Genomic DNA, 71834 nt, shown 5'->3' with positions numbered 1-71834 from the left:
ATTCACATTTCAGTGGCAGATGTTCTAACAAACATCAACTCTAGTGGTTTCTGAATGTTAGTTTGCTTTAAACATATGCCAGAGATTTTATTTTTAATACTCTAGGTAGCATAAAGATCCTTCCTTTTTCTTCTTTTATTTTAGTAATATCAATTTGATTTTCTAATGGGAAATATAAAATTCTGCTTTGAAGCAGTCAAGAGGACCAAATTCTGCATGCAACTCACACTGAGATGATCCTTAACTCTGGTTTTGATAACGAAAACTTAAAGGACTGGGGCCATGAACATCCATGGCAATGTGGAGACATCCCTGGCGGACTGAAGCTGGGGCAGACCCACACCAGTACAGGACTCTGGCCATGGGAAAAACATAGCCATGCAGGGACACCCTGAGGGACTGCAGACATAGGTGACCCTCACCATAGTGGAGACACTAAGAAACAACTCTAAGAAAACAAGCTAGAAGCAAAGAGCAGTAGAGAAAAACTAGAAAAGCAAATGGTGGCAGAGAAAATGAACAAGCAAAAAGCATCAGCAAGAAATGAATGGCCCCAAGCTCTTCTGCCACTACAGAAATCGGGCCAGGATAACTTCGACAGGGGGTGAAAGTCAGGGAAGTTGAGGTTGGGAAGGGGGGAGGTGATAAGTGTTTGATTCAATGAAAGGAGGACAAAAGGTGTTTGTGTCCTTTTTGTTTGGCGAATACTAATCAGTCATCAGGAATTTGTGCTGTTTGGAAATAAGTAAAAATTCCCAGAGTTGAGTCTGTTTTACCTGTAACTTCCCTCTCTGTAAGAATTAGTCTGTTTGAGGCTTTAATCAAGGAACTTCCCTGGCAAATCAGCTGTTTCTCCTCAAAGAAGCAGGCACAGAGTGCTGCCATGGATGCCTGATGCCAGAGACCACACACAGGCACTGTTTATTCCGGCAGATTTGTTTGAGAGGCTAAGGGGAGCAGTGTGTTGGCTGAAGTTTGTTCAGAGGCGTACAGGTCTTAGTGCTATTTACTTTCTCTTTACGCAGGTGCTTGTGCCACGTGTGCTAGAAGGAGACCAGGCACTGAAATAGAATCACCCAGTTTTCAGCACTTCCTCTGTAAGGTGGATGTGTTTGCTGTGCATTCATCCCTTAAACCACCCCAGGCCAGACTTGAACCAGCAATGCTGCTGAGTGAGGAGAAAATTCCCTGTGCCCAGAGTGGGAAGATCTGAGTGACAGGCTTCTCAGCTACAGCTCTTCCTTAGTGAAGCCTGCCTGATGGATGCTTGATTTCCGGGCTTTTTAAAGATACACAGACTTTCATTTACATCCATAAACACATGGAAATCGCTCAGCAAAGTGGGATGTGTGCCCACCCATCAGCATTCCCATTTGGATGAGAATAATTAGCAGCTCTTTACACTTTTTTTCTGTTTAGAATGATCAGGTTATAGTCTCCATGAATTCATTTCTTATTTGAGTTGTTTCTTATGACAGACCACACACACTCTCTACTTGTGGCCCACCACCTTGCTCACTTCCCAAGAACGCTACACAATGTGTCTCACTTTATGGAATCATGGAATCATTACAGCTGGAAAAGATCTCTAAGGTCATTGAGTCCAACCATTAGCCCAGCACTGCCAAGCCCTAAACCATGTCAAGTGCCACATCTGCATGGGTTTTAAATACCGGGGTGGTGACTTGGCCACTTCCCTGGGCAGCCTGCTGCAATGCCTGATCACCTTTTCAGTGAAGAAATTTTTCCTTATATCCAATCTAAACTTTATCTGGTGCAACTCGAGGCCATGTCCTCTTGTCCTATCCCCTATTACTTGAGAGAAGAGACCAACTCCTACCTGTTTACAAGTTCCTTTCAGGTAGAGAGTCAGAAGGTCTCCCCTCAGCCTCCTTTTCTCCAGGCCCCAGCTCCTTTCCTACTGATCTCATGTGCAGGATTGCCTATTTCCAACTTACTAGCTGCTATCGATGCCACTGACTTACTGAACAAAATCAAATTCTCTAACCTGCCTGACTGTAAATGCAGCTCCCCTGACTGTTCTGCAGCACAGAGCTAGAGATTGCTCTTCCAGGAAGCCCTCCTGCTAATAAATTGTTTGCTAAGGTGTTTGTGGGTGACAAGCACAAAGATAAGTGTAAGTCAGGGCAAATGTTTTTAAAATTTCACACGTTTATTTTTATCATTTCCCAATATTTGCCCAGCTGTCTAATCTTCCTAAAAACTACATAAATTAGGTTAACTTTTGCCCACTGAAAAAATCCATGCCAAATTCTCCCAAGCAGAGCTGGAGGTGGGTTTTTAAGTCATGCCCCCCATCCTTTCCACACACACCCTCCAGAAAAACAGTTCGGCAAAATAATGCCTCTAATTTTCACCTTGAACAGTATGTTGTGGTAAAAGAAATAAATTTCTTCAAAAATCTAAAAATTACTTTCATCAAAGAAAATGTTCTTACTTCAAGTCTAACCCTGCATCATGGTGTCACTCAGACAATGAGATTTATCCTTGGTTTCAGTTATTACAGTCTTCAGCACAAGTAATTTTACCTTAGGTGTGCTGCTCTCATCTCTGCCTTTTCAAAACCAACATTTTCACTCTGTGTCAGTGTAGAAGCTCTGGACAAAAACCCCCTCAATTTCCCTGCATGCAAAACTCAAATGAAGCTAACCACCTACCACTGATATCTCAGAAATACACCCCCACGTTTTCCCTTGCTCTTCTCCCACACTGTGCTGCCTTACCAGACTCAGTAACTTGGCTTCCAGCCTCAAATTATGCAGAAATATAAATGGCAATAGAACTGTGAAGAATCTGCTCTCCAACCTCACACTTTACCAATACACACTGGTTGGCCAAAGACAAGCTGTGTCATCCTGGTAAGGTGTTAAGGGGACCATGTCCTAGGCCAGTATGACGTTGTCATAGAGCCAAGAATATGCCATGAGGGTCTTTAAGGGTCTCAGCCAATGCAGCAAAATCATAGAATCATAGAATATCCTGAGTTGGAAGGGACCCACAAGGACATTGAGTCCAACTCCTGGCCCTGCACAGGACAGCCTCAAGAATCACACCATGTGCCTGAGAGTGTTCTACAAATGCTTCTTGATCTCTTGCAGGCTTGGTGCCATGACCATTTCCCTGGGAAGCCTGTTCCAGTGTCCAGCCACTCTCTGGGTGAAGAACCTTTTCCTAATATCCAGCCTAAACCTCCACTGAGACAACTTCAGGCCATTTCCTCATGTCCTGACACTGGTCACCACAGATAGATCTCTCTGCCTGCCCTTCTGCCTCCCCTCATGAGGAAGCTGTAGACTACAGTGAGGTCTCCCCTCAGTCTCTTCTTCAGGCTGAACAAGCCAAGTGGCCTCAAATGCCTCTCATAAGACTTCACCTCTAGAGCCTTCACCATGTTTATAGTCCTACTTTGGATGCTTTCTAATAGCTGTATATCTTTTCTTTCATGACAATTTCGGCAAAGGGAAAGCTGGAGATCTTTGTTGTCACCTACTGCCTCTCTTCCTTCTCAACATCTGCGCAACACATCAACTCTCACTGGCCCAGAGGATCCAATACTCCAAGGCAGGACTCCCAAACCCTCTATGGGAAGAACTGCAGAGAGAAGGAGACCTGAGTATATGCACAGAGAAGTCCCCTCTGCCTCCAGGACTGCATTTGCTCCATGAACTATGGCTTGCACATCCACCAGTGGTGTGTGTCACATTCAACAAGATCATCTCACCCAATGGCTTAGTGGACGCTCCCAACCACAAGTCTAGTTATGTTTTCTCTCCCTGTTGTGTCTGTGGGTCCTCCCAATGTGCTGGGATGCTGAGGGGGACTCAACATTATCAAATGGAATTTTGTCTCTTGGCAAGGGCAGAACAAGTTAATTTAAATTAAGTTAAATTTAAAGTCTAGCATCATTTAATGTTGGAAGGTTGTAACATCTCCAGTACCACTGCAAAACAAAGTGCATTCTGATCTCTGCTGCTGAAGAAAGCAAGAATAAGTCAATTCAACCCCCCCCCATGACTAAGTCAGAAAAAGAATCTGGATTATCTGAGGTTCAAGATGGCAATGACCACAAGTTCTGCCTTGATGGAATCATATTGGGCCCTAGAAAACTTCCTAAGCAGGACAAGAATTCAGTCCTGGAAGAATATATCTCTGCCATACAGAGGGATAGTAGAATCTGCATCCCTAGAGATGAAGTGTAAATCAGGCTAGCAGCAGCTTTGTCTGATGCTGGCAATAGTCCTGCCTTCAGCTTGAGGGTGGACTGGAGGCCTTCAGAGGTCCCTTACAACCAGCATTTCAATGATTCTGTAAAAATGTAACCAGAACTGGGATCTGTATACAGCTGCTTTATTATTTGCATAATATCATTCAGTCTTATCTGCCTGGAAGTTTATCCCTTGCCTACATGTTGCAACACCATGTCTAAATATTTCTCAGCTTTTCTGCCTTAAAATACTGACTATGATACCCACAAGCAGTCTGTTCTTTGAAGGCTCCTTTCTGTTAGGCTGAAGCATCCTCTTCCTGTGTAGGAATAAGTACAACAGAGAAGAAGGAAAAGGGGACAAGCCCTCAGATAAGGTAAAAACTTAAAGCTGACCCACTTAAAGAATTTGTCATCAGATGCTGCAAATGGATCTGACTTTTTCAAGTATAAGACCTGCGTTACAACACACTGTTGCACATCTACGTCAGTAACTCAGAGCTCATAAATAATGTTAGATAGACTAATTTCTGATTATACACTAAATGCTTTGTGCCAGTCATTAGGGGGTGAATGGAACTGTCACTTTTGGTGGAAAACAGAGGAAGACAGACTTGTGTTGTACAAGTAACAGAAGGAGATGGGCTAATGCTGCACAAGTAAGCATGTTTCTGTACTACCCTGACCCTGCTGAATCTTCCCTGAAAAGGTCCATGAAATGTTGTTTCACAGCTCTGTTCCCCTTAGTCTGATTTGCCACCACCCAAATGCTGGTGGTGCTGAATTCACATCGGGAGACTGAAGTGTCATAAGAAGAGTGACTCCACCATGTCGGATTTGTTCCCCGTTACTCAGCAGTTTCCACCATGCCCCGTTATGATTTTTTACTCCTTATGCGCAGAGACTGAAAAGGTCAGTCATTTCTGAGCAGTGTTGACAGGACTGGATTGTAGCAAGGCACGTTCACTAGATTTGCACAGCTATTCTAAAGATTAAGTGTGGTTTAGACAGCTGGCAGGCCTTTCAAACTGGTGCTGTTTCAAGGGAACAACTAGCACAATCCAGGTACCTTCTTCATGATATGATAGGGAAGATATTCTTTCTACATCTGTAAGAATCATGACACATCTATCCTAGGCTAGTTTAAAGCCAGATCTTTACTTTCTCACAGTTCTGAAATTCATTTGTGAAGTTATTCTCTTTTTCTATACTACCAAGGCAAAGCAGAGCACATTTAGTCATTTGTCTGTTAGAAGAATTGATGCCTTTATGCACACTTGTTTATAGCTCCAACTTAATGGTTTTTTGCCAAGAAAGAAAAATTATGTAAACACAGAATGGCGTGGGTTGGAAGGATCCTTAAAGACCATCTAGTTCCAACCCCCGCTGCCATGAACAGGGAACCTTCCACTAGACCAGGTAGCTCAAAGCCCCATCCAGCCTGACCTTGAACACTTCCAGAAATGGGGTACCCACAACTTCTCCAGGCAACCTGTTCCAGTGTCTCACCACCCTCACGGTAAAGAATTGAATTAATTATTCCTAGATCTGCCAGAACAACTGAGCACACAGTGTCTTCCTCAGTTCTGTCGGAAGTATGCCGGTTTAAAAATTTACATATTGAGAACCTTTAGGATGACATGGATCATTTGGCAGGACCAGGCTAAGGACCATGTACACATGACATAATATCTGCAGATTTTAGGAGGTAGGAATCAAAAAGTTCTCATCCAAGCGGTCTCAATAGGAAGTAGAAATGGACTTGGGGCAGCAACCTTAAAACACACTTCAGCCACATCATTACAAGGCTTGGGCATGTCTGCCAGAGGCTGTGGTGTCACCTGAAAGGCACCACAAGCTGAGCACAGAAAAACTGTTATGCTGTATCAAGCAGCATGTAGGTTATAGTACCTGGGGGTGTACGTAAGAGTCCTCCCAGAAGCTAAGCTAGTTGTTTGATGTTTCAGCATGGTGAGGCAGCTAGTCTGCTCCTAGCTCTAGAAAGAGCTTGTGTGCTCTGCAGAAGGTTGTGTTGTGCAGGTACACTCCAAAATCAATATGGAAGTGAGCAGCTGAGACTGCACAAGAGCACACCCATCTCTGTCAGCATCATCCCTCCTTCACTAATGCAGATCACTGTCTCAGCTGGCCCTTCTGTGAGTTCCCAGTTCGTAACCTTTGTCGCAGGCATTCATTTCCCACACAAGCAACTAATCCCACTATCTGTAACACATGACATGGTTCCTGGCTTCCCTGTGCTGCTTAACAGCCCTACTGCTCCCTGGCAGGCTGGCAGAGCACAGTCAGTGCCAATAGCACGATGGGCCCTTTCCACAGGGAAAAGGTTATGGAGGCTGCTCATGCAGAATGATCCTGCTGTCCAGAAGCCATGGGTTAATTTCCCCTTTATCCTAGAAAATCCTTCTGGGACCCCATCAGAAGCCTTACAAAACAACCGCTTGCGGTCCTGCCCGGATAGCAGTTCTTGGAAGAGTGGAGTGAGGGTTGGCAAGGACAGCTTTTTTGCTTGAGAGTCACTTTCATTGCAGGGGAAGCATTCATTCCATCTGAGCCTGAAGGCAAGCCATGGGAGAAATACCCCATTTCAAGGGCTGGGTTGAGGGAACAGACAGCTGCACTGCTGGTGGGCAGAGCACTCGCACAGATAAGGATGATGTTACCAGCATTTAAGCTGCCAGCACCTCTTTGTCTCTGGCTTAGAACTGGCTCTAGAAAGGAGGGCAAACAAATTGTGTTGGTAACAAATACCTGTTTTTACATGTGCAGGAGAAGGATCTGTCACCACTTGAGGGAAAAGCATGACAAGTACATCTGAGGTTGCAGACAAGCAGATGATCTCAAGATCATCAGATCCTGGATTTCTTAAAGCCAGATCTCCCCACGTGCTTAGAAGTGGGTGGCATCCAGCATGTTGCACAAATTTGTTAAAATTCTTTTATGTGATTAAACAGCAGTGCCCCCTAAAATAGCCAGAGCACCTGGAATGGGACATAAAAGTACGATTAAAGATCTGACAGTCCTATAAGAGAGAACTAACTTGGTCTTCTGCTACAGGAACTGAACTGGAAACTGGAAAATGGAGCCAGGGTGTGAGTATTACACTTCCCTCCAGCTCATAGAACAAAGTCTGCTCTGCAGCTAAATCCCCCATCAAAAAATGAGAGAAGTTTACCATGTCCCTTTCCCTGCCCTCTCAGTGCCATTTTTTAGGCCCGTGAAAGCACTGTAGAGAAGCTCTCTTGTATTGCATTCACACATTACACTAGGAGCTGAGGTGGGCTTCAACTGATCAAACATATCCCCTTTAGACATCCAGGAATCCCCTCATGGTACTCAGGATTGTTCACCTAATCCTAAAGGAGACACCTAAACTGGGACATATGAATTGTTCCCTGAAACACCTGTTTCTCTCCATCAGCAAAGAAGAAAACAAAGGGTGGTATCTCAAATCAAGGGAAAGGAATCACATTAATTTTCTAGCTTTTCTAGTTCTCAGAGTGTAAAAGTAGCAGAGGTTCTCCCATGTCACAGATACCTGAATGATTACGAAGAGTAAATTGCAACTCAAAGATAAATGACTCATGAGACAAAGAAAATTTTGCCACCAATTGCCGTTTAGTGAAACAATCCACCCAAAGAGACACAAATACTGCAGGAAGGACATCAACCTGTTGGACCGAATCCAGAGGAGAGCCGCCAAGATGATTAAAAGAATGGAGTTATCCTACAAGGAAAGACTAATAGGGTTTGTTCAGCCTGGAAAAAAGACAGCTTAGGGGTGACCTAATTACAGCCTTCCAGTACCAGAAGAAAGCCTACAAGAAAGATGGAGAGGGGCTTCTTACAAGAGCATGTAGTGGCAGGACAAAGGGGGAATAGACTCAAACTAAAAGAGAATAGGTTTAGATTAGATATTAGAAGGAAGTTCTTTGCTGTGAGGATGGTGAGGCACTGAAACAACTTGCCCAGAGAAGCTGAGGATGCCCCATCCCTGGAGGTGTTCAAGGCCAGGCTGGATGGGGCTCTGAGCAACCTGGTCCCGTGGAAGGTGCCCCTGCCTATGGCAGGTGGGTTGGAAGTGGATGATCTTTAAGGTCCCTTCCAACCCAAACCATTCTATGATTCTGTGATTTCCTCTCCAGATAAAGGAGAGAGAAAAAGCAAAGGAGGAATCTTCATCTGCTGCAAGACTCAAAGTCCATGAGTTGGATGTCCATGCCAAGCTGGATGGACAAGATGACTTTCAGTTTTCAACCACCCTGTGGATAAAAAAAAAGTCCTATTGAAGCTCTTTTGTGCTGATCTGAGAGATTTCATGTCATGGTGTGGTAAATACAAGAGTTTCTCCTATAGCTCTGAAAACTTGGCTGTGATTGCTTACAAAAGATGTGACTTATCTCACAAAATCCTCCCCTGCCCCCCAGAAATGTCACTGCATAAGAAAAACACAGCTTGCTTCTAGAAGAATGACATGACTCAAAAACTAAGACAAGCTAGAAATATCCTTGGGCTGGCATACAAGGAACGTGATGCCAAATGGGGACAGGATGATGATGGACAAGATGAATGGCATCACGGTGATCTGGCACCACTTTCATGCATGTTTGTGGTTCACTAAAAGGCACTACAGAGGGTGGAACAAAAGCATAACACTTTCCTGGTGGTTTAATCTCACTGTTGAATGAATAAGGCATCTTAGAGCAGCTTGACAATTGCGAGAAGAGGGCTGGCTTCAAAGGATATCAGGAACAAGCAGGGAGTCTCTCGGGAACGCAAAAATAGGAACCTCATAAAGGGACAAAAGTGAAAGAAAGAGTATGGAGTAACATCTAAGGATCATATGGGCAAAGCTTGAAAGTAAAAATGATACTTTATGATATTTTAACCAGGATACATGCCATGGTTTGTTGTGCGGATAAGGCGAGGTGGCTAAATGGGAATAAGCACACAGGACTGGAAAGGAAAGTGTCTGAAGGGAAAAAAGACATCAAGGAACCTTGAACCAGGTGCACTTGAATCAGGGACTAAATTATTTCTATCCCAAATGTTACAGATGTGCATATTGTGCAGGAAACTGGGTCTGGCAGCAAGTCTGTCTGAACAAATCTATCCAGGAAGGATGGCTTCCTGAGTGGCACCCAGAGCCTGGCTTTCTGAGCCTAGGAAACCAAAGGCTAAAAAGGTCTGTTCATTGCCTTCCACAAATATAGCAGGGAGGAAGGGGAAAGCAAATAGAGGAGAGGAAAGGTTCCATTTAACCTAAAGCACAGTCTTGGCAGGAGAACAAATAAGTACAGACTGTCCACAAATATACTTAGGCTGAAAATTAGAAGGTTTCTTGCCTCTACAGTGATCGTGACCTCTTCCAAAGGCAAAACATAACATTTCTTTGAAAACAGAGTTTCAGGCTGACTCCTTTCAAAAGCTCATAAAAGAGATTTCTGTGATAGCAGTACAGTTGGCTAATAAGCTGAAAGGTCTCCTGTTCCTAAAAACAGCTGTGTAGATCCAGAATAGTTATAAGAAGGTGGTTTAAAAATATTTATTTTGCATGCTGAACTAGAAATAATTCAGCAGCAATTATGCAAAACCCCACTAGTCCCTTCATTGACTTCAGTGAAGTCCTGTTTGTGAACCTTCAACTCATTTATTGCTACTTTAGCTCCCTGAGAGCAAAAGGAATGGGGAGAATAGCTCCACAGAGCTGGCACAAAAAATCGACAAATACATTTCTCCCCTCAAATCAAACGAAACTAAACAGAAAAAAAGATCTGGACTTCATAAGCTCTATCATGGAGCAGCAAAGCTGTTCTGAGAGTGCCACCAACACCACAGATGTGATATAAGAAAGAATTGTTTAGAATGAGGGTGGTAAAACACTGGCATAGGTTACCCAGAGAGGAGGTGGTCTCATCTCTGGGAACATTTAAGGTCAGGTTGGATGGGTATCTGAGCAACCTGACCTTTAAAGGTTCCTTTTGCCCACACCATTCTATTATTTTATGGTTCTACAACTCTATGACCTTGGTCCTTTCTAAACCAGTGCCTGTGCAGAGTTACTCCTGTGCAGCTGTGATGATTCAGGTTTACACTGCACCTTATTCTGCAGGAACCTCCCTCCATGAGGAATTTGACTGGCTTTGGCCAGTGCTACCTGCAGTCAGGTGCCCCTGACTGCTTTCTGAATACTGATGCTGCATCGAGGTTCACAGAACAAAAGCAGAGAGGGACACAGGACATATGCATATCTTTGAAGCTGCAAATGACTTTGAAACAAAACCACTAGTAGTTAATTTGCCAAGTGACAGAGAAGAAAAAGTGCCAGATTTTCCCTGTGTTTCCCATGGAGCCCAAACCCTTTGCCAGGGCAGCAGCTTTGGAGGGGGGTATAGCTGAGCATTTGACACATGCACTATTTTGGGCTGTTAAGAATTGTTAATAACTTTTTATGAAAACAATCCACTAAGTTTGCTCCCTGCTCCTTTCCAGCCATTTTCACTGCCTCATTTGCTGGGACTTTTTGTTACGATAGGTCATTTCATGTGGCTCATTGTGTTCAGATATTTTAGTACATTGTTCAAAACGCAACAGTTTGCATTTGAAATAAATGCTGTGGTCTACTTCTCTGGCTTTTTTTTTTTTCCCTTAAACTCTGGTAGGTGACTGACTAGGGACAAACTGATTTGCATTTTCTCAGAGAATTCACACTTCTTAGATCTGTGTAGGATGAGACTTGGTGGTGTGTGATTTGAACCTCCAGCCATGGACTGGTATCCCATTCTTTAGTAGAAATTCAAAAATACCTTTCCTTTACATGAGGTTTTCCCTTAATTTTAAACACCACTGAAGGAATGCCAGCATCAGGACCTACTGTGGAAAGGAGGTCCAAAGGAGGCCATGAAGACAATGAAGGGTCTAAAGGGGAAACCATACAAAGAGTGGCTGAGGTCACTTGGCTTGTTCAGCCTGGAGGAAAATGATGGGAGACCTCATTACAGTCTACAGCTTCCTCACGAGGGGAAGTGGAGGGGCAGACACTGATCTCTTTTTGGTGACCAGTGACAGGACCCAAGGAAACGGCATGAAGTCACGTCAGGAAAGGTTTAGGTTGGATATTAGGAAAAGGCTCTTCACCCAGAGGGTGGTTGGGCACTAGAACAGGCTCCCCAGAGAAGTGGTCATGGCATCAAGCCTGCAAGAGGTCAAGAAGCCTTTGTAGAACACTCTCAGGCACATGGTGTGATTCTTGAGGCTGTCCTGTGCAGGGCCAGGAGTTGGACTCTATGATCCTTGTGAGTCCCTTCCAACTCAGGATATTCTATGATCCTATGACCAGTTCCAATAGGAAAAAAAACATTCCAGAATGGAAGTTATTCCTAATCAGTTCAGGACATCCTGAGTGCAGCCCTCACCTGAATCCACGCTCATTTCCCTGTCTACACAAGCTGTACTGAGCTCTCTGAGTCTACCTGCTGCTGAAACCCCAGAAACAAAAGCCCTGGATTTCTGTGATTTCAGTCAATTCACCCACTGTCTGTCCCAGGCCAGAGTAGTTTTGCTGAAATAAATGGAGCAGCTAGAGCAGCTTGATCCTGCAGAGCTGTGAAGAAGCTGCCAAGGGAGGGTGAGGACCACTAACAGCTTCCAGTCCCAAACACTTCTCTATGGGGGTCCTTGGTGATGGGTGTCTTGTTTGGACCTATGGTTCTGGCTTGAGTGAGAGGTTAGGTGAGGGTGAGAGTTGGGGGTAGGGAAAGGGTAGATCCCCCTTGTTGGTGGGCTGTCAAGAGACCTGAAGTGGTCTCAAATTCATAGGGTCTCTTTTCTTCCTGCTTTCAAAGATGGATGCTACAGCTGTCCTTTCCCAAGCTGCAACAGTTGTGTATGTGCTTCAGGAGCTCTATAAAATAAAGCTTAATAGTTTAGAAATTCATCTTGCTGGCCCTTAGGTACCCCAAAGTGTATTTCATCAGGCTCTTCCTTATTTGAATCCATCTAACCTGACCAGATTTAAAGCCTTAGATATGATGTCTCAGTTCCCTTTCAAAAGCAGAAAGGTTTCAGTTCCTATACAGGGCACCACTGACTTCAGGCTAGTTACCCACAAATCTGTATTTCTTATTACCATCAAAGTGAGACAGAGAACTACTTCAGAGTTATATCAGCATTTGAAAGAACCTGAATATCCTGAGCAGAAAGGATGAATTATCACCCTGGGTGGAAATTTTCACTTCTGTAATTTTTAACAGACTCTACTGAATCAGATGCTCCAAATCTGTCCTATTCTTTGCTGGAAATTACTTTTTCTTTTCCTGCAATTTCCTGGTTTATTATTATTGTCTATTTGCCTTTAGCACCCCAGTCCAAATGCTATTTATTGTGGGAAGCATGCACAAGACTCTTCCCACTCAAACTGAGTACTTTGGGTTTCATTTAGAAATGCTGTGCTGGAGATTTTTGCCATTTCAGGTAGTATCATAAACATCTCTGTATTCACAGTCAGTGAGAATTTGTTGTAACACTTAATTCACTGCTAGAAGGTGCTTGAAACAGAGCAGATGAGCCTGGTTTAAAAGCCAGCCTACAGCAGAATCAGCAGCATAACTCTACCATAAGAAATTGCAACTTGTCTCTACCTGAGTAAAAATTCACAGAGAAGTTACTTGCTAATCTTTGAACTAACTTTTAAGTCAGTCTGCCTGATTTAGCATGATGGAAATGAATAAAAACAAGGGTAAACCCTTGATATTTTGCAATGCAAGATGTTTTCCATAAAGCCAGGACAAAATTAGAGCTTGTGTGCAATAATGCTGAAGACCCTTGGCTGTGGCGTAGCATCCCACCCTATTACACAAGGCAACAACAAAACAAATCCACTGTCCTTCTGCAGCTCACCATTCACTTTAGGATACCTGCTTACAACTCTCCTGTGTTCCTCTGCTTCCCCTCAGGAAATCTCACTGTGGCAATGTGCCAGGGAAGGAGCCACAGACCAGACTTGGCTTCAGTATGAGCTGAGCTACATGAGGGACTCGACTGAGGCACTGGCCAGAAAGATTCACATTTATGTCCTGTCCCTAAGGGTCTCCTTGCTCCAGGACCAGACCAGAACCCAGGTTTCACCTGGGCAGGGCTGCTAGATTTCATAGAAAAGGCATCACCTGACTATTATTTTTCTTTCAGAGTCCTTTTTAATACCCAATTCATTCAAGTAGGGGTGATGATTAAGGTTAACAACCTACTTAAAAATATAAAGTTACTACATTGAAGCAAGAGGATGAGCCACAAATATCTTTCCTGAGCTTTTGCAAGGTAACAGATTGGCTTGTGGGTTCATAGAACTGTTTGATTTGGATTGGAAGGCACCTAAGATCATCTAGTTCCAGCACCTCTGCCACGGTTCCACACCTTCCACTAGACCAGGTCACCCAAAGCCCTGTCCAACCCGGTCTTGAACACTTCCAGGGATATAGAAAGGACACTTCAAGTCATTTAAAACAAAAAAAAAATATCTCTTTTAGGGAGGAAATCTCATCCGTTTCCCTGGTCCTTCCATGCACCTGCTAAGTTTTGGCATTTGACAATTGGCTTTGGCTGAGGACAAAAAATGCCAGCCAGGCTTGTCTAGAGGGTGCCACAGACACTGTGAGAGGTATCTTAAACTCACAGGAAGAAACCTCTACATGACAAATTCTGTTCCATCAGCCAGTGCTATAATTTCTGTCAGTGCCACTAATGCTGACAGCTGAACAGAAAAACCTGGAAGCCCTCATCTGTACCACAGCCAAAGAATACTTCTACAAAAATGTTTGGGTTTCATTTATTGAACAGGGCATGTCATATAACTGTCCTCAAAAGGCTTTTATGATCACCTGCTATACCAAACTGAGAAGACATTTGAAATGTGTACTGTGGCATTCTACTTTAGATACAGTATTACTCCAGTGTTACTGTTAATTTCTATGAACAGTTTGGACAATGAACTAGATGTGATACTTCAAAAATTTGCTGGCAACAAGAACATCCCAGCAGATAAACTCAGAGGTTAAAAAGCTTGAAAGAAATTCATAAATGAATCAAACTCTGCATGATTTAATTCATTACATACACATGCAAAATATTAAACTTGAGAACCATAGGCACAGACACAAATGAGGAACATGCAGGTTGGCAGCAGTGCAGCAAAAAAGGGCCTGGAGTTATAATGGATCAAAAAATAAGGATGTGCCAACAATATGAGGCTCTCTGTGAGACAGGAGATAATTACTCTGTTCTGGCCCACTCTGGAAAAGCTTCAACTAGACCACTGTGGCTCAATTAGAATGAACAGAGACAAACTGGGGAGATTAAAGCACAGCAGCCAGAATGATGAAAGGACTCAAAACTGTGACCTACAGGCAAAGGCTGAAGAACAGGGGCTTATTTTCTCTAATAAAGAGGAAGCCTAAGGGGTTAAAACTTGCAGCTTTCTGCTATGTAAAAAGGTCAAAACTGAATTATTTCCCAGTAAAGTGGGAGAAAGATAAAAATCATCTTTGCAACAAGAGAAATGCAGGTAGTTTATTGCATACCTGTACAAGCACAGATCCCCTGACATAAATGGAAGATTTCAGACAGACTAGATATTCTTAATCCCATGTCACCATTAATTATGCTTAATGCCATTCCTAGGGAGTTGCCCTGCTGGGGCTATACCTGTCTAGATCCATATCTGAGCCCACACTGAGCACAGTATCCTGAGCAGATGGAGTTAGTGCCGGACAGTTGATAGGGGCCCAGAGTGAAAAGCTGCCACGACCTGCACTGGGTGAGAGTGTGATCCTCTGCTCTGCTAAAAGCAAAGCTCATGTGTGGCCTTACCTAAATCCTGTATCTGACAGCATGGGAAAGGGAGCACGTGCCATGTGGGAGCTGTCTTGGTGACTCACAGGAAGGTTTCTTGCCTGTGCTTCCAGAGAGGGAGAGTATTTTGTTGTGGTATAGGTGAGTTAAAAAAAGAAGGGGAGGTTCTTTAAACCAAGGAGATTGCTGCACCGTGTAGGCAAATCTTGGTTTTATAACACAACTGTCTGAAACAAGGTCATGACTGTTCTTAGCAACACTGGTATTTTTCTGCAGCAAAAAGCTACTTCCAAGAGTATCCTTCTGTCCAGTCATCGGCAAAGCATGACACAGAGCACTATTCTTTCCTCATAACCCCCCCGAGAGTTTGAAATCTGCCAGGGTAAGGGATTACTACACTCCTACTCTTGCTGAATGAAGTTAAAAGGCTTGCCTCAAATCCATCCTAAAAGGCAGCAGATATAACTTCTATCTCCTTGCTGGAGGTGCATCCAGCTGTGCTGCTCCTTTGTGTGCAGGCTGTCTTTGTCCTGCATGGCCTGGATGCAACAGCAAAAGACTCAGACCAAAATCTTTCAACCAAGTCAGTGATCAGCTTCTGCAGTGTAGCTGTTTCTGGTGGAGTAGCCTTGATCTCCATGAGCTGCTGGCATAAGAGAAGTTTGACTGTGTGAAAAGGGATAAAGAAGCAAGTCCTTAAACACTGAGTCTGAAACAACCTGGGAATGTTCCACCACGCTGTGAGCAACCCAGCACTCAGTCAACTGAAGTCCCCATAATTAGGTCTTTCACATAAAAAAATCCGAGGCACAGCCTTTCAGTTTTAAATAGTCCTTGCCTGTGTTCATCCTGCTGCCTGGGTTCTGTGCAGCTCTGTCTTGTGTGTGTGGAGGCTGTGTCATTATCCACCCGCAGCAGCAGCAGGAAATTTTCCTGGGCCCAAACCTAACTTTTGTTTTAGTTCAGTTTCTGACACCTCATTCCTACTCCTGTCCTCAGGATCAACTCCCAGAGTGGGTGAGTCACTTCACAGCATTGGGAACATGGAAAAGAGGAGCTTGTTCTGGCTCCAGTACCTTCCCAAAACAGTTTGTGCAGTCTTGGGGCATATGTTGGTGCAGCCCTTGAAGCACTGCAGCCAACACAAAGACCTTTCCCTGCCACTGACTGGGGATCTCAAAGGAAGCAGGCTTTATAGAAGGTCTTGAGAATTTTCCCCCATTCTCCCAGCACACAGACATAAACACAGGCCACATTTACTCTTCCCAGCTAAGGTGTGACTGCAAACCAGGAGGCGTGAGCCTGCAGGGATGGGCAGCAGGCAAAGTGGCAGCTGATGGCTGTGGGAGCTGCTGGTGCCTTCTGCTGTACCTTTCACAGATCTCCTTCTTTCTCTCTTCCCTGAGCTTGCTCAGTTGGTTTCATCCTCTGTCTCTGTCCTGGAACTCTCCTCACAACCATGCTCTGCATTGCTTTCCTGGCAGCATCTCAGTCACAGAGAAGCTCCAAGACACAAGTACCTGGGAAGGTGGCAATGGTGCTGTTGATCACCTTTAAGCCCCTGACAAGGTGAGAGAATAGTGAGAAGGTCTCTGGGTGGCAACTGCCAGCTGGAAAGTGCTCTGGACAGAGGAGGCAGAGAGCTGGCAGCTGATAGATAGCTCCACAAGGAGAAGTAAGTTGATATTAGAGACATTAGTTAGTGATAAGGCCTAAACACAATCTGTCATCAAAGGAGAGTTCATGTTCAAAGCAGGAAACTTTTGGACAACTTCAATGGCAGATAATCATGATACTCATCCTTGTCACAAAAGTTGTTGATGTGTCTGTATGAGCTTCAGGGTGCTTCAAAGAGAGGTGAGAACTTAGATGTGAGAACTTAGATGTCCTAAACACACATGAAATTGAGGATTAGTCACATAAGAAAAGCAACATAAAGTTCACCTTATTGCCTTACTGTGTCTGTAAGAGTATTTGTCTAGTCACGAATAATTGTCAGAATATTTAGATCTGAATCAGACATCCATCTGAACTCTCCAAACCCTCTCTTTGCAAATGCAGGCTGTGATCCTCACACAACTGGGCTTTCCTGTTGAGTCCCCTGGCACTGCTGTGTGTGTTCATGGCTAGACACACCACAAGTGAAACCTCTCCTGTGTGAAAAGGGTGGCTGTGCCTGCAGTCTTAGCCAGGAAAGTAAACAAAACTGAAATGTAAATGTTAACTGACCACTTCTAAACTTCAAACGCATTTAAGGTCAAGCTGTGATGTTGGTATATAGATATATATTAAAAAATAGCAGCAGTTGGAAGGGCAGAGCAAAGAAGCTTCCTGTGGTTGTTTTTTCTTTTCCCAGACTGGATTTCCTGTCCAAGTACACCCCGAGTCAGGAGAAAGGCACAATTCTGTGGATCAGGAGGAAGAAAGTAAAAGGTGATCCCTGATGAGGACTGAACAGGTAGGAGTTGTGGGTATGACTGAACTCCAGGGCTCCTTTCACAATCTCAGCCTGGCACTGCACATGCTCAAGGCAGTCCATGGCACATATGATGCCCATCATATAGCCCTCTGACACACAGCATTTCTTCACAGGCACTTTCCCAACATCTCCTGTGTAACGTGGACCTGCCCATGACTTAATGTTATACATAACTGAGCAGGAGAGACTGAAAAAATACAGTGCAGTTAGGCACGTGTTCAAATTGCCATGTCAAACTACAACCTGACATAGATATTGAAGTTAATTATAGAAGTTCCATTTTTTTAACCCACCTACTTGCTTTTTGTTCTGTGCAAACTCACAACTTAGATATTCTTTGCCCAATGAAGCACTATGCAACTTGTTAATTAAGGCAGCTAGACTTTGCAATCCTAAATTCTGCCTGAGAGGCTGTCCTATGGCACAGGGTTCCCCTGGGCTCCTAAGGGCAAGCAGCTGGTTTTGGCCATATTAGGAACAAACATTCCCATCTTCCATGGCAAAGCTCTTTTACAGCATTCCCATGGCAACAGGGGGACTAACCTGATAAACACACAGCCATCGGACCCACAGAAGCACGTAAATCAATTTTGTTTGAACTCAAACTTTTCCGTGTGAGCACGAAGTCACTAATGGGTGTGTTTTGCCAATGTTTGAGACTGGTCATTTCCATTTGCAGAAAGATTGTGAAGTTTTCTGAGCCTGTGATAAGTGAAAGGTAACTGATGTCAGGCATGAGAACACGTGTGACTCAATCATAGAATCATAGAATTACAGAATTACAGAATGCTTTGAGTTGGAAGGAACCTTAAAGATCATCTCATTCCAACCCCTCCACCCACTAGATCAGGTTGCCTAGGGCCTCATCCAACCTGGCCTTGAGCACTTCCAGGGATGAAGCATTCACAACCTCTCTGGGCAACTTGTTCCTTTAGACTGGTCCTTCCTTGTCACATCCACTCAGAGCCTCTGAGAGCTCAGCTGGTTTATTGTTGGCACTAATTCAGTGGCTACAGCCCAATCTCCAAACCAGGCAGCACACAGTGACCTGCAGGTGGCTGTAACCTGCATCGGGAAGGCAGGTGTCCTCCTTCATCACTGCACCAAGCAGTCTCAGTTCTCAGGACAAGCTCTTGGCAAATCCCTCCTTACGTATTACCTGTGCTTACAGACAGGGCTCACATAAGCACAAATAACAGCACAAACTGAGCAGCTCACAGGGCTCTGTGAGGTGTCTGCTGGTCCGCTCGAGTGGCACATTGGCTGCACATGGCAGCAGAGCAGTGCTCTGGCTGGGAGGAGGCTGCTTCAGCACATCCAGACAGCAGAGGGTCAGTGAGCTAGGACAGCCAGCACTCCTCCAGAGCCTGCAGGGAACCTAGAGACTGGGACAATCCCATGTAATTGTGACCATGCAACAATGCTGCCTTTTCCTGGAAAGACAGACCTATCCGCATGCCAAGCCCACCACAGTACCAGGTAAATTCATCCCTTACTGGTGTACAGACAGCTGGCATCAGACCCAGTGACTCTGTGGCCACCCAAAGATAGGGATTCAGCCCTGAATGCATAAACCTAGACATTGCCTTGAAGACGAAACAATAATTTCACCTCTTCTTAGGGAAGATGTGAGCTTTGCCACAGCACTGTCTGACAGCACTGTCTTGTCAGAGGGCACCTTCCTGTCATTTTTAGGGCTAAGAAACTCATCTCTGTCCCACTGACTCAAATGAGTGCTCCTCCTCTAAGGCTTATGGAGGATTGAGCTGGGAGACCTGGATGGTTTCACCTCCTGCCTAAAAATGCCAGGACTGAGAGTGCAGTGGGGTTCATCAGGCAGCAAGAGCACTGAAAATCAGCTCTGTGGCTTTTCAGAAGCAGACATGAAGGAAATGACATGTTTTAAGGTTGCAGAGGGGGGAAGGTGGCATTCATGTCACCTTAATGCTGGAGAAGCCTGACTGGGTTTCATTGTTGCTCTCGGCACAGCACAAATCTGCTGCCCTGCCCAGGTGAGAGGTGGTTATTCATTCACCAAACTTCAAATGCTGGAGGAAGGTCATTTAGCACCTGAGCACCTGCACGTAAATCATCAGCCATGTCAAAGAGTCTGAGGAGTTTTAAAAGGCACCTTGCCTCCTCACACAGCCTCCTTGGTGCACAGCAAAGGCACCACCAGCCTTTGATAAGAGAAGCAAAGAAAGCAATGACTGGTACAGGCAAAGAGCTAATTCTTGGCTACCAGCTTCAGCCCTGGGATACCACCTTACAACACAGCTTTCTCCTTCAGCCTGTGGAATTGGAGAGAAAAGAAAACCAAAGTGTTATCCCAGTTTTAATGATCTGTTGTTTCAAGTCATACTTGGGAAACTGAAGACTGCAGACTGAAGTTAAAGAGCATGGAAAATGCAAGGTGTACCTTCAGGACAAGGTCCCCAGGGCATATGTCTTTATGACAGCCTGCTCTTGGTTCATTTGGCATTTAATTGCTAAGGCTACTCCTTCTGTGCCTTCTGCATGGCACAAAATAAGGGTGGTCTGGAGAAGTGAAGGTCACAACTGGGTAGCACATATCTCTGACATTTAAAGCCTTGATAGATAATGAGTGGGGACAGAAGGGTTAGGGGGAGCTACAGCATTACAACACTTCCCTCATCAAGAGGGAAAACAAAGAGCAAAGCCAGAACCAAAAGAAAATTGTTCTGTCTCTGCATGTGATCCCAAAGGACCACACACATAAAAAGCCCTCTGTGGATTTGAAATAGGGTATTCAAGAGATGGAGGAAAGGTTCAAGGTGCATCAAGTTCTCTTTTTTTACATGAGCAAAAGGTGACAGATAAATCTCCATAATGGCACAACTGCCTCCAGGGCATGTCCCCTTTGACTAGAAAGTCAGCCCTGTGGGCTTTGTTTTGCCAGTGGTTGAGAAGAAAATAATACAGGAGCACAGTAGGTTGTCACTGCCTTCCAGCTAGCTTATGGAAGCCCAGGGCTATTGCAGGAGAGATGAGGGTTTTGTGGAAGAAATCCAGTTCTGCCTCTGCTTACTCAAGGTAACAAACCATCCCTATTCCAAGTGATGGAAAGCCCTCAGATGTCCAAGTCTTTGGCTTCTTAGGAAAATTTTGCCTGTAGGAGCTCATTTTCCCCCATAGTTAAACTTATCCCCTTTTTAGTTTAGATGTCATTCCATATACAAATTTCAGAGGGCTGAAAAGGAGGGGATATTAAAATAGAATGAGTCCCTCAGGCCAGGAAGGCAGCCATTAGTTCATTTTCAACCATGGTTGTGCGACAGCAACTTTCTTGGCGCATCCACTTGGATGTGAGGAAGGTCTTCTAGACAGAAGAGCAAGAAGTGCTCTAATATTCTTGGCAATGTTAGGTTAGTGGTTGTACTCAATGACCTTAAAGGTCTTTTCCAACCTCAATGATTCTATCCTGCTGCATCCCGGCAAAACCCATCTCTTCCAGCAGGGCACTTGTCCCCAGTAGGCAGAGAATATAAAACAGGGCAGCAAAGCACACCCTTTCTGAGGATAGATGACGCTTTCCATACTTTTCTTTTCCCCTCTGTTGTGATCAATTCAACCTAGCAGAGTATCTGTTCTTGCAATATATTGTTCTAGGATGACCACCAAGTAATGAGATGTTGGAGCAGCACTGCCCCATCACAGAGTATGTTTAACAAGAGCATGGCAACACATCAGAGGCATGGCAGAGCCTGTGAGCCCTCGCTGAGACTGCAGTAGGCAAAGGTGGCACAGTGTATATGGGAAACAGCCTGTGAGAATGGGGCTAATGGAGCATTAGGCAAGTGCTGCAGGGGCTGAGCTGTGTTGAACGGCCATGGAATAGCAATGTTGCTGTGGCACCAACCGCTGCACACCACAGACACCTGGTCAAGGGCACAAACAAACCCAGGGAACATCATCCTCTCCTGAGCTTGGGCTGCAGTTGTGGGTGGTCTGGGCTGGTCATCTGGCTCTGTGATCACACTCCTCGAGGCTCACCACAATATTCCCAGCGAGACACAACCATCAGGTTTCCATGGCTTTCATGTTTGACATTAAGCCTATATCTACATATCTCAGCTGAAGAGAGGTTTTTCTTCCTGTCTGTCTGTGTACACTAGCAAAGGAAAGCTTAACCAGGCCTTTACAGATCTTAATTTTTCTGTTACACTTGCCATATCACAAATTTCACCACTAAACTAAAAACCAAGGCATTTCTTGTGGCATCGAAGCTGCAAATTGGAATGTCAAGTAAATTGAAGACTTATAGGGTTGTAATTCCCCAGGACAAAAGAGGGGCTGCTTCTATAAAACATTTCTGTCAGCTCCATAGAAATCTTTCCAGCAGGCTTAGCCTCTGAAGGAGGAATTTACAAGCTGGAGATGATTAAAAGTCAGAATTGTGAAAATGGCTAGCAGCTCTTGCTTCAAGGGCTAATTTGATCCAAGTCAATAATAGCACAGCTAATGGAAAGGCAGTATGTATTCAATACAGAGTTTCACCCATTGTCCCAAATGCAGAGAGAAACTCCACCACAATCCTGGATATTCACTCCAATCACAAGCTGCAGATCTGCCACTTCACATCAGCACCCATAACCTCTCAGATTCCCTCCAAGGAACATTCAGGACCTAGCACGGACATAGTTAAATGCACGAAAATGGGGCAAAATCCAAAATGAATGGCCACACTCTGCCTTCTTGATATTCAGGTCCAGAGCAGAACCTGGCTTGGAGGTCTCTTGTGAGCCTGCACTGACTCTACCCTCTGTTAGGTTACTTCTCATGCGACTCTGGTCATGCAGTGTTCCCCAAATAGAAGTTCATACCTTTTCACCTTCAGAGCTGGCCTATTTCTGCTCTCTGGTATTCAAAAATAAGTTTCCCTCCCTCCCAGGAAGGAGCCAGGCTATAAATATCCATGTGCATTTTTCCTGCGTCCTAATGTTTCTTGCAGAAGCATGTGGCTCCTTGTCCAGCAGCAACAAGCCTGGCTGTTTCTGCAATGCCTTTACTAATGTCCTTGTGCTGCTGTGGCTGCAGAGAAGGAATGGAGACACAGGCAGAAGCAGTAGTGTTGCTGTAGCCACGGTGGTCTAGACACCAGTGAGACAAAGTTAGGATAATCTCTTCTAACTTAATGTAACTTAATACCCCTGTTCTCAGTATTGATGAGGCTGCACCTCAAATCCTAGGTTCAGTTCTGAGTCCCTCACTCCAAGAAGGACACTGAGGCGCCCAGAGCAGGGCAACAGAGCTAGTGAGGGGTTTGGAGCACAAGCCTGATGAGGAGAGGCTGAGGGATCTGGGGGTGTTTAGCTCCACAACTACCTGAAAGGAGGTTGTAGGTAGGTGGGAGTCAGTTTCTCCTCTCAAGGAACAAGTGACAAGACAAGAGAAAATGGCCTCGAGTTGCACCAGGGGGGGTATAAATTAGATATTAGGAAAATTTATTTCACTGAAAAGGTGATCGAGCATTGGAACAGGCTGCCCACGGAAGTGGTGGAGTCGCCATGCCTGGAATTGTTCAAAAAAAACACGTGAATGTGCTGCTTAAGGACATGGTTTAGTGGTGGACTTGGCAGTGTCAGGTTAATGGTTGGACTCAATGATCTTGAGAGTCTTTTCCAACCTTAATAATTCTATGAACTTTAATAAATCATCTCATTCACGAGGAGGTCTTGGTTTTGAAAAGCGTATTAATTTGTCAGTGTTTTCAACTGTGTTTTGCTCTGTGCCCTCAGAAAAATAAGACACCAGTTTTCTTAGGTACCAGTTGACCGGATGGAAACAGTAGGAATTGTGCAAGGGAAAAGCAGGTCTGAAGGGATGATGTGTCTTGCCCAGGGAACCAGCAGCAAGCCCAGAACTATAGCAGAGGGCTCCTGACACGATGCAGCAATGCACTAGTAGACCACACTTTTCCTGACTGATAAGAGCTTATTAAAGAAATTAAGCAATATAAACACTGTAGAAGCAGTGATGCAGCCATATATGTGATTGTAGCTACTCCCACTGGGGAGGAAGATGAGCTAACTTCTGTATGGCACCCCACATTCTGAGATGCACTGATAGTGCTATTTCAGGGGATTTCTAAATCACCTCCTTGTTTTGAACATTTTTCACATGAAACTAATCCCAGAAGTGTCCATGAGCCATTCATGCCAAGAAGGATGCAGAGCAGAGCAGATGTTCAGGGTGGCCAAGGGTAGGCACAACCAAGCCAGTAAGGAGAAACTTTTATAAAGACCATTAGCTCTCCATCCTCGAGGTGTGAAAAGATTGAGTGGGCATTTTATGCCCCACTTACTTCTCCTGAGAAAAAAAGTTTTCATCAGAAAACCCCTTTAGAAGCATCAAACCCTCCCACCACCATCTCATGAGCTGCAGTGGCAGAGCCTGCAACTCGGTGATGGCCCCAGAGACCCTGAAATCAGCTGCTGGATTAAATGGACTGTGTAAAAACACCAGGTTTGGGCAATCCCAAGAAATACAAGCTCTATGACTAAAAAAAGATGCTCTCAGACTGTTAAACATTTAGCTGCCAGCTGGGGTTACTATGGAGAGAGGTGACTCCGTATGTGTTCTGTGTGGTAAGGAACACTGAGGGCATGATTTAAAGAGCCTGTATGGAAGAATAGCAGTTAGGACAAAAAGCGTAAGAAAGATGGACAGTCACAAGTCCAACACCTTTCAGGATGTTCACTTGATGGACATGGTGGTATCTCCTTTGCCTCACATTTTCTGGGTCCTGTAAACAGCAGGCACTTGGCCATTAAAAAAGAGAAGAAGAAATACTGAGAGAGGAAAAAAACTCCTTTGTGAGTCAGCTATAAATGAACATGAGGAGAGGGAGTCAGGCGTCCCTGGGACCTCCTTGCTCTCATTTACTTATCTATAAGGGTAAAAATACAAGCAAGGAGAGCCGAGAATTTCCTCAGCTGTCCAGAAATGACTCGGGTGAAGGGCAAGCACGGTGCAGTGAATGTCTGTGGCCAGATAAGAGCTGTGTAGAGAGGTGACATTTCTTATCCAGTTATCAAGCAGTTTGGGAGTTTGACAGCCGTGCCACATGTTTGACATGAAAGGAGGGGACTCCCCACATCCTCTCTGCACTGGTCGCTCACTTCTTGCTGAAGTGCCTCATTGATAATCCTGTTCAGACTGGGAGAAATATTGCTGGCTTTGGAGGGGCAGAATATTTTCCTCTGCTAAAAAAAATACATATAATTAAAAATAAAAAATAGAAAACAAAAGCTCATACAAACTGCTTTCAGTGCTGATTAAACTTGTTGAGGAAGCTTGAAAAGCAAGTGGTGCCCTACACACATCTAATCCTTGAGCTCACCTAGGAAGCATCCCTTTGTTAGGCTAGTGACTACAGTCTGAGCAGGCAGAGGACACACACATCGGCTTTGAAGGCACAGTTTTGTAAGACTAATTTGTTGATCTCACAGCATGAAGCTGAGTTACTGAGGTGTAGGAGGAATAAATGTTCTGCAGGCACAGCCCAGCTCCATCAGCTTTAATCAGTAATAGGCAGTTCCAGGCTCTCACCACTGTTTTTCCTTTCTCATTTAAAACAGAAAAAAACAAAGCTGCTTTCCATGACTGACAGCTTTGGAAAATAAAAACAGTTGTTTTGGCCATGAAAACGGGCTGAGTGTGAGAATCATCAGTGACTCAGCTCCCTCTCACCTTCCCCACTGCTGGTTTGGTGTCAGCGCTGGTGAGAGGCATTCCTCCAGGGGCAGCAAAGGGGGCTCAGGAGCTTGGTACATCCTGAGATCACAGAATGATGCTCACAGGAGCCCTGGAGTTGTGATCACTGGTGCTGTGTCCTCACCTGCACAAGCTCCCTGTGCTGCAGCTTCCTCAGTTGTCCTGCAAAACCATGGCTGAGCCTGGTTGCCTTCCCCAGGAGTGGAGGAGTGTGCTATATTTGTATCTGTACTATTCCCCATGACAAAAGCTTCATCAAGCACAGGCAGGAGGGTTCCACGTGAAGCCAAAAGAAAGGCTGGAGGTAATACTGTAAATTAATAGTCCTTGCTCGTGCTTACACTGGGAAATGTTGCACATGTGCTGCTGCATCACAGGAACCATGAATCTCCCCTAGAGATGCTTAAGAGAAAAAACAGGGACTGAAACATCTCCACAGTAGAAGTCTGGATGAAAATTTTCCATCTGTAAATGTGGGAGCATCCATCAAGCTTTAGTTCTTCCAAGAACATTTAGGAAAGGGCCAAAACTCAGGTGCTTGACAGGATAAAGGACATTTGCCTTCTTTCTAAAAATGTCAGACTCATTTATGAAGAGTGGAATGAAGGAAAACAGTCATGGGTAGAGAGGAATGACTTGGAAGTGCACAAGCCAGATGTAAATTCCAGCAACAAACACAACCTTCTCAGCACAGAGAATTAAATGCTCCCTGTTTAGGAACTCATTTGATCCAACACTTCCTCTCATTTTGTAGATACAGGAAAGACCTGTATTCAGTAATGTAGCAATATGGTTTTCCTATACCAGGGAAAAGGTCCATTAATCTTGGCATATTAATAAATGGCCATCTATTAGCAACAAACAGGCTGGAGATCAGATTTCAAGTGCAAGGAGGTGATCCTCAGAGCAGCTTTCTGATGTGAGAAGTAGATGTCAGGAGAGGAAAAAAGTTAAAATCTGACTGACTTCCAGAGGGATTTTGATAATAAAGGAAAATCACAGGGAATTAGCATGTCCCTGGAAGAGAGACTACACAGGTACCCCAGTTGGGATCCAGATGGGGTCTGCAGCCAAGACCAGGGCTCTCAGTGCAGCTGCAAATGCCCATGCAAAGGGGGCAGCACCTGGGACACCAGGGTCAGCTGTGGCTGGATGGGAAGGAGGTACCAGGCTGGTGAGTGCCCACTGGTGGGTGGGTGGGCTGGGGGGAGTCCTGACCTCTGTGTCTGCTGCATGGCTGATATCACATCTGACCCTGTCCTGCCAAGGGGGCAGTACAAGAGCAGGAGCCACAGCTGGAGCACATGGATGGATCTCTCTCCAGACAGGTGACAGGTGGGGTGCTGCCAGCATTGCAAGTGGTGCAGGGGAAATGTGAGGAAAACAGAATTACGTGGCAAAGCAGCAAACAAGTGAGGTTTCACTGGGTGTTTGTCTGCCATTTGGGAGACAAAAGTACTGTGAGCACATCGTAGTTTGTCAGCTGCACAGAGCTGCATAGAAACAGGTGTAAGAACACATACCATGGAGCTTCAAACCCTAAGGGTCAGTAAGAAAACATCCTCCCAGTGCAGGGCGTGGCCACAGTGCTGGAGAAGCTCTGTCAGGGGACAGAGTAAGCTTGGAGAAGGTACTCTCCTCTGTGCTAGCACCTCGCTTTACTCATCTGGTGTTCCATGTGGACTGGATACTCTGGTCCTTGTTAGACCTGTGAAACTCACTCATCATCCCCCAATTTAAATAATGCCCTCAGAGTTTAGCAGGATGGAAAGAGGTCACTTTTGATCATGCAGACTTGGTGACTACCTGCATAAGCTCAGCGTGGTGGGTAGGACAGTCACTGTGACATTTAAGCTGTTCATCAAAGAAGAGACACCTAAACATAAGCCTACTCAGGAAATAATATGTGAATCATGAGTTTGACTCTCTCCCAACTTTGTGAGTGACAGCTAAGCTTCGATGTACAGAACTAGTGTAATTTAGGTTGGAAGGACCTCAGGAGATCCCCTGGTGAGTAGTGGGTTAACATTGACATTAGTTCAGGTGGATCACTGGCATTAATTTTTCCTGAATTCACAGACAGCTTCTGTTTGATCAAACCTCTGCTTGGCAGCAAATAACACATTCAGCAAAGAAAAAGACAAACAACAATCCTGGCTCTTACTGTGGGCTGGGCTTTGCTGTTCAGTGCTCTGCTCCCCATGGACACAGATCATCCATCTGGGTGAAAGAGCTTTGGCTCACAGGGAAAGGAAGGGGTTAACAAACCCCTCAGCAGATGAAGTACCATTAGAAAAAGCAGGATATATACTTTCTAGGATCTACAACCCTTAGCCAAGGGACTCAGCCTGCTGGGAATCGGTCTCAGAGCACCACGGGTAGCCCAGACAGTGTGACTAAGTGCTGGCATGATGCCTGTCACACTGGGAGAAAACTTCTAATGCTGTTTTTTGGGTTGGGTTTTTTTTTGGGTTTTGGTTTATTTTTGATTTTTGGGGTTTTTTTACTTGAGGGCTATTAATTATTTTTATGGAATTACTTTCTAGCACAACAGGAATTGTCTAATCAGAGTTGTTTATAAAAAAGGCTAAAGATCTTTATGAGAGACACCATGAAATTCTGCAGAACAGTTATGAAAGTCACAAATTCTGGAAAATATATGGATGAAATCCCATTAACACAGCTATATCCATACGATTTTGCAGATCTACCTTTTTTTTTCCAGAAAAATATCCCCCATCTCTGTTATCTGTAGTGTTTGTGAGACACCTGGATAAACTTATCTGCAACAGTTCCCTCACTCAGAAATGCACATTACAGTCTCAAACCCGCCAGGAATTAGGTTGTATCTGCCCAACAACAATAGCACACATTGGTTGTAAGGACAATATTTCAGAGAGACTCGAATATATTGTCCAACAAATGTTTCTGGAAAAGGAAGCGATCTTTGCACAACCTTTACTTGAATTTGCTTCAGTTTGATGGTTTTGTAGGTTTGAGAAGCTGGTGACAGAAGGCTGGATACGGCTCCCACTTCATTCAGAGAGCACACAGCGATGCTCAGTGCCACCCAGCACTGATGCCATGAGGTGAGTTGTAGTCAGCCTACCAACTGGGGATGGAAGACCCAGCCCCACCGCATCCTCTGTTTTTTTCATCCAACAATGCAGCAAATTTTGGCATGTGAGCACTTTATGGGCTGCTTTTTTTTGGTTGGTTGTTTTTTCTAACTTTCAAAGCACAGCCACTGGATTGCCTTGCAAAATTAACATGTAAGAATGTAAATTTTTCTTGGGTTTTTTAAAACCATTCATGTACAGACATAACAGGGCCTAACAGTGGAAGAGCTGCAAGTTCTGAGACCGGTGTGTGACTGCTTTATGAAATAGCCATCTGGGAATGCCTAATAAACAATTGCTTTTAATTTTAAACAGCTGTATCTATAACAATAAGCACAGACAATGTGGTCCTTCATCAGTCCCAGGCTCTGGCTTTAGTTGAGTAAGGACTGGCTGCAGCCTGAAACCGATCTTGTCTGGCCCTGCTGCTTCATATGCGGTAATTCTAGCCCTCTGCGGCTTGTCCTGGCTGATTTTCCCCTGAAACTTGATCCTTCTTCGACGGATCAAAGGAGCAAAATGAGAAACAAGAAACTTTTGCAGCGAAATTTCAGCCACGGCAGTTTGAGCTGCATCTCCAGTTTAATCCTTGTTCCTGGTCACTGGCTGCTGCCTGTGAAGGAGCGTGCTGGTGTTTCCACCTTTGTGTCCTCATCCTGCTGGCACAGTTTGCCACAGGTCACTCCTACTTGGAGGAGACTAGCCTGCAAAAGGGCAGCCTTGCTCCTAATCGCACAGGGAAGTTTTACCAGTGCAACAAAAGTGATTTTGCTATGGGATGATTCTGCTGATAAACCGACCTCCTGAGATAAACGAGTATAGCCCCAAAATTTAAAAGAGAGTTCATGAGGTTAACATCACCATAAGAGTGAATCATACATTATTAACAACTTGTCTGCTATGTGGAACAGGGGGACTCTGCCTCCCTGTGAAGTGACTGTGCACCAGGCCCCCATCTCTGCGTGACAGCATAACCCCAGGACAGGAGGGGGCTGGCACCAAATGCACCCACCTTCAGCTTCCCTGGCCTCCCATAGCACTTGCACAGCCTTCAGCAGCGTGTAGGTAGCAGTCAGTTAGGGAAGAAACCTTCCTTCCATGGGCATTTCTGCAGGGTTTGCAGAGGAGTGGGGGTCCCTAAACCTGCCAGGCTTGGGATCCTCTAAGTGACTGTGGACTCTACTTTCTCATGATCACATGGAAGAAATATATGTGGCTTATTCTTTGGCTAGTGAAGTGTAAAATTTCAGAAGTTTATGTTTCAAATACATGCTCAGGCTAAGGAGTGTAAAAAGTGGCTGAAAGCAATGTCTCAGGATACACATTATCACTGTTACAGCCATGTCAGTCTAAGCATGCAAGTGAAGCATCCTGCAATCCTTAGCTGCCTCCCTGGCACGATGAAGAATTAAGAGCATTCTTAGATGAAAAATGTGCAGAGGAATGGCTTTCTATTAAATCCAGAGGTACTGCTGGAAAAGACAGAGAATCCCTCAGGCATCAAAACCCTTCTTTCCAGTTTGAAATCTTCCCAGCTGAACATAGGCTGAGAACAGTTGCTCTGAATTTCACAGGATGGTGTTAAATCTGAGCCCACCCAAGAGGAGAGGTCGCTGGTGTGTGGGAGCCAGGTAGGCTGTTAGCAAGTTGCTCAGGCATTAGGCACACCTTTGCTAAATTCCTGGCTGCAAGGTAATTACTACAATTTGCTTCCCTTGTCACCATTTTATGCGTGTCTTTATCATGCCAACCTCTCATTCCAGTTAAATCCTTGGGAGTGTTTTGAGTGAAATGCAGCAGTCACCATCAATGCAAAGTGTTCTGTTACCATCAAGAGGGAATGAGCTCATTACTGTCCCTAGCTGAAGGGCACCTTGTTTGGGAAAACTTCCATAAAGGGCAAGCATGGGAGCGACATACATCTTCCTGCCTGTCACCGTGGGGAAATGGGTTGGTTTGGAAGATGGGCTGTTTTGACATGAGCTCTCTCCCATCCAGTTTCCTTGGCCCTGTAGATGCTGACACTTTAGTGTCCCTCCAGGCTGAGTGTCAGAGAAACTGGAAATGAATTATGAGTACTTTTACAGTAGTCTGAAACTTGGAGTTTCTTTCAGACTCTCACAAGGGCATGGTTGGTTTAAACCCAAACTGTACAGATTATATTTTATCAGAATTAAATATACATCTTTATCTTTCTGTAACTGATGTTAGGTGACACTTGCACACCAAGGAGTGACGTTCTTCAAAATTTTCCAAGCTGAGGAGGTTGAAAATACAAAATGCCCAATTATTCCTACAAGAACCTTGAATGTAGAAGCCTGGATTTTCATCTGTTTCTACTTTTACACAGATAGCGTGACTACATCTAGCTATGCACACACATAATGAAAAGTCCTGGTCTAAAACTCACTCTGTTTTCACAGGGAGAGAAAGTTGTCTGTCACCAGGAAGGGTCAGGCTGCTACCATCAAACCCCAGCAACTCCAGCAAAGTGGGACCCGATTCTGCAGTCCTGGTTTGTGCTGCTGCACTCAGAGAGGAGTCCCATAGAGCAAGGGCTGTAGGGTCAAACCTCCTTGTATAAAAATCCCACTGCATAAAAGCTTAGGAACAGAGAAAAGGCTCTTCCAGGGCAGACCCCTACAGAGCCTCCCTCCCACCTCCCCAAACCCTGGGGGCTCCCCACTGCCACCACCCTCCTCTCCATGCAGGAAGAATGGGGACATTCTCATGCAAATGAGGATGATTTCCCACCAGGAAACCCACTTTGTCTCCAAATTCCTATCTCCAGCCCTGCCACATCAAAATTTCAATGCAGAAGAGGATGGATGACCTAAAAGAAACAAAATTAAGAGTTTAGCATAAAATCCCACCCTTTGGTCCCCTTTACTGGGAAGCAAGATTTAGCAACACAGACAAAACCCACACAGACTAGCAAGTGGAGAGGGAAATGTATACATATAGTTAGTGCGTGCTGTAGGCACAGATCTAATGCTCTTCTTACTCTCCAGCTACAGCTCAGTCTAGGTATCACATCAGTGCCTCCGGCTTTAACCCCACTCTTACACCCCACATTTTAGCATCAGTTTGATATTTCAATCATGTGAGAAAAGCAGATATTCCCATAGTTGTTATTAGACCAAATGGTATTAGCCACTGAGTTATGAGTGGATAATACATTGCTGACACATAGAGGCACCTCTGACCACAGAGCCTCTCACTTTATGGACCCTCTGAAAGAACTGGACAGAGGTTTGTCTGACACAGGGTGTGAGTGGCCACAAAACTGAATTTACCTGGGTGCTGCTTATCACAGACTGTGGCTTACTACTGTCACTGAGAGCAAATCTGAAGAAAACTCTTTGCTCCCAAACATAATTTTTCCATTACTTGAAAAAATTCAAGGGAACAGGGTGGGAGAGGCAAGTGCAACTCATCCATTTCCTCTAGTAGCATTGAAAGAAATGTCCATCCATTACATCAGGCTACTCGAATACAAGCACTTGAATACATAGAATCATGGACAAGTCAAAATGAGCATTTTTTTACTTTCCGCAGTTAAGGAATAAAATCTGTGAGTGAATTACAGTAAGTTACGCTGATTCTAGTAAAATGTGGACTCAGAGTTTCTCTTACTGTAAGGAATTTGTGTCAAAACTTTATTGAGTTGCTAAGTCTGTCCAACATAGTGTAAGGTAAATGAAGCTACATTAAGTTATTGTTGCAAAACCAGAAAACCATATAAGAGGACATTGCTTCAAAATCTGCACCCACTCGCACTTGTGCCACTCCACTGTAGTGTGTGGAGTTGCATGAGGGTTAAAAAAACTAGCAAAATTATGTAGCCTAATTACATTGCATAAAAGTGCTTTAACAAACGTTTTGCAAAAGTATCAAGGAGTTTTAATTTCTTCTTTCTCCTATGTCATAAAGATCACTTATCCTGTGTTTGGCACACCCTACAGAATGTGTTTTCTACACAGAGAGTCTCTATTCAATCTACTCACAGCTGCTGTGGCTGGATCTCCGGAAGCGCAGAAGGTGGTTCTGACCTTCCCAGGATGGTTTCATTTTCAAGCTGCCCAGACAGGACAACCTCACACTGCCAGAGGATTCAACCTGGTCTTGAGGTGGGAGTGCACAAGCAGTCTCCTCACCTGAATGCAGAATGAGGGAGATGAGTGTGCCTCTCAGTAAGGCTTTTCTACATTTCCAGAATTTGCTGCTAAGGATGCCCTGGTACCATTACAGAGCTCTGGCTCTCACCAGAAGAAAGACCTTTAGCAGAAGCTAAACTCGGCCTGTGTAGAGTAAGGGAAAGATGCGACCTTTCCTCAGCTGAGGACATCTGTGCAGGCACATGGACACATCAGGGAACGTCTTTGTGTGCCCAGCAGTGTGCACAGGGACTGTGAGATGAGTTGGTGGTTGACCTTCCTTTGATGCTCTGACTTGCTCAGTGTCACCGCTTCTCCTGCCAAAAGGTTACAGCAGACAGACTGGGATCAGATGAACAGGAGTCAGGGGGCCAGATGAAGATAAGCAAGGGGAGGTCCACATGAAACCAATCCTCTGTCTGAATACACCACGTGTGTCCTTGGGCACCCGTCCTGACCTCGGGCACCTGGCTGGCCCTGGCACTGGGCAGACCCTCTGGAGACACTCAGGAAGATGCAGCTGTGAGGTGGAGTTGGTCAGTGTAACATCCTCACACCCTGGGGCGTCACCCTGGCCCTGTCAGGGTGTCTGAGTCACAAAGGGTGGGATGTGCCTTATGTCCCCCCTCCACCAAAGCAAGCCCAACAATGTGACACAAAGCTCTGATTCCACCATCTGACCCTGATGGGTGGACTCCCACAGTGATCTCACTCTGTGGGTTTGCTCACAGCTTCACAAGTAGCAGAGAAAGGTCACGCTCAGTTAAAACCGAAATGTGCTTTCTTGCAGCTTTTCCCCCTTGGGCCAGAGGCTGTAGCCCTGACTTGGGCAAAAGTCCAATTGGAAATAATGAATGTAATTACCTTGTAAGCACCTCAGTGGAAAATATTGGTACAGTTAATTATACAGGGATGCAATGCTAACTCATTTCCCAGTGTTTAAAATACAAATATTAATGCTTTCTCCTTTGGGGTTTTGAGAAGATTAGTTATTGCTGCAGTCTAATAGAACTGATAAGTTTTGCAGCTATTGCAATCATTTTAATGATAAGGTTTCCAATGCAGATTTTAATATCACTGGCTGGCATCATGCAGAAGAGTGCTATGCTGAGCAGAGCCTGGGGTTTGAGTGCCTCTGTAAGAAAGAGATCTTTGGTCATGATCTTTAAGCATCCACAACCAAGATCTTTTTCAAAGATATTCGATTTTAGTGTTCTCAAACTGAGGATAAGAAACTCACCCTTTGAATATCAGGGGAATTGAAATTTAAATTCAAATATCAGCAGAATTGAGAAGGATACCCAAAATCTGGGATTTAGGTACCTTTCAAGGTAAATTGCCTAACTGGTGAAACTGCCTGTGAAAATGTCTCCGTCTTTCATTAGGGATTATAGGAAGAAGAATAATAAACTCACAGCATGGACTAGGTGTGTATTCTAACATTTGAAATCTTCAAAATGCAAATACAGGTATTTTCACATTAACTCTGATTGACTTTCCAGGTGTTGGACAAGGAACCTGCTATTTCCATGTCAGCCTGTCTAAAAAACCCCATCATGTTCAGTCGGCAGCTGGCAGAACCCTCTGTAAGCATATAAGCAAAAGCCATTAAATGTGCCTTGCTTGCCTTGGCATTTGTTAACGTTAGTTAACATTTCTGAACCATCTGTACCCTAGCAGATATTCATAGGTCAGAAAAAGAAAAGGCTCGACTCCTTTCTCTCATCTCTGCAAAAGGAGTGAAGAGGATTTATGAAAATATAAAATTGTACTGAAATTTCCCTAGAAGGGGGGGGGGGGGGGAAGAGACATCAGCACTTTGGGCATAGGCCTTATTGTTCAGCAAAAATCATGTAACACATTTTGCCCTATGCCACCTCTCCTGCTAGGAGCCAATGCCTGTGGCAGCATCACAGGGCCTTGAGCACCTGCCCAGGCAGCTGATTCTTGGAGCAGGATAGGGAAGGGACAGGGATAATGCCCTGCTGGGGATCCCTGACATGGAATGGCCTTGACTTCTTACATTGTTATGGGAATTAATGAAGCCAGCAATTAGGAAAGCTGGCTTGGCAGCTTAGGAGACTCCTGTCCAACAGCAAGCCTGTGCCCATCCTCATGCCCTACTGCAGGCAAGCAGGGCCACACACTCCAAGCAAAGTGGGGGTCACTAATAAAAATTGCTTTTATGGTACTATTTTCTTGAACAATAAACCTTATTGCCTCTGCTACTTTTCAGTTTCCTGCCCCCTTTGCTGCTACACCAACCCACTGGAAACACAAGCTCACCATGCACAAGACACAGAGGCTTCTTGCACTCAACAAGCATGGATTAGTCACCACCTTGAATTTTGAGTACACTTCCACATGCCATGCACAGAAAAACTAAGGAAGCAGCTCCCCCGAAGGGAAATAAAGCCACCATCCTCTGAAAGCTGCCAGACAGGTATTTCAGCCAGTGGGAAAAAAAAAATCCAAATAAAAGCATGTGCAGGCAGGGGGCAAACTCTGGTCTAGTTCAATGCCACCCAGGTGTATTGCTGCAAACTGAGGACAGTCTCCATGAATCACAACACTGCTCTCACAAGTGTCAGCATAGTCTTTTAATACTTTACATAAAAAACTGCATACACTGTTCATAGTTTTATGTAAACATCAAATACATCTCAGTTTTTGCCATGTCAATTTATTAAAAACAAACAGTCTCAGTACCACTGTTGAGGGAAGAGGGAGAAAAGTAAACAAACAAATGGATACATTTGTTCTCTGAACCAGAGAAACACAAAATTATTTTCACCCAGGTTAGCCACCCTGTGAAAATAAGTTTTAAATAAACCTCAATTCTTTAAACTGCCCTTTAGTACTAAAGTCTGATGTACTTGCTGCATAAGGAACAGCGCTTTCACCCATTTTTTTTTCAAGGCAAAAAAATATACAGTGGTTTTATTTTGTCTTGTTTTAAATTGATTTCAACACAAGACCCAGATGAGGTTACTGAGTAAGAATGTTTCCAATGCTACAGTGTTGTATGCAGATGAGTGCATTGAGTGTTTAATTAAAAAATAAAAATCCACCAAGTTGTGCAAAGTAACTTCTTTTGAAAATAAACTTTTAAATAAACCCAAATCAACACACTTGCAGAAGACAACATTAAAGGAAGGAGCAGGCACCAAGATCATAATATGGCAATATCATCCCCTTGCTCATCCTGCCTCATCTCTCAGGAGGTGGATGTCCAGCAAGGAGGACAGTTCGGCTTTATTTTCCTGCCTGGTGGCTTCTGCAGCTGGAGTCAGTTCAAGGCTCGCATTATCAGCAGGCATCAGTCACTCAGAGCAAGTTCCTTTGCACAACACAAGTCCCAGCTGGGCACCCCCTCCCCACCTCACTTTATATAAGCACCCCCTGCACTACCCCAATTTGCACAAGACAGAAATGGTAAGATATATACAGGTTTCGCTTGGGATGACCCTCCCCTCCCAGCCTCGGTCTTCAGGGCACTAACTTCCACAGCAGGTCAGGCTCAGGCCGAAACATGTGCGGGAGAGGCGAGAATGCTGCGGGCAGTTTGGGACATGCAGCCCCTTTCCCCAGCCCGCCTGGGGGGAGGCACATGCAGGCAGGAGGCAGAAGTCCCTTCGAGCATCAGCTCCACCGCCCTCCTCTTGCAAAAGAGAGGAGGCTGTCTAGGAGCGGGGAGCAGCAGGTGGTGGCAAAAGGGAAGAGCCGGGGTGCAACGTTTGCTCAGTCCAGTCTCAGCAGCTTTTTGTTTTTGAGTCCGCGACCAACTCGCAGGGGCCAGTGGTAGGAGAAGGCTTCTCCCCACCTTATTCCCAAGACTCAGGGCATGCAATCCCCCCCTCCCTCTGTCCCCGCGGCTGAGCCAGCACAACCCTTTTCGGCCAAGGCTCAGGGAGCGCGGTGCTCCCTCCCTTAGCCCCCACCCCGATCCACCGCCAGCCCCCAGCGGAGGGGACCGGCAGATGCCGTGTGCGTGCATAACCCAGCTCCTCTCCGCCCGCCAACAGGTGACCCGGGCGCTGCGCCCAGCGCTCCAGACACGCCCTATAGCACTTTGCAGCAGTTGATGCAGCCGTTCTGGGTGCCGTAGCGCTTCTGCAGGGCCGCCCGGGTGGCCGTCTCGAAGACCTCCCGGACACCCTCCTTGGTCTTGGCCGAGCACTCCAGGTAGTCGTAGGCCTGGATGCGGATGGCCATGGCCCGGCCGTCCTCGGTGCGCACCGGCTCCTGCTTCATGCGGGCCAGCTCGTTCCGTACGTGCTCGTCGTTCCGCAGGTCCTTCTTGTTGGCCACCAGGATGATGGGCACGTTGGGGCAGAAGTGCTTGACCTCGGGCACCCACTTCTCCGGGATGTTCTCCAGCGAGTCCGGGCTGTCCACGGAGAAGCACATGAGGATCACGTCGGTGTCCGGGTAGGAGAGGGGGCGCAGGCGGTCATAGTCCTCCTGTCCGGCCGTGTCCCACAGGGCCAGCTCCACCTGCTTGCCATCCACCTCGATGTCCGCCACGTAGTTCTCGAAGACGGTGGGCACGTAGACCTCGGGGAACTCGTCCTTGCTGAAGACGATGAGGAGGCAAGTCTTGCCACAGGCACCGTCCCCCACCACCACCAGCTTCTTGCGGATGGCGGCCATAGCCAGGCTCGCCAAGCTGGCCTTGCCGTGCAGCAGGACGATGGCAGCGCCCTCCTCCCCGCGGCCGCCGCCTCCCGCTCCCTCTCGCTTCTCAAAAGGCACCGTGGCGAGCCGGCCCGCGCAGGCAGGCGGGCGCGTCCTCCTCTCTCCACAGACAGGCACCGCGCCTCGGGACGCTGCCTCGGGGGAGCGCTACGGCCGCAGGGCAGCGCTGTCGGTCCCGGAGCCTCGAGGGAAAAGCGCCGCCGCCGGTACTTGCCCTCACAGCCCCTCACACACCGGCTCCGCGCCGCCACTGCCGCAAACCGCGGCCCTGCGCCGCTATTTAAAGGCGCTCGCGACTTTCTTAATATAGCCGGCCAATGGGAAGGCAGAGGGTGAGGTCATCCCCGGCGGAGAGCGCCGCGATTGGCGGGCACCCGCGGGCGGGGGGCGGGGCCGAGAGAGGGCGGGGACACCGCCCCGGCCGGGCCGGGCCGGGCAGGGCCGTGAGGGGGCGGAGGGGCCGGGGGGCGTGGGCTCGGGCTCGGGCTCGGGCTCGGGCTCGGGCTCGGGCTCGGGCTCGGGTTCGGGCGGGGCGCGGGCAGGGCCGCATCCCCAACAATTTGCCCTCCCGGCGCCGGGGTACCCTGGCTGCGCCGCAGGGCAGGGCGGGCCTCCGCAGTAGTCCCACTGCTCGGGATGGCCGGTGTGAAGAGTCTGGGCGGGCAGCCGAGAGAAACACGTAGAGGGAACGCCGCTGGGTCCGCGGGGCTGCTTAAAAGCCCAGGCAAAGTGAGCTTAGAGGGTTGCAGGCAGCTAAATGAAACAAAAGCCTCCGCTGGGTGCTACTGGGAAAGCTCTGGAGTCGACTCCCTTCCTTAAAAAATTCATCATGTTCGAGTCTCTGTCTTGCCAGCTCTTGGCCAAAAGGGAGCGGAGGAATTGTGAGCCGGGAGAAGGAACAGGTTCGAGTTCAAGCTCGAACTGAAACGGCGTTTTGGTCTCAGTTTACAGAGATATCGGAAGTCACAGTGATGAAAAAAACAACGTGGAAAAACAAACGCAAAACGCCGGAATTTCGGAGGGCAGGGTGTGATCCCGCACACCAAGGGACGGCTCGGCCTGGGAGCGCTGGATGTCCAGCTGGACGTTCAGCGCTGCAGTCACTCCGAGATCACAGATCACAGCGATTCTCTGTGTCCCTGCTGCAGCTATCGCTGCTCAGCTGGGTGGCGTCCCAAGCTTTTTCCCTGCGACCATTCCCCCCCCCCCCCCGATGTCCTGTGGCTACTGCCTCTCAGCGTTGGATTCAAAGCGTCCCATTTTCCTAGCGAGCATTAGTGAAAAGAACAAAAATTAGCTGTTTGAACAATGCGGTTGTTATTAAAAATTGTGTTTAAAAATACACACTTGAAGAGCAAACGCATCACTGAGTACATCAAGTCGCCCGAGGAGTCGCAGCAGACTATTACAGGGGGTGTGTGTCAATAGGGCAAATGGTTCATTTAATCCTAGACATTGAAATAAAACGCATTTTCTGTGAGATTTTTGTAATTCCCATTTCTCCCTCTCAAAAGAGACGTCCCCGGATGGCCATGGATGGATTTGTACCTTGTTCTTAGAGGGTTTGCACAGCATATTTTAGATGAACGTAATAAATTCAAACTGAGGTTTGAAAGAACCTAGCAATAAAGTATAGTCACAGGCAGAGGTGCTCTACAGCACCCGTGGCCTTTTGAAGGACTAAATTTCTGTCTTACATCGTCCTTTTACATTTGTTATTACTGCAGGTTTAAATTCTTCACGAAACTGTGTGTAAGTTATTCGCCGTGCTCGTATGTCCTTCTGGCGACGGAGCACCGGCAACTTGTAGGTATTTTTTTAAAATCCCGAGCACGTAAGGCCGCTCAGACCGGCGGAGAGAGTTAATTCGCTGTGTATTTTTGCTGTATAATGTAAATCCAAACAAACTCGCCGTTCCCGCCCCCGCAGCGTTGGGCTCAAGGTGGTTTTTCGGTGCCCCCTCGCGGCGGCCCCACGCCTTGCACGTCCCTGTTCTTGGAAAAATCCACCTTTGGGGCGGCCGCAGGAGAAGCTGCAAGTGCTTCATGGATCCTGAGGGATGGTCCTTAAATAGGCTTCTGGTTCCGTTTGTATTTGGCTTTTGAATCATGCCTGGATGTTTGGGGTTTGTCTTCTCGTATAGCAAAACATTTTGTTAAATAGGAAAAAGAATCATCCGAATGAGCAATTAACGTCGATCGTCTCACCTGGAGAGATGAGATTTCCCAGTGCCGTGGAAGGCAGGAAATAAGCAGCTTACTCATTTCAAAACACACGGCTCTGTTGTTCACGCAGAGCGCTGCTGGCAATTACCTGTGTGCCTCGGTGCAGAGAAAGGAAAGTGAGTGTTCCACATACGTGCTCTTTAACTCTTGCACTTCAAAGCAGGGTGGCCTCATCCAAAACTGTCTGCTGGTCCCAGGAAAAGGATGCTAATACTGGTGTGAAAGAAATACTTCCCAAATGTCCAGCTAACCCAAGTCAAACCTATAGCAGGGACTCATCTTGCAGCTGAAGAATGCATATATATCTCCATCACCAAATTATGGTCTGAGCTGTAACTGCCTCATTTTCTAGTGAAGTCTCACATCTGTAGCCTTCCACACAGTTGCACTGAAGGCAAAGGGCCTGATGTTTCATTTCTCACCTTGCAAGAAACACTTCAGCAAAGTCTATGTTGTTCCTTGACCTAGGGTTTCAAATACTTTTTCCCCCCAGGAACTTTATATTGAAAGATTCAGCCCTGTGACTGACTCAGGCTGAGATCACACTCATTTCAGAGTCCTGGGGTACACTCCAGCAACAGCATCTACGGGGAACATCTAAGTCACTGTGGTTATCACACATATATGCTTAAATGTGTAATACCTGAGACTTGGTCATGATCTGGGTTTCATACTTCATGTAAATTTGCTATATGCCACCTTTCTCCTGCAGTGGGTTTAGCCCATAAATATCAGTGTGCTGTGTAGTAACTGCCTTGAACTGAGAGGAAGTGAGGAGGCCACTCCTCAATAATTTATATTATCTTTTCAGGTATATATATTTGCTTCTCTACACTGGAACATTCTTTCTTTAGCCCATACCTGAAAGCATGAAGTGAGTCAGTTTCAAGAACAATGGAAATCAGTACATGGGAATCCTTTTCTTTTTCTGCTTGGACTGATGCTTCAGGGAAGATGTGGGTCAGACCAGCATGGCTGTGCTGTGAGTTCCACAGAAAGAGGCACAGCAGCTGTACTGTAAATGAGCACTTTGAATAATAATCTGTGGAAGCACTTAGGCTTCCTTCTTGGGGTGGTACCTGAGAGCAGAAGCAGAAAACCTGGAAAGAGAAACAAGACTTTGGGATGAGGTGGTTTTTTCCTCTCCTCAGGGAATTTTGTACAGGGTCTGTTCTATGTGATCTTATAGCGCATGGTCATGGTCTGGAAAGCACCAGTGAGTGTAGCCAGCTCACATATTTTAGGGCTGAATTTGAACTTTATGTTGTAACTTTTATATTTTCTCATCAAATTTGCATGATATGCTGAACTATAGTTCCATGAGCAAGCTGAATCTTCCCTTCCAGTTGTCCCTAAGTGTGCACTAGGTGGACTGTTAGTTCTGTAGCACCATGATTGATTGATGAAGAAAGTAGAAGAAGGAAGACATCACTTGTTTGCTTTCATTGCCTGTACCAATGGTTTTGAGATTAAAACTCAGCTTTTGGGTTTTTTTTTTCTTGATTTAATCCAATTGGCATTTTTTATTGCAGAGAAGACAATTCTAGTCAATTACAGGAGATTGTTTCCAGATTATATCCCCCCCTCGCTCTTTCTGCTAAACAGATTTTCTAAAGGGCATGTCTGTAACTCAGATAATTTGTGTTCAAGCATAAATCTGTACCAAAAGCATGAAAGCTCAGTGGGGAAGGTAATCTTTCTCCTTTTTGTCAATAAGTAGGCAAGTAAGTATGTTGCCTGCTGTGGCATAACATGCTGAGGGAGCCATATGTGCCATAATGGCATATTGAGTCCTACACGCTGACTTGTAGCACAAGCATCAAGCATCCTGCAGTCCTGATGCAGTCAACGCTTCTCAGCAAAGTCAGGAAAGCAAGAGGTAGCTAAATATGAGCAGTTCAGGGGCTAGTGTGAAAAAGCTCTGAGTGAATGTGGGAGGACAGGCAGAAATGGTATCTGTCTCTCTAAGCTGCTAAGAGTTTCTGGCACTAGATCACTTGTTGTGTGTCACAGCAGGTCCGTTGCCTTCCAGCATCCCTGAAGAAAACCAGAGCTTTACTCCCAGACCCCCTTGTGATCAGTGCTCTCAGCAGAGAAACCAGACTGGTCTGCTTAGAAACTGGAATGCCAAGGCACAACAAGAGAAATTTAAAAGAGCTATGTATTTTCATACAGAGGTTTAGGCTAAGTACAGTGCACATGAAAGCACATCATCCCGAAAAGGAAATGCCTTCATGACCCAAAAGAGCTCTCTGGGACCCACTGACATTGCTCTTCCAGGGAATAAGAGAGGCAAGGCAGAAGCTGATGACTTTAATTTTGTCAGGTTCCTATGGCGAGACTATCAGATTTATATGTGAATAAGACTCAGGAAATATGGTCTGGTAGAGTAAATTAGACCACCACAATAAATATAAGTGGCCTCATGTCTCCAGCTGACTTCAAATTAAACAAAAACAAGTTCCTCATCCTTAGGCTAAAATTTTTAGACCTACAACCCCTCATCTCTGTTGAAGAATCCTTGTGTAGCTGTACAAAATAAATGGGCTGACTACACAACTATACTAATCATGTTACATATCTACGTCACCAAAAATGCCTTTGGAAACAGTTCTCTCTGCAGAGACACCAAATTAATTCAACTCCAGTTGCCTTTGTTCTCAGTTTATAGTGGTTCAGACACCTTGCAGTTTTTTTCTACCAGGAAAACTGAGACAGAGTAAAAATTGCTTGTCCAGTGCCAACAGGATAGCAGGAATTCAGTCTCCATCTCTGGATGCTCAAGACAGCATCCCTAACATGGGGATGTTCTTTCTCTTTAGACTCTGAAGTGGATAGAATTCATTTCACTGCTCTGAGGATGGTCAGACACTGGAAAAGGCTGCCCAGAGAGTCTGTGGATTCTTCATCCTTGGACATATTCAAAACTCAACCGGACATAGTCCTGAGCAGGACACAGTGGAGTGGATAATCCCTTCTCATCCCATCAACTCTCTGATTCTGCAATTCATTCATTTATGATGCTTCAGCAGATCTGGAAAGTGATGTCTTTGAGGGTCTGTCTGGTAGGTCTGCTACTGTTTCATGCTTGCACTGTCAGTCCTCTGCTCCACCAAGTAGTTTTGCACACTCAGTACTGAAATGTCTTTCACAATAGGAACGAGGAAATTTCTGAAGTAAACATGTTGTGATTTGTTAATGATTTGTGTAACTTCCACTTAACTGCCAGTAAAGTAGGTTTCTTTAAAAAACAATTACGTCATATGGTTGGCTATATTAAGATACATTAACCTACTCCTTGAATTATTGTGGTCTTTGTGGTGGTCTTTGAAGTGTGGTGGTCAGCTCTCTCTGCAAGGGAACCAGTGACCTGAGGAAACTGAGGCAGAAACAATCTTAGAAGAAACAAATCTAATACCGAACATTGAGAAAGAGAAGGTGGTTGATGCTGGAAATTACTATACTGTAAGGGATAGTAACAAATCTCATATAAATTAACTGTGACTATATGAAGACTGAGAACACTTCTTAACTCCGACATGACAATAGACCATGACCAAAAGCAGCATGGATCTACACAGGATAGCTATTGCCATTGGCAGAGTTCCACTAGGAGACCATCACAGGAAAAATGTCAATAAAACTGATTTAGAAAGTTGTTCACTACAGTGTTTTATATTCCATCTCATCACAAAATTAAGTCATTCAGTCTAGAAAATGAAATCTGCTATGGACTGAACACTGACCATAAACAATGTCTGAGATGATAAAACAGAAATATAGGGCACTGACAGAGTCTTGGTTACATCCAGACTTGGCTTATACCTTCATTTTTTGATCTATAATAACAGGCAAGAGCAAGGTACTCACAGTTTCAGAAGATTCTGCTACCAGAGAAATTAAAAGGGAAAAAAATAGAGAACAAAGGTAAGAAAGGAATATGGAGGCAAGAAAAAGGGGATAAGGGAAAGAATTCCAAACTAATGGGATTTCTCTCCTCAAGCTTAAAAAAAAAAAAAAAAGCTCTTTATGAGAATAAGCCATTTTGTACTTCATCTTGATTTTCAAGGAATGGGTGCTCTTAGGAGAAAGATAACTGTACTTGCATACCACCCCTGGTAAGATATGCCTCCTTTTTCTTTGCTCTTTGTGATGAACAGCTTCCCAAGTCCTACGAGCCAACTCTGATGCCTACAATACTGACACAGAGGTAAACGGGAAAGAGATGAAACTAATTTTCTTGAATGAAACTAATTCTCTTGGACATGGCAGGGAGCAATGAATTCAGTCCCCAAAATGTCCGCTCAGTGTTCTACACGGACACTGATGTTATTTTAATGGGCTTCTTCACATACAGGCCTGACTCACAGCAAAACATCCTCACTTTTTGGGTTCCAGAAATCAAAGTATTCTGCCTCAGTACCTATTACTCCTGTGGCTGCCAGATAGAACTAAGGGGAGATGAAGGTATTAAGAAGAAACTAAGAAGAAACTAACTACACCAGGCAAGGAGCCAATTAACACTACAGAAGGAAAAGCTTTAGCTGCCAGCATTGGGGCATATGCTTACCTGGGGTGTTCTGCCAAGACAAAAGAAGGTGGTGTTAGAGGCTTGGAGATCATTAACTAGTGTGCATTAAATGAGGAAAGGAGGAGAAAGAGACACTACAGACACTGCCAAATTTTGTGAGAAGTTAATATTATTTTGTTGTTGGATTTCATCATGTGGAAAGGTAAGCAGATGTTTTGTTGCTGTAGTGTTTGTGCTATAAAGGCTGCTTTTATGTTATGGAACGAAAACATCCCTTATATCTGCAAAGCATCACACTTGAAAGGTTGGATTTATTTCCTTCTCCACCTGTGATACAGGCTGAAGAGCATAATTCTAGATTTGAGACGAGTACCAGTCTTGAGAAATGGAAATGACCAAGATACCATTCTCCACAAAGGTGTTTTGATCAAGGGGGGTACACGCAGACTGGAACAGGAACATAAACCAGCACTACTGGGACAAGCACAAGAACACGTGTTTTAGTGAATCTAATCCCAGGTTCCTGGTAGCAAGACTTAGTGGCAAGCAGCTATTCTGGCAAGGTTTCCTAGTATGCACTCCCTTCCATACACTTCCTTGAAGGATGTCCTTAGGGACAGGTGTCACCACACACGTATCCAATAGTCTTGCTGTGCTAATAGCAGTGGATTTCTGACTGGCAGAACAGGTCTGACTTTCTCTGGGATTCATTTGTGGAGCTGGCCTGGGCTTGGTTCCATAAATGAATCAGGACTGCAATGTATAACACAGGGTACAAAGGAGGCAGTGCTATCTCCACCTCTTCTTCAGGCACAGCTGAATAAACTGGGGTAAACCAGCCTGGATCTGGGGTAGGACAATCCAGTTCTTGATAGAATTTCTATCTTAAAAGTAGAGAAAAATACTAGACTTCAGTTTCTAAGCCTCTTTGTCCTTATGGTCTGAATGTATCTTAAATTTTTCTGTCGTTCCTTAGCACTTGCAGGCAGGAGACATGAAGAAAAGGGAATGCCAACAACCACGCTCTCAACTTTGCAAGTCATTAACAATCTGGAAAGAGACTGAGACATGCTGTCAACCTAAGCAGAACATCTCAGAGAGGCACAGAGATGGACCAAAATGGAAAGACTTTGGGTGCAACTCCACACTCTCCCCTTCTGTGAAGCACTGAGTGTTGGCAGCCCAAGGAACTGAGTTACAGATTGATATTGAAGGCACAAGCCTAGAAGCAGGCAAACAATGTGACTGCAGGGTTTGAAGGCACATGCTGTAACACAGTAAGTGGACAGAGAAATGTTTTGAGGTAAACCCCTTCTGATCCTGAAGTAAAGATCCTGAAGTAAAGGACTAATTGAGCATAACTGTCGTGAACTGGGAGAACATGGAAATCTGTCACTTCCTTTTGCTGACTTTCTCAGTGCTAGTTTCATCACTCTGGCAGCATGGTCAAAGTTTCCCAGGGGGACATAAAATGAGAATAAAGACAAATTTCTAAACTGATTGTGCACCTGGAGCTGTACACTTATAAAACAAGCTTTTCCAGGTGAGAAACATAGTCAAATACACACTTAAGATTTTTACTGACTCTCCCCACCAGTATTTGCCTATTGATAGTATTATGGGTAGAAATACTGGGGTTGACCAAGTATTCGGTATTGGATGGGTTGCTGCTTTCCCTCTACATCGCTTTATGGTAGCAGTTTTGTAGTCCACAATCACACTGTGCCATAATAACAAATGCTTCAAGGATGATACTCTACATTTCCAAAAGTACCTTTCTTCCAAGAATTTCTGAGCACTTTTCAACATGAATTACCAGCCCACCTCTTGGTGAAAGTAAGTGCTATATCCATTTTCAAAATTTCAAACTGCTGCCTAAGAACCATCTACTTCTCAGAGCTTTCTTTTTCTAGTTTTCCAAGCCCTTTCCTCTCCTTGCTGTCTATTATAATCCCCTCGATGCAACCTGATATTGTACCCAAACTTTAAAACTCCTCTCCCGATGCAACTTGGATGTGAGTGTGTGCTGTGTGTAAGTGTTCTCCTGATTCAGGCAGTAGCATCATTAGCACCTTTCAAAGAGCTGTATTTATGTAGATAGATTTAATTGTTATTTCCATTTTGTATGCGCATGTGTGGGTGGGGAGGATTAATCTGCAGATAAGTCAAAGAGCACAGGTGTCTCAGGTGCCTCTGATGTGGGGCATTGAATTGGAGAGAGGAGGTTTTGCAAAGATGTGAAGCACGAACTGCTCTCACTGCTTGGAAAGTACAAACCACTTTGGTGAATCGGAGCTCACACGGGCTTAGTAGGACACTGGTCAGCATATTGTCGGTGTCTGTTTTCAGTCTAAATAAGCAAGTGCTTTCCTTCAGAAGGGTGTTTTGTTCAAGATAAGTAACTGGTTTCACTCCCAGTATTCACTGTACATATCTCTGAATTAAACTGTTGTTACACTGTGGGAAATGGAAAGTTGGCAATCTGTTTCCACTGTATACTTCTCTACCGCTGGAAAAGAGAAACTCATGGGAGGTTTTTCATCATCCCTTTGCTAAAACTGTATTTATTTACATTTTGCCATTTTTGTCAAAAAAATACAAACACTTCCTCTTTATCTGTCTCAGAACCCCAGGCCTGTTGGGATAGGGGTGGTGCTCATGCATGTGAAGAGCTCAGATATTAGTTGTGGAAGAGCTGGAACGTCTGTAGGAGACTGATGCTTGGAAAGTGATACATGTGCATATCTGAAACTTGGAACAAAAATCAATACTGATGAATCTATACAGAAGCAAACTGCCAGCAGTCAATATCCAGGCTACACTCGAGCCAGAAGTGCTCTCCTCTTATATAAGTCATTCTTCCAGTATTGGAGGTGAGAGAAAGGGAGGGAAAGGAGACAAAGGAAAAGGAAACTGTTTTGGTTTTTTTTTTATTTTATTTTATGAATTTAAATATTAAACATGACTGTTTATTAAGGAAAATAAAAGCAAAAGAAAGAAGGACTGTAAAAGAGAAGATGGAAATTAAATGAAGATTCATGTATCATTCAACAAGGCCATTTCTAAGATGAAACACACTGTTTACTCCCCACCACCACAGTTTAAGAGAGATGTCCAATTGAAACAGCAGGGGAATTTATATTATATTAACTGAATATGATGATATGCAGTACATTTGAGATTTCAATGAAGAAAATATGCAAATAAATGAGATTGATGTATTTCAGTAGAAATAAAAATAACTAAATAAAATCAGTCCATAATAATAAAGCCATATGTGAGAGCAATTTTCCATTTTTATTTCAAAGATAGTTTATGTATTCCATGAAATAGCGTTGTAGTAGTCTGCATGCCTAAGAATGTCATCAAAGAAAGGTTTGTAGACAAGCTGACTTCGTTGGGAAAAAAACCAGACAAGCTCCTGGACACTCATGTCTTCAAACACCTCCTCCAGATCCCATCTGACAAAGGACCTGACTTCTCCCCGTAGAGCTCCACATACTGTGATAAGCCACAAAAGCCATGACAATCTAGAATGAGTTTTGCAGAGAGACGTAGGCAGAACCTGTAAGCTTTGGTGACATCTACAAAGCGACAAATCAGCAATGCTTTAGCAAAATCCTTCCTGCACAGCACCCAGTACAGAGCTTTGGAAGGAGGAGCAGTTTGGAACTAAAAAAAAGTCCCACGTGTTCTTTCTTTTTCATTGCCTGTTTCACAGATGGAGAGGAAAGAGGGTAATATGTCTTGCTTAGCAAGACCATTCTCGATTTTGTATTAGTTTCTTGTGTAAATATGTCTTTCTAGTGAGCAATCTATCAGTCTACCTACTAATTCATCTGTTTACTCAAAATTATCATCAGACAGGAAGCATGTTATATTTTATGAAAATAGATTCTCTTAGGCTTTTGTCTCAGTTTTCTTCATAATATCTTGCCACTTAATCAAATTCCCTTTCAAAGGTACTGCATCTGTTTTAAATAATTCATGAGCTTAGAGTGTATCTGCAATCACTCGGAGAATGTCAAAGTGATACAAGAGCCTGTAATTTGTTATTATGTTTTGATGGAAATACAGAGTTGGATCATGGGTACTCCTCCACAGTACCTCAGACTAGCATATGAAAAGGCAGAAGGACTGCAATTTATTTGCCAAAACTAAATTTTATGTGTCCCTAAGGCCTTGAAAGCTCCATCTCTGCTGGTGGGCTTGTCCATCACTGAAAGTTCCTCCATGCTGTTGATATGTTCACATTTCAGTCTGCTCAGTTCCCCAACATGTCCTTTATGCCAGCTACCTCCTGTGTAAAGGTGAGGCAGCTTTTGGGGGAACTTGTCTCAGCACATCCCTCAGGCTGTGACTGTGGAGGGGACAGGCTGGTAGAGGAACGTTCATTAATCACACCGATGACTGGTTTGGGAGCAGTTCGATGACATTGGGACCAACTTTGACAGCTCAGGTGTGGCTGAACCAAACAGTCTTGCAAAGTGGATGTGCCTGGGTGCTGGGAGCAAGGGATTTAGCTGCCTATCATCATCCAACTTTGAGAGGGAGTTTGCAAGCTTGAAGGCATTAAAAGGAACATATTCTGCCTTTCAATCCTTTTGCTCAGACAGCAGGATATCCTTGGCTCCAACTCAACTGCTAGCACAAGTGAATAGGTCACTGTCACAGGCTGCCAAATCCAGTGGCCCATAGAGGCAAGGGTGATGCAGCTCCCTGCCCTCGGGTGCAGCTGGCAGTGGGGCTCAGCATGTATTCCCAGAAGGCACATGAGCACAAAAACAGATACTCAACACATACCTGGACACATACATGACCAGTTCCACAGAAACACTCTACACACACAGACACAACCAGCTCCAAGGGCCTCATCCTGTTCTGCTCTCTGGCTGATCATGATGAAAGCACATTAATAGAATATATATAAACTTATACAGACACATATAGAACGTGAATCCCTCTAGCCATTGGCCTGAGACACTCAAGTCTACACAGTAGACTTGGTCCTTGAATCCTCTCATCTCCAGTTGGCTGTGGCACAAACACATACAGGTCTCTCAGTTGACTTCCAGACCCCATGATCTTTTTAGTAGCTGGCCAGGACCTCCTGGTAGTAGCTAACACACAGACCTCTGGTACCTCCAGCACCCAGACCAGGCTTATGGTTGCTTTGGTATCTACCTCTCAAAAGCCTCTTATCCTACTCACCACTTAGCCCAGCTTGACATTCACCACTGATTCACCTAGATCCCCCAACAAACACATGCACACAGAGTAGAGACTCCTCCACTCAGGAGAAGCCTCTGAAGTGGAGTTCAATGAGGAGACAGACCCTGCTGACCATGTGGCGAGCATAGCAAGGCAGACAAACCAACCAGCCAACTCTCGACATGCCAGGGGCCCCTTTTACGCCTTTATCATTGTGTTTTCCCATGCTTTTTCCTTCCCAAACCACCCAGATCCCTCCCTTTCCCCATGCTTTATTCCTCCTCTAAACATCCCAAAGTCAGTCCTATGCAATTCCAAGATGCTCCTCCTCTGCATCCCATAATGCATCTCATACCCCTGAGGCAATAAGTTACCCCTCTCAGTCCCTAAGAGCCTTTCCCTTTAGCTCAGGGTACTGAGTGTCCCCCGGGCTGAGGCTACCCAGGACAGTCCTGAGAGGGGCTGCAGTGGGGACCCACTGGGGTTTTTGGGGTTCCTTCCTTCCCACCTCCATGTTCCTGTGGCCAGACATTAGTCACACTCCCCAGCCACCACGGGAAGGCCCTTTTAGTTCTGCCCATCATGGACAGCTGCCTGCCATCACTTACCCTGGAGTGAAGTGAAATGTGGCTGCATTTAAAGCCTCTGGCAGGGTAAGCCTAAATAAATATTTATCAACAGCCAAAGGTAGAAGAGAGAGATAATAAAAATGTATCTTTTGGAAGGCTCCCTGTCCACCAGTATTCTGCAGGAAGGTAAATTTAAATTAATGTTGCACTTAAGCACTGCTTGGCTATTAAAAATGATGAATGGGCCCAGGTACATTTCCAGTGACCTGCTGTAAACCTGGGACATGCTGCATCAGTAGTAAATTGCCAACAGATGATGATGCTCTGAAAATACGATGGAGGCAGCTCAGACTTTTGCTTCTCTTCATCTCAGGAAAGGGCATATTGGCTTCTTCCCCAATAACTGGAGATGAAGGTCCACAGGACTTGGAGAGCCTCTGCCATGGTTGTCAGAGCATCACCATGGTGCCCTTCACCAAGCCAGTGCTTCAGCCTGGAGCAGGGCCTACAGAGGGAAGGCTGAGGGGTTGGGAATGAGCAGGATCCAACATCACAAAACCAAACTTGTTGTTTTCTTCCACTGCTATGCAGACAACTGGATTCTCATTATAAGATTTGGCTTTATAACTAGAAAGATATGGAAAAGACTCATGGTAGCACCTATCAGACACAATTCTGTGATGATAGCCATGTGGATCATGAGATGAGGTTGCAAATTCAGCACTGTCTTTTTGTTAGGTGTTCATACAGTGCCTAACATGAGGGGCTGTGGAGAGGGAGGTGCTGTGGTGACAGTGTTTCATGATGTCCCTTGCTTCTGTCTTGCTTTAAGACGATAGCAAACCATCATGTCTGGTAAACTCTGTTAACTGGAGATCTTCCCAGATTCTTAATCTGTCAAGAAAAGAGGTTAATACAATGCCAGCACCACAGTCTCTTCCCTATGCAGTTATCCATAGGACCCCTGGAGAGAAGAGCTCAGAGTCAATCCTTACTCACTTTGACTCATTGGGAAGCCATCCACCCAGTGCAAGATCTGCTCTTGGCACTCAGTCTGCTGCCCTAACTCAGCTACAAATTAGTGTTAAGCATAAATGTTATTTATCACTAATGGAGCTCGTTAGCCCTGTAAGGCCATCCATCTAAGAGAAGGTCACTCTATACAAACCTACGTCCTGAGGACCTCACTGCCACCGTCCAAGCTTGCTCGGCCCCGGCAGATGAACCTCAGGATTAAAGGGTGGGCTCAGCTCAGCGCACACTGTGTCTCACCTAAAAAAATCCACTGCGCAGGCTCGAAGGGTAAAGACCCTTCCCAAATCTTCGTTCGCGAAGACTGGCCATACAATTATTAAGGCAATGTGTAACAGCACTCAGTGTGTGTCTGGATGCAGCACAGCCCTCCCTAAATCACACTGAAGGCTGACTTCCCTCCTGCTATAAGCAGATTACTTCAGGCTCAGTGTTGGTACATAAGGAGAAGATTTGTCACCCTTCTGGAAAATCAATAGGCTCTTGGCAAACTGTCTTTGGTGCTGCTAATCAACCTGATGGCACCATCTGCCCACCTCCCAAATTGCAGCAGGAGGATCACTCTGCCGACCATCTGAAGGCCCCTCCACAGAACCTGCTCAGTGGCTGCAGAGCCCTGGCACAGCCCAGCTTGCACCTCTCACTGCAGCTGAAACATTTTCAAGCCCAGCTGAAGGTGTAGAACAATTTGGGGACTGGAATTGCAGAGCTCATGGAGGACTCCGCCATGTCTCCACCAGTACTTTTGTTCAGTGGACAGGGTAAGTGTCTCTGCCTGGTGCCCAAAAACTGGCTGCATATCCATAGGAAAAGCAGAGGAGTCAAAAATGCTGAAAATTCCAGCTGCCTGAGGCATCATTGCTGGTGTGTGCAGCTCCTTAGTACCTTACTAGCATAGAGAGGATGGAGAAATCCCATGGTAGAGCTTGCTGGCTATGGACCATCACTTGTCACCATATGAGGCTAAGGTGCGAGTGCCCCACCCACCCTACCAGGAAGGATCTCCTCCTAACCCAGCTCAGTGCTGCTCCAGCAAACAGAAGCAACAAGCTGTGGAAGAACCTTCTGTGCAGGGCCAGGACAGGCTGGAGGGGCTAGAGCCAAACCCCAGGGAGGGATGGAGCTGGTGACAGTCTGTAGCATGAGCAAAGGAGCGCTGGCCAGGCTTACAGGGGCATTGCTGCAGCAGAAGTCCTGGCTGCTGCCTCTGGAGATGTGCTCAGTGTGCAGCTGCTGCTGGCTGCTGGGATGGGGAAAGGACAGGGAAAGGACCCTCACACCGCGGCATACGGCTTCCCCATCCCGTCTGCCGGGTCTCTGCATTGCCCCAGGGCCAGCCAGCATCGTGTAGGACCTGCAGGAAGCCAGGCTGGCTCCAGCGGGCTGGGGGAAATGGGCAGGAGCAAACGGCAGTCCCGGGTTCCTCCTGCTCTGTATTAATCAGTGCGTTTCTGAATCACAGACATGGCTTTGTCTGTGGGATATCAACTCTGAGATTCAGAAATTAATTCAGCTTGGGAGCTTTGGATGACTCAGACTGCTATGAAAACACCCCAGGGCAGAAATGAGATGTAAAGAAAATTCAGCCTGGGGGTATCTCTCAATGGACTTCAACAGAAGATAAATTTAATTTGAAGAACTGAAGCATATTTTATTTACTCTTTCTAACTAACATTTTAAATTGAAATATTCAAATAGACATTTAAGAGGCTCTTAATGGGTTGTATTTATTGAAAGAGAGTTTTGATTTAAAGTCCTTAGCCTTGGAGTCCCAGGCATATTTTTCCCCCCAAGTGAATTATGTGTTGAATTTCTCTATTTCATTAATGTATGAAAATCTGAATTCACCAAATAAACAGACAAGATGACACAGCACTGATGTTAGGTTGCTCACAACCTATCCCATGATGCTGCAGGAATTCAATGGAAAAGCAGTATGCAGTAGTCATATGTGCTTTTAGGATTTTGCACAGACAGAGCTCCTTCTCCTGCATCACTGGGCTCCCAGTGATGGGTCTAAGTGATAACAGCCCTTATGGTTCACTTAACTCTGCTGCCAAATCTCTGCCCATGAGAAAAAATACATATCTTTTTGTAGCTGGAAAAATATTGAGGCAAAGGATTTCAAACATCAAGCCATGTCGACTCCTGCCTTAGCTCTCTCAGTGCAGCAGTGCTTCATTGCAATCAATAAATGTTTCATCATCATTTCTGGTGCAGGGCACAGAGGCTGTAAGGAGCCCAGGCTCAGTTCTTGGCTACATTGTCTGCTCTCTGTGTGCTTTAAGCATCATTTCAGGTCAATACAGCAGGACTTCAGTGCCCTGTTGTTTTTACAACGGGCAGGCTGTGTGCTGGGGACTCCCAAGGAAGAATCATGGAATCAGAGTAGTTTGGGCTGGAAGGGGTCTTTAAAGTTCATCTTGTCCAGCCCCCTGCAACGAGCAGGGACACCTTCAACTAGATCAGGTTGCTCAGAGCTCCATCCTACCTTGAATGTTTCCTGGGATGGGGCATCTACCATCCACTGGGCAAACTGTGCCCTTGTTTCTCACCACTCTCACAGTAAAAACTTTCCTCCTCATAGCTAGTCTGAATCTACCCTCTTTCAGTTTAAAACCATTGCCCCTTGTCCTATTGCATCTACTAAAAAGTTTGTCCTCATCTTCCAGTACCCCTTAGGTACTGGAAGGTGCTATAAGATCTCTCCAGAACCTTCTTTTCTACAGGCTAAGCAACCCCAACTCTGTCAGCCTGTCTTCCTAGGAGAGGTGCTCCAGCCCCCTGATTATCTTTGTGGCCCCTTCTGGTCTTGCTCCAGAAGGTCAATGTTCCTCCTGTGCTGGAAACCCCAGAGCTGCACACAGTGCTGCAGCTGGATCTCACAAGAGCAGAGTAGAGGGGCAGAATCCCTGGACCTGCTGGCCATGCTGCTTTGGATGCAGCCCAGGATATGGTTGCCTTTCTGAAGTGGGGTGGGGTGTTAAGGGCAGCTCAGGGTGCTCCATCCCCTTCGCACAGGGGATGGACGGACAGCAGACTGTGGCAATGGAAAGGAGCAGGCAGTGTTTCGACCATGCCTTCTCCCCCTGGGAAGCCAATGCTGATGACCAGGAGCTGGAGGGAAGCCAGATGGCTGTACACTATTAGAGAAATCCCAACAGCAAAATCTGGGGAATGATCTGGGAAAATTTCTTCCAAAAGAAAAGCTTTGTGCTGGAAGACACATCTGGATCCCATTTGCTGTCTGTCATCTGTGGACATGCATCAGGCTGTTTGAAAGCTCCCGTGACCAGGAGAGACAGGAGCTGGATCTGGCTGTGTTTTCATAGACTAAAGTCTGGGATGTAACCAGAAGCTGAAATTTACTTGTTGGAAGAAGTTCAGAGTGTGTATCCCGCAGAGGGAGCTGCACTGGCCTTCAGGAGAAACTCAGCAGGAGGTGAGGGACAGTTTGGCCATGTCTGCCCCCAGTATGGCACTGCTGCAGCAGAAGGCGGGTAGTTTTAAGGCTTTGTAGTTAAAATAATGCAGGTTTTATATCAGGTTTGATTTTCTTGCTTTACTGGTTGTTGTGCCTGTTCCTCCCTTACACCCCCCAGCCAGCCTAAGCCAAAGCCATCCACAGAAAATGCTCAGATAGTGTCCTGGATGGTGTGGTTCCTCCCACAGAAACGATGTTCAGTATCCCAGGGGCAACATGGGTCCCAGGACGCTGGCTTGAGAAAAGCCAGATAATGCAACGCAACCCTGGAGAATTTGCTGCTCTGAGTAGTAAGAAAGAGACAACATCATTTACCAGGTTGAAGAAACCTGCTAATATTCAAAGCTCTTCTAGGAAATGAATTGGCTATCGCTGATGCCTTTTGTGAGTCTCACTATATCCGCCCACGACATTGTCAGACCCAATAGCCAAAGTTTTTGCCCTTTCTGGACTTTATTTTCTATACTCTCTTACAAACTAGAGCAAGTATAGTGCTTTACATGTATTCTTTGCTTTGCAAGCTTTATGATATGGACTGGATATCTTCATTTCTGTATGAAGCAATACAAAACATCTCTGTGGCTGCTGACGTGTCATGAGTATGGTCTCTGGCAAATGGTTTCATTTTTGAGGGGGCTTCTGCATATGTATAGCACCTAGCAAAATGCAGGTCCTAACTCACAGCTACAACTTCTCTGTGTAAGGGACTAACCCATCATAAATAAATGCTAACTTTCTTTAACCAAAGCTCTAAGCTACAGAAAAAACAAGTTTAACTGACCCTTCACCATTATCCCATGTGTTTATCTCCTTGCACTCACCTGGGACAATGAAATGAAAAAGTCAGATTCACTTTGTGCTCAGTTACACAACTTGAGCTTTGAGTTTTATTCTGTGGGTTTCCAGCAAGCCCTGAGCTCAGCTGGGCAAGGTCCTGCCTGCTCTGCAAGGCGGCTCCTGCTTCCTAACAAGCTTTGATCTCAAGACAAGACAAAGAGCCAGGTTTTTAAAATGCACTACAAAATTACCTCTGGGGGTATCCAACTCCAGCACGAAAGCATTTCATCTGGATTTCCAACATGGCAGGGGGATGGATATGTTTTGAATATGACATGAATAATTCAGTTTTCATGAATTTGCCTGACTTTACAAGGACTTGTGCTGATTTCAGCCTGATAAGCTGCCTTCATTTCTAACCACTACTACTTTAAGCAAAAAATAGCCATGGCCCTTGGGAGAATCCCATGTCCCAGGGCAGGAGGGGTTGCTGCAGCCCAAGAGGAGAGTCCCTGGTGCTGTTCACAGAGCGGCTCTGGTGGGTGCTGGTCACAGGTCACAGGACAGGCGGACACAGGGACCAGGGGGCTACTACTGCAGAGGGCAGGACTCACTCCCTTTCTACATTTCACTTCCAGCCACAGGACTGCCTTCTCCCTTGCTGCACAGCTGGCATCTGTCTGACCACGACCAAAGCTAATTGATTTCATTCCCCTGCCCCAGAATGGACTTTTCTGTGATGTCAGTGGATGAAGCTGGAGGGTGGTACCACAGGGTGACTCTGGGTGGGCAGAGGCTGCATGCAGCTGCCCATGGCAGCACAGTGAAACAACTCCCTGGTTACAACAGATGCCTTCCTCGGCCTCAGCTGCACACCTGAGGGCAGCTCAGCTGTTCGTCCTGCCCTGTCACAGGAGAGGGAGAGGCTGATGCTGCCAAGCTCTTCATCACCCGCCTGCCACGGACGCCTGCCAGCACCTCTGTTTGCTGCCATGTCACTTCCTTGGCCCTCTGTTCCCAGGACCCTCTTACCTGTCTTGAGGAGACCAGACCAGGGGACTTGCTGGGCTTAGGGGAGACCTCATTGCTCTCTGCAGTTACCTGAGAGAAGTTGTAGTGAGGTGGGGGAGAATACTGGACTGTTGCTCTGCTTTGTTAATGAAACAGATACACTGTAGTAAAAATAGATGGTGAACTAAGGAATAACCCCAGAATGTACAAACAGAAGGGAAAGGAATCACTGCTAAGAAATTTTATTCTGGCATTTCAGAACTTCTGGGCACATGTCTTTGCTGTTTAGGTGTCGTCCATGTCTATATTTTGTGTAGGTAATTCAGACACACAAGCCAAGACTTGCACATGCAGGAATTCTTTCTCAATCTACTTTCCCTGTTCTCAGCTCCCCCTTTGCCTGTCATCTCACTGCATGGAAACCAGGGCATAGTCCATGAAATTAAACAGTAAGAACTAATGACCAACCTTTAGAAGGAGAAGATGATCATTTATCTGCTGGACACTCAAGCCATAGGGTTCACTGTCTGAGGACAAATCTGACATGGTAGCTTGATTCTAAAAACAGATGGGCTATTTCACTACCCATTAGTCTCACTGATAGTTCTAAATCTAAGACCACCCATTTATTGTATGACCCTGGGTTTGCATCCTTTTTTAGCAAAAATTACTCCTTCAAGAGGAATGAGTCACATACACAAAGGCCCTGATGGAATCCAACTAACTAGTCAATAAATGGTAAAGTGCAAGATATAGATCTCTCTTCACTGCTGGACTGAGTCATCCTGATGCTAGATTTATCAGAGTTTCTAATAGGAGCATCAACTGTATAAAATAAGGGTTTGCCATTGCCTTCAACTGAGCCAGCTGAAGCTCTCAGATGTGACAGACTGGCTGAAAGGAGCCGGGGTTACAAATAGTGGCCTATGCTGGGAGGGGTACAGTCAGCAGACTGAGGGATGTTAGTGTGTCTCTGTAAACCTGACACCTGTGAGGACACACTTGGAATGTTGCATCCAGTTTTTGGATCCCTCCCCAGTTCAAAAGGAAAGTGGAGAAACTAGGGAGGGTCCAGCAGAGAGCTCCATGAAGAAGCTTGTTGAGTTGGGCTTGCTTAGTCTGGCAAAAAGAAGGAGAAGAAGCAACGCAACAGCAACCATGAAGCCGCAGCAGCTCCATGAAGAAGACCTACAAAAAGGATGGAGCCAACCTCTTTGGCAGTGGCAGATGATAGAGGGAAGGGCAACAGTCACAAACTGCAGCTTGAAATGTTCAGATTGAGCTTCAGGAAAATTTGTTTATCAGGAGAGCAGTGCAGAGAGATGGCAGGCTCTCTATCCTCAGTGCTGTCCAAAACATGAGGAGACAGTCACAGGTGACCTAATCTAGCATGATAATAGTCCTGCTCCAAGGAGGGAGGCCTTGCTTACTCCCTATGTCCCAAGAAAGAGCAGGAGAGACTGAACACTAAACCCTCTGCACTGGCTGAGAACTGATCAGACAAATCCAGCCAATCTAAGTGGGTGAACTGTTTCTGCAACAGAGGAAGATTAAAGCCATTATGAATTCAGTCCTGTCCCACCCAAAGGGAGAATTCTCCTCAACCACAAATTATGGGACTTGAACTTGGGCATAGGAGCAAGGCTTACCAGAAAACCACCAAAGAATGACTTTCTCACGCACTGAACCATCTTTGACTGTCCCCAGGTGTAGCCCATCTCTGATGCTTCTGAGGAGGTCAGAAAAGGTCCAGAATACATTCAGCTCTGTGCTTCAAGGTAAAACTCCTGACTGGTTGTTTGCAAGTTGCCAGCTGGAGGATGGGATTCAATTATACTCAGGATCTTGAGGTGAAGTATCAATCTTATGATTATCTTGAGGGCAATGCTGATAGTCCAGCTTTCCTCTGAGCCCACGAAGAAAGGGGTTAAGTACTGGACACAGGGATCTGGAGCTTTGGAGACAGACAGAACCAACAGGATCTTACAGTACTACCCGTACAAGCGGCAGATGCAGAGCTCTCTCCGCCATCACGTTGTCACTGTGCTGCAGTAATGAATGGTAAGGACATGCTGCCTCTTCCTGACACTTCTATTGTAAATGTCTGATGGAGGAAAAAGAGACTCTGATTTGCATATGCTGGGGTTGAATAGATAAGCAATCATCTTGAAAAATGAGTCTACGCACATATAAGCGCCCACACACATAGTTAAACCTTCTGACCAAGGAGAGATAAGCCTGATGCTGATTGTTTATGATCATGCAGTAAAATTTCTACAGAATTGTTTTTCTTGGATGAAAAACAGAAACAGCCACATTAACTCACTTCATTGTAATGCCCATTTTATTGTAATTATCTTGCAATTCTCTGAGCTTTCAGCATCTTGTTTTGGTATTATAAGCACCTGTGCTTGCAAATCCTAGGCAACACAAATAAAAAGAATACCTTGTTACAGTAATATCTATGGAAAATGAGATTGGTGCAATATATGATACTTGCAGCTTTCCAGCTTCCTAAGTCCATACACCAATAACATATAAAGGCTATTTATCTAAAGGGCTAAGTCTTTTTGTGTTCTTTATCAGTGTTCATATGTCACAGGTGCACAGGGAGAAAGGATGGGCTACGTGGTAATATGCTTGACTGGACCTTGGGGAAACAGTCATATTTTCCACACATTTCCTGTATGACTGAGCAATCCACTTAATCCTTCCATCTTCCCATCATCTATAGTGTACTACACCCATAATATCAAACAATGAGAATAACTCCTGTTCCACAGGAATTGCATGCAGGCAATGCCAACTCTGACTGTACTTGGAACACAAGGATAGGTGGCTAAAGCCCCAACTAAGTGCATGTCTAACCCTTAAATAAGCTTTTAAAATCTCACTTTTTAGATACGCACTGTAGGTGGAATCGTAGAATGTTTTGGGTTGGAAGGGACCACTTGTTACTAGTCTCCAGTTCAGAAGAGCACAACCCTGTGTGGCAGGGTCCATAAAACAGGTGAAGGAAACAGAGGTGGTTTCCAAAAAATTATAATCAGAGAAATAATATTATCCTAATTTTTAGATAAGTGGCTGACATGCAGTTCCATTAAGAAGCTTGCCTGACATCATATGAAGGTCCTGGGGTAGTGGTGGAAAGGTAACCTAGACCTTCTGAGCTCATCAGTGCTTTTAAGTACATACTGTCCTTTAAGAGAGGCATCCCAAGAATTTTGCACTGTCATAGGATTCAGGAGGGAATACTGTTCCTTCATTGGCCTTTGTTGACGATGCCAGTAAAAATCAGAAGGAAATCCTCCTAAACACTGTTTAAACTGAAGATTTGCATGAGTGGCAACTGGCCTATCCCATTATCATACCTAACACCTGGAAAAACAGACTGTTGTTGCATCCCTGTAGCTGCTGGTATCACCACTCAGAGGAACAGAAGGGGTGACATTGCAGAATGAGATTGTAATCAGATACACAGCTCTGAGATGGGCCTGGGAAGAGGCCTGAAGGATCAAGTGGCCCTGTTCCAGGATCACAGCAGCAGTTAGGTACACATCGGTAGAAGAATGCTGACAGAAAGTTGACCTCAATAACTTTCAGTACTTTATGATATAACTAGGCATTTTAGGGACTAACTTCTAGACCCTTTTAGTCTATGACAGGACAGATCTTATCCTGAAACAATCTGGACAAATTGGAAGAAAACAGAATGTAATATCTCTCTTTCCCCTAGAACAGGAGAAAAACGGTTGAGCCTCAGGGTAATGGGAAACAACAGAGGCTTCAGTGTGTCAGGTGTGGGTGAGAGCACAGCCCATGACTTTTGTGCCGTGCCTTTAGAATCAAAGAATTTTGTGGAAGTGGTTGTGGTGGAAAATATAACAGAACTGAGATCTCACCACCTTTATGCACGCTGCTCCAAGGTTGCACTGCCCTCATGGTGAAGAAATTTTCCTTAAGTCCAGCCTGAACAACTCAAGCCACAACTTGTGGCTGTTGCCCTTAGTTGCCACTACCAAGAAGAGCCTGACCCTGGGGCCTTCACAACTCCAGCTTGAACAGCAAAGCCCAACACTGCATGCATGATTTCAGGTATTGAGTCCAGAGGGACAGAGTATTTGCTTGATTTGCTGGCCACACTTCTCCTAATGTATGTGGTTTCTTTAATTCCCAATAAGAGTGCCTTGCTGGCACATGTGCTCTAGGGGGTTTTCTGTTTGTCTGTTGTTTACTTTGTTACAAGGTAAGTTATTTGTCTTCAGGGGAATTACAGGAAGAATATTGGGTGACTGTTGGTACTTGAGTGATGTCGCTTGTGTCCTCACCATGAGTGGATGGATCCCATATGACAAGTGCATTCTCAACCGAGTAAACTGACAGAACTTTAAAGTACTTTTTGTCTCACATTAGAGGTTTTTCTACAGGAGATGTAGGATGATTTGGGACAGAAAAAGGACTGTTGTGACTGTGCACCTAGGACTGGAAGAAGCAAGGTCTTCCCAGAGCAAATACCTGAGTGAAAAAGGGTTTTTTTTTGTTTTGACCATGGTGAGCCCATGCATTATTGATTTGAGAAACTATGTGGTCACAGTGAGCAGAACTAGGTGGAAACAATTAAAGGTATTGCCAGGAATGGCTTAGGGTCCCAGCCTGCTATAAGAATAATATTTCATTGTCTGCCTTTTGTTGCCTTTTAGCTTGAAATATAAGATCTGAGATTTTGATGAACAGGCCCTCTTGGGATGGAAAATATATGAAAAGGAGAAAAACATCTCCCCAGAATTTTGAGGAAACCTGAGGAGTCAGCTCTAGTCCATCTCACCTGGACACTTTAGTGTCACATTCATTCTACTCATTCGTCTTTACAGAAGAATATTTTCTGAGTCTTGAAAACCAAGGTGCCGGCATAAAACATGAGGTGAAGGCAACATCCTCCATGCAACCGGAGGATGTTATCTCAGTCTGTATCCTTAGTGGTCGGGGCAACTTCCAGGAACAACTGGAGGTGTAAGGTGACAGTCTGTAAAAAGCGAGGGTGGCACTTGAAGCGAACCAGTGGGAAATAAAGAATGATGCCACTAAAAATGAAGGCAATGATGTAGAGGATCTCGATTTGGGGTTGATCAATGATGGGAGCTAACACCAGGTACACAGCTGCCATCAGCACAATTATGGGAATGATAATTGGTACCTGTGAAAGCAAAACGATCAGTGTAAAGACTCATGTAATTCAGAGGCAATCTCTGTAAGCCTAGTCAGAAATCATTTAAACTTGAATTTGAAACCACCCTCCCTCAAAGTCTAATAAAAATTACTGCTTTCAAACCAAGGAAATCTTTCCTCTAAATGTAAACTGTCAACAGATGAACAGATTCTGCAGGACATCAGCCATACACTGTCAGTTGACATCAGCCATACATTGTTAGTTGACCTGAAACCTTCAGACATCAGCTGCTCCTAGTTAAGAAAAGAGTCAGGTCATCAAGCCAAAGGCTGAGCAGGCTGACATCCTTGATGGATTGGCTGGGAGAACTGTGGGAATTCTATACAGTGTATGAAACACTACTGCAGAAACAGAACTTCTTAAAGCCCATTCAGACAACCTGGGTGAACATCCTTATCCAGCATCCTAATTTCAGGATAGAGCAGCAGAAGCCAGTGACTGGAAGGCCTAACAGAGCGCTGCTGCTCTTTGTGCTAAACCCTGAAGGACACTCAATATTGCTTTGCACAGCCTGTCCTCTAGTTCCTGGAGGAACCTCATAGTAACCAGGATGTTCGTTCAACTCAGGGAAAAGTCAGTGTCTTTCATTCATGGTCTCATGGATCCTATGTTCCTGGGATCTTTTCTGTAAAGATACTTCCCTCAGTCACTGAGGAAGCACTGCAGCTCAGCCCTCTCATGGCATCAGAGGGCAAAACACGTAACTCCTGATCTCCTTCCTCTGTTTTGTGGGGAACAAACCGGCCCCCTGGCCATCTCAAAGGACTTGGAGCATTCTAGCTGAGTTATTTTTTCTCTGCAAGACTCTTACACCTGGACTACCCTCTGAGGAGTGTGATCAGAGTCTGAGAGCATAAGCAGGTGGTTGCATTGTTGTCAAAATCATCCTTCATTTACCTTTTAAATCTTTTAGAAAAAAAGAGGATATGGTAGACATATTTTCCATAGTGAGGGGGCAGTGCATTATTAACTTATCAAAACTGAGAATTCAGCTTTGACTTATGCCTGTATATCCACACCATCTCACCCCTCTTGGTGACTTTGCTGAGACAGAACTTGAAAATAAAAAAAAAAAAGGACAACCACGTTAAATCTGTAAGCAACCAGTGCTCACTCTTTTCTCATAATGTTTTCTTAGTTATTTGGGCAATATAGGAAAAGGGGTTGAGGGATTTATGTTATTACTTCACCTTGTAAGATCTTGGCAGTTCTGGTTTCTTGATTTTTAAATACAGGAGCCCAGAAATAGTCATGCCATAGAAAAGCCATGCTATAAAACTGGAATAAAAAGAAAAAATAGACAGCGTTACATCTGGGGTGAGATCATCCAGGAATGTCAGGCCTGCCTTGCAGATCCCAGCTGTTCATACCTCCAGTTAAAAAGGAGAATATTGATATAAATTTAGTAGTTCTTGCATTCATTTCCTTTGCAACATAAACAACGAGAACTTTGGAATTATCTGAATATTACAGATTCATTTCAATATGAGGATGAATCATATCCAGTTAAGTCTATAGTGACAGAAGCATTCATGCATTGCAAAAATGCTGGTTCCCAAGCTCTTTCTTTTCTTTCTTTCCTCCTTCTCTCCCCAGTATTGGTTAGAAAGTAACAGCCCAGGCTTAAAAAAATATTGAAAGAAAATATTCATAAAACAATATAAAACCCAGGAGCACAGAAACGTTACACACACATACCTGAAAAAGTTCACGATACTGGTGAAGTTTCCTGATATTATCATTATTAAAGACATCACAGATGTAAACATGAGTGCAGGGAAGGGTGTGAGGCGTCGCACATGAGCCATAGACAGAATGTCTGGCTGAAAGACAAAGCAAAACCGTGTGTCATCATCTCATGTACTCAGAGGTCCTTACTCATCCCCTCACCCACTGGTGGGAGCTCTGCCCGCAGCCAGAGCCACTTGTAACCAGCAAATAAGCATCATATAAAAGCAATTCAGCTCCAAGGAGTGTAAACACGGAAATGTCCCTCGAGGGTATTTTTATTGTGTCTCACTGATTTCATATGAAATATGCTCAGTTTGGGCAGGCAAAACAAGGTTTTCAAACTACTGATGTGACAGACTAAGGCTGAGTCAAATTAGAACTTTCCTGGCCCCTCATCAGAACCTTGTGCATGGTCCCACTCTTCTGCCCCCTGCCATGTCTCTCTGGGACTTGACTTCTCTTGGGATGACTGGAAAATAAGACAAGGATTACTCCTGAAACATTTATGTAACTAACTTCAAATTAGATCAGGTTTTGTTTCAGAACACTGAGAGGACTAGTAGCCTCTTTATTGTTTGTTTCATTGGAAAGTTTAATGAGAAAGGCTGTTTTCTTTTCTTTTTTATATTTAATTTTTAATTCCCAACTAAAATATCATGCAACAACTTCTGCTAGAGCTGAGTGCCTGAGAAATGGCATAAGCATTCAGCTCGTAGCCTGGTATGGTCAAATGTGAACTGCTTAGCACAGAGCTTGCCATGATACAGCAGGCACTGTCCTCAGTGAGAGAAGCTGTAGAACCAGCAACCACCGAAACCAGTAACCACTGAAACCAGTAATCACCAGTCCAGTCATCTCCAGCAACCTGGTCATTCATATACATAAAAGATTCCCTGCTATGAACCAGGAGTGGAGCTGGTGTGGAATCACAGACCTATGGAATGGTTTGGGTTGGAAGAGACCTTAAAGGCCATCTAATTCCAATCCCCCTGCCATGGGCAGAGACACTTTCCACTTCACCAGGTAGCTCAGAGCCCCATCCAACCTGGCCTTGAGCACTTCGAGGGATGGGGCATCCAAGCATCTCTGGGCAACCTATTCCAAGGCCTTTGCACCTGAGAGCAGAAATGCCAGATGATGTGGGTAGGAAGGACCAAAAAACCAGAGAGGTCCTGGAGGAACACAATATGCCTGCTCAAAACAGAGGAGGACAAATGCAACTCAGTCTTTTTTCCCCTCTTTTTGGAGAAGTGTGTTGGTAGCTGTAGGTGGTGTACCTGTGAGTGAGGGGGTCCATATCAGCAGCTGGAATGGGGCAGCAACCTCAGGGGCTTGTATGCCCAGGTACCAGCAGCTGGGAGACTGGCATGCAAGGGCAGCTACTGGACAGACTGAATGTCTGAGCCCAACTGCTGGAGGGATCATATTGTATATATGTTTCTATATATATTTCCCCTAAACAGTCAGAGAGGGGAACAAGATGGGGCTCTCGGTGCTGTTAGTGTTTGTGTGAGTGCTGTGTGTCTGTACGTGTGCCCTGCTGTCTAGGTCTGTGTATATACAGCTAAAATGTGTGTATGTGTGTACATATATACGTTTTATACCTGTGTTTGTGTGTGTTTGCCTACTGGGAATACATGCTGAAATTACTGGCTGGACCAGTAATTTCCTCCAGGGAGGAGGGAGCCACAGCAGCCTCATCTCTGCTGGGCTACCAGATTTGGCCCCACCTAACAAAACCAATGATAAACCCCAGATAGGGGAGATGTAAGGCTTGGTGTCACCTCTTAATTGCAATGAAGCTTGAAGAGCAGATATCCTGTGTTGCATCGGAGCTGGCCTACCCACGAGAAGGCTGAAACACCCCTGAGACCAGCCTATGTAGTCAGTATAGCATGCAAAGGCAGCTGGGCTTCCTTCCCAGTGCAAGCAAGGGTGCCTTGCAACACACAAGCACGGCCAGGTTCCCTCTCCTCACAAGTACATTGGCTAAGTCACCCCCAGCCTGTGCCCCGTCCTCCAACGCAGCAGTATTTCAGTGTTTCATTTTAAAGCTGTTCTTAAAATTCAGGCTAGATGTGAATATGCGTCTTTTTTAAAGCACTTGACTGGAGCAGAAAGCCCAGAGACAACATATACATTATATTTGAAAAAGATGGGGGTTAAAGCCTTTGAGCAAGGAACCCCTGAAGAGCTATCACTGACAGCTGAACATACAGTGTTTTCCACTCTCTTTCAGTGTCACAAGAAGGTAAAATTGCTCAAAACAAGGCAGACCCCTTTATTTTGTGCTCACCATGTGGCCTTCCCTCGCAGCAATGTAGCACACGCGGCCTCCGCTGAAGAACGTGCCGTTCGACGAACCAAACGTGGACAGTGCCACCGACAGGGAGATGAGCCATGCCCAGCTGCCCAGGACTTTGTCTCTGAGGTGGGAAAGAGTTTGCAACATAAGATACACTTTGTAGATGTATCAAATACTCACTGTAGAACCAGACAGCTTTCTTCCCTCAATTATACTTACTGAATTTTTTTTTTGAAGTCTTTTTAAATGATTTAAAATCTTCTTCCAGTTCTCATAGTATTTAGTTAGTGACTAATAAGTTTGTCTTGTCCAGGAAAGACAGCTTTTCTTCGTGTCTGGTGTGTATATATCTACATCTGTCCACAGTGCAATGGTGTACAAAGCTGTCATAAGAGGAACCCCCCCATTTTTATGTACTGATGCTGTGGCAAAAAGCCTGGAGATATTGCTATCACAGCCAACAATATTAGCTTGGAAATCACAGGAAAACTGTTCCCATCACACCAGAAGAAATATTCTGCATTATAACCTCTTCCCCAATATGCATAAGAATTTAATCCTTTAATCCTATATGTACCTATTTCTGCTACTCTGTGAATCAGACTTAAGCCAAAGCAATGTTTTGAATTCCAGAAGTTTGTTTCTACAACATGTTCAGACATTTGTGGTTTGCTCTCTCCGTAACAGAAGAAGTAGCAGGGGTACAGAGTTCAAGGTAAACATATGGAAGATACGATAATCCTCTCACCTGAAAGTGAAGATTGTCATCTGGAATGAAGCAGCATGAAGAGTATTAATTGAGTAATAAATGTTGGTGTTTGGGGTAATTATCACATACATGTATATACACATACACAAACAAACTCACTGTTCATCTAACTGGCAAAAATCCAAAACTCAAAAGCTTTTTAGAGCACTTTATATTTCCATTGAACTGTATGTCTTTTGAGCCATCGGTACTCTTTTTTAGTATCAACTCTCCCAGATGTTGAAAAAATCAAGATCTCAGCTTTCCAAAATCATAGCAGGAGCTTATCTACCACAATAATTTTAAAAATGTAGCTTAGAAACTTAATATCTGGATTATGCTCCTTCGGGCTTCAAGTTATTAAGCTTGAATACTTAATACTTAATACTTAATACTTGCAACAAACAGAACTAAAATTTTTCCCTTTTTAAATGATGGAATCTGGCCATTTCCTATAATCATGCAATTCCATAACCACAAGATATCAAGGGAAAACAACATACATCACAAAATTAATAATGAAATCTTTAGCAATTGTGTACTTTGCATTTATGAGATTGGTTCTTTACTGTTTTGACCCTGGAAATGAAGTACAGGGGCTACTGCAAGCAGCTTCTTACAAGCAAACTGAGACCTGTAGTTACTGTTAAATCACTGTCATCAAAGAAATGCTGCAGAGTTTCCTGAGCCCCTCCTGCGGCTGCACCTCTCACCACAGAACAATGTTTCTCTCTGGTAGTTTTCTTCTTATATGGGGAATAAATGCATTTAAATGTGACAAGTCTGGCTTATTTATACTCCTCCCATGCTTTGTTAATGGCCTGAATGGCTGCATCTCTTGCTTGAGCCATGGCCATTAGCCTCTCCTCAGCATCTGGCTACCTACCTGTCCTCCAGGCTTTTGAGTTCCCCCCTTTCTGGTTGCTAGTTCAATATTTCTTCCTGAATTGTGCTCTTGGGTGAAAAGGTTAATCAGGCAGGAAAAGGAGATGCGTTAAAAAGGAGGAAGCTCACAAATAACTTGTTAATCAGGAATGATGGGAAAGGAAGTGCAGCGAAAGTTCATGACACTGCAGCTTAGTGAGGCTTTGCAACATGCTCAAACAAAGCACTAGATCTTTAAAAGCTCCTATTTGTAATGACATGAAAGGCTATTAGAGAACACATCCAGCAAGAGCCCAGTCAGATCTTCAAGCTGGAAATCTTGTGAAATGCATGCAGAAGCAAAGCTGATGCTGCTGACTTTTTAGGAAGAGGATGAGCAGCAACATAATCTGTGGATATACCATGTCATCACTTCTGCCAGACAACTCATTTAGGCCTATCAGAAATTCTGTGTCTTTGGAAATATTTAGACTGAGGCTGGATGTTCTGGTGAAAGATCATTGATGATGCCTACATCTCTCATGATGGTCCCTTCCTTCTCTTCCTAAATTCCTTGTCTTGCATGCAGACTGTACGATATCACCAAACACTTCAGGTTGATGGAAGATACAAACAGTTTCTGTGCAGCTCTGGCAGAGCACAAGCCCATTAAAGTTACAGTTACCAAAGATTACCCAACCCATGTATAACACTTCCCAAAGGTGCTGTAGAGATCTGTGTCATTTGCTATTTCCCCACATATGGAAAAACTGAACCAAAAGACTCTGCTCTGTTTTAATTTCCAGGTGCCAAGTGGACAGGATTCACCCAGCTGGCTTCTATCTCACTCCCAACCCACTGCCTCTGCATTAATGGGGCAGCACATTGCCCTCTCCATTTCTATGGAGATACCTAAAATGTGGAGCATCTACCAGTCCCCAGGTCTGGATATGTGCCATCACTGCATTCTCAGTGTCTGTGGGGAGATCCTCCTGGTATGCCCTTCAGCTCTTCTTTATGGACACTTTCCACAGGATGAAACATAACCTGGATGGGAGCCACAGGTTTCCCGTGTGAATAAATGGCAATGAGGAGTAAGGGGTGTGCCATCTTGGCAGCCTTGATGTACCTTGGAGACCATGGCCAGATGGGGCTGGTCAGCCTCGGCCTTCGGTGGGGGAAGGCCATACACTGCTCTGTAGTTGACAGAGCTGGGACACGCAGCCTGCTTCATAGAATCATAAAATCATAAACTCATAGAATGGTTTGGGTTGGAAAGGACCTAACAGATCATCCAGTTCCTACCCCCCTGCCATGGGCAGGGACACCTCCTGCTAGACCAGGTTGCACAAAGCCCCATCCAAACTGGCCTTGAACACATTCAGGGATGGGGCATCTACATCGTCTTTGGGCAACCTGTTCCAGTGTCTCACCACCCTCACAGTAAAGAATATCTTCCTTATAGCCAATCTAAATCAACCCTCTGTCAGCTTAAAGCCATTCTTCTTGTCCTATCACTACAGACCCTTGTGAAAAGTCACTCTCTAGCTCTCTTGTAGCCCCTGTAGGTACTGGAAGGTGCTTTAAAGTCTCACCAGTGTCTTGTCTTCTCCAGGCTGAACAACCCCAGCTCTCAGCCTGTCTTCAAAGGAGAGGTGCTCCAGCCCTCTCATCATCTTTCCTCTTCATTGTCTTCCCTATAAGCCTGGCCTGACTGATGTTCCTGGCCTGACCATTGAAGTGCTACCATTTCTTTGGGGAATAGACCTAAATCTCCTGAAACTCAGGAGAGAATCAATATTTCACTGGGCTGCATTGGCTGTGTTGCCACATGCAGAGCTCACCCCCAAGTGACGGCCACAGCTCCTGAAGACAGCAGTTCAGAGGGAGTCATGGCTGCTAAGTAGCTCACGTTCACCAGCAAATACAGGCACGTAACCAAAGGAATGGCAATCATCACAGCTCTGGGAAGGGTCACCTGGAAAAGGGGTGACAGCAGTGTTAGGTGCAGCACATTTATGCCTGCAATGGGTTTTTTTTGCTTGTTTTGTTTTTGCCACCACCCACGTCTCTCATTCAAATTCCTTCACTCCCTAAGCTTTTCCACAGAACAAGAGTTAGATCCAGATTCACATGGCAGTTTTTACACCAGCTCCCAAAGATGTCAGGCTGTAAGGTTGTACATTTCCAAAGTTAGTCTAAAAAAACCCACAACCAACCAAACAAAATAAATCAAACAAAAAGAACCCACCAGATCTTATTAAAAAGATTTTGGCTCATAGCTGCCCAAGATGTCTGTTGCATACTTTTTGATTACTTTACTATTGATTAGTGTGTTATGTGTCCTGCATCTTCCCATGAACATCGCACTGCCGTGAACCAAGTTCCAGACTGTGTTGCATCACATTTAACTCCTCTACAGTTTAAATCAAAGCTGGGTTTTGAACTCAAAATCTCAAAAGGGATTTGCTCTAGGAGGGAAATATTTTATTTTTCTTATTAACAGGATCCTATCTTAGAACACCACAGAATCATTTCAAGACTCAATAAAATCAACTAACACTGTCTTATACAATTGAAAATACTGGGAAAAGGCAACTGTATACATCTAAGAACCTGAAATATCAATTTTTGCATTCCCCAACCCCACCATAGGACAAGATAGAGCAATTCCTAATGTTGTTCCCTCCACTCTGCAAGGACCTGAGTATCAGTGCTCACGATCCTATGGGAGACAGTGCAACGTGACCCTGGAATCTTTGCTGCCATTTAGGTTAATATTTAACTGTGTATTTTCATTTAATCTGTAGGATCTTATCTGCTGCACTGGTAGAAAGCAAATTCTCTACACTCTGCACTAACACAGCTCTTTCCAAAATAAGAGTTGTTCACTGCTGTACTGTCTTATCTGTGAAAATAGGCAATATGGCACAGAAAAGGCTGATGTGAGATGTAAGCAAGCTACTTCAGTGCCTACAGCATGGACTGAACACATGCTAAAAAAGTAGATGTTTAAAGCCAAGGATCATTCAAAGAGTTAGATTCTCTCTCCAGTAAGGCTTGGTTTGTTCGAAGCTGCCCCTCCATGCAATGGGGAGAGATAAAGTGGTTTTCTGATGCATACATTATGGATCAAGTCTTTTATGTGGTGTTAAGGATCCTTTATGGATTATAGTAGTGAGTACTTTTCTGAATAAATCTAGATGTCTACAGTCTAAACACTAAGACAAAACTTCATCCCCAAAACATTCAAGTGCTGCCTAATAGTTTTTTTGCAGTCAATGGGGTATTTTAGGGCTTTCAGAGAATCACAAGATGGTTTGGATTGAAAGGGACCTTAAAAATTATCCAGCTCCAACCCCCCATGCCCTCAGCAGGGGCACCTTCAACTACACCAGGTTGCTCAGAGCCCCATCCAACCTGGCCTTGAGCACTTCCAGGAATGGGGCATCCACAACTTCTCTGGGCAACTGGTGCCAGTGCCTCACCATCCTCACTGTAAATCCCCTGATTACCCCTCTTAAAAGATTCACAGATAGAATCAAACATATTAACAGCAGCATTGAGTAAGTAAAGCCCATCTCATTCACTCACCTCAGGCTTCTTCAGTTCTTCAGTTACATAGTTCAGGTTGTTCCACCCATCATAGGACCATAGACCCTGGTAAAATGCCACTCCAACTGCCCCAATACGCGCATTCGTGCCTTGAAAACCATTCTGAAAACTCTGAGTTTGTCCCTTGGCAAGGAGCACCAGTCCACCCACCACGATCACCAACAAAGCCAAGAGTTTGGCAGCTGTAAAAATGTTCATAACAGACGTCGCCAGCCTCACATTGAGACAGTTGATGATAGTTAAAAGCAGGATGCAGGCAGCAGCTGTGCATTTGATGACAACCTGTGGAGAGGAACATCCTGGGTAGAATGGCGCAACAGCGTATTCAGCAAAGCTCAGACAGACAGCTGCCAAACCAGCTGGTCTCACCAGGATGACAGAAGTGTAGGCGAAAAGGAAAGCAGGAAAAGAACCAAAAATCCTCAAAATGTAAATATATTCTCCTCCAGACTCTTTAATTATGGTTCCAAGCTCAGCATACGACAAGGCTCCAAACACGGCCAGGAGACCACATGCTGCCCAGATAAGCAGGCTGCTGGCAGGGTTCCCCATATGATGTAGTACCCACTCAGGGGACATAAATATCCCCGAGCCTATCATTGTGCCTGCAATTAATGACACTCCGCTAATCAGGCCGACCTCTTGCTTCAGTCTTAACTTCTCCTTCCCTTCACTCAGATTTGTGGATGAATGAGGTGGATCTGTTGTCTTCCTTTCCCTCATTGTGGAAATGTGAGGAGACCTTGTTGTTAGGAGAGAATATGAAAAAAGACTAAGGCATTTGAATAAGGACTATTTCAGGCTTTAAGGTTTAGTTAATAATTACAAAAGTCACGCTGAACGCTGTCAAGACATATAAACTTATCTTCTGTATTTCACATTCTTTCATTACCCATCTTATCTTGGTAATTTATTATCGTTCAGATTCTGCCAAGTTTGATTATCTCTGAATCTCACTGCAATCCAGTACTACCTCAGAATCAGTCAGCACCTTACTGGACTGTGTACTTGGTTATCTCTCCTTCAAATTATGCTTCAAATGGCATCTGAAATAAGGGTCAGGTAAGCAAAGTCCCCATGCAAATCTGGGCTTCATTCTTTGTTTAAAAGTCAATGTTCAAGCACCTGCTTCAGCACTCAATCATACTTTCATTCTCCACTATAATGTGATCAAACAAACAAGTCTGCCAGCCAACATACTATGGCTTTGCTCAACCAGAAACATT

General features: G+C 45.0%; 2 protein-coding genes across 2 annotated transcripts; both read right to left on the bottom strand.

Moving 5' to 3' along the window:
- Positions 1–35158: 35158 nt before the first annotated feature.
- On the bottom strand, positions 35159–37548 carry RHOB (ras homolog family member B). Its single transcript, XM_032683793.1, has one exon. The coding sequence runs from the start codon at positions 37231–37233 to the stop codon at positions 36643–36645; it is 591 nt and encodes a 196-aa protein (XP_032539684.1). The 5' UTR covers positions 37234–37548; the 3' UTR covers positions 35159–36642.
- A 23198-nt stretch (positions 37549–60746) lies between these two features.
- On the bottom strand, positions 60747–71364 carry LOC116785158 (b(0,+)-type amino acid transporter 1-like). Its single transcript, XM_032684420.1, has 6 exons — positions 70588–71364; positions 68838–68971; positions 65373–65502; positions 63044–63168; positions 62536–62623; positions 60747–61312 (listed from the first exon to the last, which is right to left on the bottom strand). Exons 1-6 carry the CDS (start codon positions 71329–71331, stop codon positions 61079–61081), a joined length of 1455 nt encoding a protein of 484 aa, XP_032540311.1. The 5' UTR covers positions 71332–71364; the 3' UTR covers positions 60747–61078.
- Positions 71365–71834: the final 470 nt, after the last annotated feature.

This window comes from Chiroxiphia lanceolata, chromosome 3 (genome assembly GCF_009829145.1).
Source record: "Chiroxiphia lanceolata isolate bChiLan1 chromosome 3, bChiLan1.pri, whole genome shotgun sequence".
NCBI classification, from domain to species: domain Eukaryota; kingdom Metazoa; phylum Chordata; class Aves; order Passeriformes; family Pipridae; genus Chiroxiphia; species Chiroxiphia lanceolata.
Note: the sequence above shows the minus strand (reverse complement) of the source record. Positions and strands in the feature narration are given on the sequence as shown.

Coding starts and splice junctions, on each gene's coding strand:
- LOC116785158 (XM_032684420.1), bottom strand. CDS start 71,331: ATGAGGGAAAGGAAGACAACAGATCCACCTCATTCATCCACAAATCTG. Junction 62,624..63,043: donor AGTATCGTGAACTTTTTCAG/GTATGTGTGTGT, acceptor TTTTTATTCCAG/TTTTATAGCATGGCTTTTCT. Junction 61,313..62,535: donor AACTGCCAAGATCTTACAAG/GTGAAGTAATAA, acceptor TTGCTTTCACAG/GTACCAATTATCATTCCCAT.
- RHOB (XM_032683793.1), bottom strand. CDS start 37,233: ATGGCCGCCATCCGCAAGAAGCTGGTGGTGGTGGGGGACGGTGCCTGT.